Source organism: Cornus florida, unplaced genomic scaffold, assembly GCF_030987335.1.
Source record: "Cornus florida cultivar Cherokee Brave unplaced genomic scaffold, ASM3098733v1 CherokeeBrave_3.0.0_Hap2_Chr11, whole genome shotgun sequence".
NCBI lineage: Eukaryota > Viridiplantae > Streptophyta > Magnoliopsida > Cornales > Cornaceae > Cornus > Cornus florida.
Window position 1 is genome coordinate 124,816,686 of NW_026775581.1, and position 72,089 is coordinate 124,888,774.

The 72,089-nt window shown below is 34.8% G+C and overlaps 6 protein-coding genes and 1 non-coding gene across 9 annotated transcripts in view; 3 read left to right on the top strand and 4 right to left on the bottom strand.

Annotated features, from left to right (window-relative positions):
- Positions 1–1,158: 1,158 nt before the first annotated feature.
- On the bottom strand, positions 1,159–2,453 carry LOC132282061 (uncharacterized). Its single transcript, XM_059783691.1, has 3 exons — positions 1,956–2,453; positions 1,803–1,875; positions 1,159–1,568 (listed from the first exon to the last, which is right to left on the bottom strand). The coding sequence occupies exons 1-3, from the start codon at positions 2,451–2,453 to the stop codon at positions 1,159–1,161; spliced, it is 981 nt and encodes a 326-aa protein (XP_059639674.1).
- Positions 2,454–15,657: 13,204 nt separating this feature from the next.
- LOC132285200 (uncharacterized) lies at positions 15,658–17,459 on the top strand. The gene is made up of 3 exons (XM_059787370.1): positions 15,658–16,348; positions 16,483–16,668; positions 16,784–17,459. The coding sequence occupies exons 1-3, from the start codon at positions 15,872–15,874 to the stop codon at positions 17,066–17,068; spliced, it is 948 nt and encodes a 315-aa protein (XP_059643353.1). The 5' UTR covers positions 15,658–15,871; the 3' UTR covers positions 17,069–17,459.
- A 3,480-nt stretch (positions 17,460–20,939) lies between these two features.
- Positions 20,940–22,408, bottom strand: LOC132285392 (mitogen-activated protein kinase kinase kinase 20-like). The gene has a single exon (XM_059787570.1). It carries the CDS (start codon positions 22,280–22,282, stop codon positions 21,200–21,202), a length of 1,083 nt encoding a protein of 360 aa, XP_059643553.1. The 5' UTR covers positions 22,283–22,408; the 3' UTR covers positions 20,940–21,199.
- Positions 22,409–38,433: 16,025 nt separating this feature from the next.
- On the bottom strand, positions 38,434–39,201 carry LOC132283070 (protein RALF-like 34). The gene has a single exon (XM_059784954.1). The coding sequence runs from the start codon at positions 39,092–39,094 to the stop codon at positions 38,717–38,719; it is 378 nt and encodes a 125-aa protein (XP_059640937.1). The 5' UTR covers positions 39,095–39,201; the 3' UTR covers positions 38,434–38,716.
- Positions 39,202–42,494: 3,293 nt separating this feature from the next.
- TRNAR-UCU (transfer RNA arginine (anticodon UCU)) lies at positions 42,495–42,567 on the bottom strand. Its single transcript has one exon. It is a non-coding gene; the product is annotated as a tRNA-Arg (tRNA).
- Positions 42,568–47,928: 5,361 nt separating this feature from the next.
- LOC132285775 (transcription factor HEC2) lies at positions 47,929–54,933 on the top strand (the record flags this gene model as incomplete). The annotated part of the gene is made up of 2 exons (XM_059787991.1): positions 47,929–48,603; positions 54,901–54,933. Coding segments are annotated over exons 1-2 (708 nt in total), but the record flags the coding sequence as incomplete, so codon positions are not given.
- A 10,121-nt stretch (positions 54,934–65,054) lies between these two features.
- The window catches only part of LOC132282238 (uncharacterized), a 12,449-nt gene continuing 5,414 nt past the window's right edge, over positions 65,055–72,089 (top strand). Inside the window, exons 1-12 of one of the 3 annotated variants that reach the window (XM_059783844.1) lie at positions 65,055–65,173; positions 65,325–65,495; positions 65,617–65,706; positions 67,895–67,960; positions 68,190–68,255; positions 68,379–68,464; positions 68,604–68,649; positions 68,830–68,884; positions 70,702–70,778; positions 71,009–71,144; positions 71,236–71,363; positions 71,444–71,548. In XM_059783844.1, the coding sequence (XP_059639827.1) occupies positions 65,475–65,495; positions 65,617–65,706; positions 67,895–67,960; positions 68,190–68,255; positions 68,379–68,464; positions 68,604–68,649; positions 68,830–68,884; positions 70,702–70,778; positions 71,009–71,144; positions 71,236–71,363; positions 71,444–71,548 (876 nt within the window). In that variant the 5' untranslated portion in view covers positions 65,055–65,173; positions 65,325–65,474. Of the gene's footprint in view, positions 65,174–65,302; positions 65,496–65,616; positions 65,707–67,894; positions 67,961–68,189; positions 68,256–68,378; positions 68,465–68,603; positions 68,650–68,829; positions 68,885–70,701; positions 70,779–71,008; positions 71,145–71,235; positions 71,364–71,443; positions 71,549–72,089 lie in introns of all 3 variants that reach the window. The other 2 variants (XM_059783845.1, XM_059783846.1) reach the window with 2 other exon arrangements.

Sequence of the window (72,089 nt, forward strand, 5' to 3'; positions counted from 1 at the left end):
ATGAGAGACACATTTAAGAAACTATTTCATACATAATTGTACTGTAACTATGGTTTGAAATGTGCACAACATAATTTTTTTAATCTTCCAAACAATTACCTACTTTTTGCTTTTATATTCAAGCTCAAGATTTTACACAAGATACGAAATTGTGAAAGTTTTTTTACCAAATTGTTTAAATGCAACTTTCGAGTATCACATTCAGGTAGACTCTTTTTGGTCACTTTAGGAACAAGAAGACAAAGTTTTGCATATGGATGCACCCTTTCATGAAACTATGGAAAGATAAGATTCAATAAGTTCTTGTTGGGTTGTGCTTAGAATAGTGACTTGCTCATAGTATCTTCAAAGTATAAATAGACATATTGCACCTATTTTCTCCTTTTATTTATTCTCATTTAATTAGTGATGACTAAAGTAAATTGTGGCATATATTGCAATAAATAATTAAATTGAAAAACACTACTATGTTCAAAATAACATGCTATACAAATAAACTAAGAAATATATTATCAATTAAAACTTTACTTTAAACATCTACATAACGCAACATATGTGTCCAGACTTTGTCACTGCATTCCACCATTTTCATCACTGGATTCCAAGCAAATCCACTTTTGCTTAACATTTCCTGAATGAATCTATACTTTTTCTTGATAGTCTTTAAACGATTAACACAATGCTCTCGATTTAGTGACAAGTGAAATTTTGAATTTAACACTGAACAAGCTGCAGTATAAGCATGATCTTTAAAACCTTTATCTATCCTATAACTCTCATTAGCTTGATGCACAAGTTCCAAAACAAGACATTGATCCATCTCTTTTGACCATATTACATTCTTTCCCTTTTTCTTGGCATCTCCAATGTGACAATTAGACCCGTCTTGCTCCATTCCTAATATAAAATGCTCATAATAATATATTCAATAAGCAATAAATTTATGTTGGAAGAAAAATGACTAGAAAACTACAATTAATATAATCAATAATTAAAATACTATGATGATAAAATAAAATAAAAACATATTTACATTCTAATAATAAAATTGTCTAACAAGAACCACACAAGTTTTCAACAAAGAAAAAATACACATCAATAAAAATCCTATTACCGTCTACTACTAAAATCATTCCACATTTCATTTATTATTTGTGTTCAAATTCTCTTTCCTTCCCTTCCATCTTCAGCCCTAGTCAATTGATTTTCAACAGGATCATGAATAAGAGCTGATTGAGTGCCAATCTCGTGATCAACATCATTTAAAAGTGGATCATCTGGCATCACTCCTCGAATGTGGTCGTGTATTATACAACAAGCAATTACCAACTTCACTTGATTTTCAAAGCGAAACATTGGTTCATCCACTAGGATACGAAAACGTTTTTTTAACATCCGAAAGGCTCGTTCAATTGCGTTCCGTAAAGAAGAATGCCTATGGTTGAACAATTCCTTTGGCGTTTTAGGTACACGTCCTCGTATTTCGTTTAGGTGATATCGTGTACTTCTGAATGGGGTAATATAATGCTCCAATAGAGGAAAGCCTGCATCTACCAAGTAGTATTTACCTATACAAATTACAACACGTAATTTTAGTAAATTATTATAAATTTAAAAAATGTTTATGAATATTATTAACTTATATATATACGTAGAGGACATGTAAGTTTATGTCCTCTGTGCGTAGCACAATGTAAAATTCTAGAATCGGCTGCTGAACCTTCCTATCCAGCTAACACAAGTGAATTTTAAATCAAATGTGCATGCTGCTAATACATTTTGTGAGGGCTATTGTTTTCTACCACGGAATCTTGCTACATATTCAATGGGAACTTTCGCGGGGAGATGTGTACCATCAATTGCTCCCACATAATCCTATAATAAGGGAATGACTTGTGAGTTAAAAAAACATGTATTCTTAATTAATAAGTTAATTTCTTTTAGTAAGAGAATACCTTAAAATATGGCCACATTCTGTTGTTGTCACGAATCTCTTTAGGCGTCTCTGTTCCAAGAGTAGGTTGTTTTAAAAAGTTGTCTTCCATGCCTGTGATTGCATCTAAGACTGTATTGAAATGTCGAGATATGGTTTCACCAGATCGCTTAGAATAAAATTTTGCACTACGATTCTTAACATTGTGAGATACAATGTGTAAAAACATTGCAAGTTGCTCCTCAATACTACAATGCACAGTGTCTTTCAGCCTCCCGGTTCCTCTAAATATATATACAAATCTTTGAAAGGATTCCACATTCATGCGCAATAAGTTATGACAATGTTCATTGGATCGTGTGACATCACTGACAAATTCACGTTGAGTCAAATAACAATTACGTTGTGGCCTCCTATTAAAGTGTGTTAAATAGTATGCCCCATGCAAATAAGCTACAATGCCAACAAGCATTGTAACAATGAGATTAAGTTCTTCACCGTGTTCATCATTCATATCCATCTGTCAAGTTTAAAAAAATGCAATCATATAAGAACAAATAATTAAAAAAACAAAATTGGCTTACAAGTGATCTGAAATAAGAGATGGCATTTTTGACTTGGTATACACATTTATATTAATATATTACTATGTTCTATATTCATAAATCCATACCTTAAAATGTGTATAAAACAAAATGAATATAAACCTACTTTATAGTAAAATTTAATCTGCATACACTATAATCCCTACAAGTGTATCTTTCCCTGTAAAGAATCAATCTATATATGACAATATTGGAAGCTATATTCTAATTAGATGACATATATGAAAATTTAATTTTACAAAATTTGACATCACTAAAAAAAAATATCTCTTGAGCTGTAGCTGAGATCTGGAAGAATATATTGTATCCTACAATTAAAACATAACAAATTATCAGAAACTAAAAATGGAACCCAAAAATAACAGAAGGAAAATATTACAGTAATTTGAAACAGCAACTTAAACTAAGCATAAAATTCCATAGGATAATACTCATCATATCTTTGGCTCATGTCTTGCATTTTCAAGTTTGGAGTAAACTTCAAGTCATGTTACTATTAAAATGTGGCAAATTTCTCATTTTACCTCAAGAAACCAATCTATGGTGTATATTACTATCTCATGGGGAGTGATAGTGGTTTTTTGGTAGTATGCATTTCTAAGCTTGATTTGCGATTGAACTGTTTGGTTATCTGAGATGAACATAGTTTGTAACACCCCCACATTTTCCACGCATAAGTTGATCAGGCTTATACATGAAAAACGAGGGATATCAAAAACAATTGGCAATATACAAGCATGGAATACAAAGTGATGATAATAAAAAAATTTAGACAGGAAAGGAACACTAAATAATACAACATCCATCCATCCTTTATTTAATACAGTACTCCATTACAACTTGGAAATCCTATGTCAAGGATCCCTAAATATAACCCTGAGAGTTCAACGTCAAAAGTAAATAAAAACTGAAACTGAAGTAATACATAAAACTTCTACCCTGAACTGGATCGTAAGAGTAGATGAGTTCGGATGGTGGTCCCTCACTGCTAACCTCAACCTTGGAACGGGTACTGACCGTATTCTGAAATAATAACAATGGTGGGTCAACCCCACGAGCAAGTCCTCTCTACTATGACCCAAATCAGAGAATTAAATAAATTAATCATTATGAATCGGATGAGTACTATATCTGTATACATCCTAAGGGAACTATCCAATGTATAACATGACCTCAACCAGAATAGACGGTGATCACTTAGACTCACACTAGGTGGTTAAGTGTCGCCTTTCCCTACCCGGGAAATCAGCTATTATACATGGTGCACGGTACTGACAACACAGACTATAACAAACTACACAGTGATAACACCTCTCAAAGTACTGATGAATATACCGAGCATACAAATTAGGCAACACATGCCAATAATATTACCAAATATACTGAGCATGTCAATTAGGCAACACATGCCAATAATATTAAACCACATACCCCGACAGCCACACATCTGTCTATAGCAACGAATGCATAAGGTATAAATGAGTCTAAACTTATTAGCCAGCTCACATGGTTCTATATGGCAACACATCCATATAATATAAATGCGACATAATTAAACAGTCCATTTATTTCCTGAAATGCACACAGCATAATAATCATGGTTTATATATCATTTAACAGTATAAACATCCCATAAGATATCATGGATAATTTATCTGACGAAAACCATGGCATTATTTAGTTTAACAGTAATGTTTGATACCATTTAATAAGATAATAACACTATTTATATTTAACAATGTCGTTAAATAAATCACATTAGTATCCGTACTGTGAACGAGCCAATAAATGCTTAGAAAAGATTAATTGGTCATAAGAATAAGTAACGGGTATTAAAACAATAATTTCGTGGCCCGTTAAACCCGTAAATACCAACACAGTACCTAAAAATCCAAGTTTAAGATTCTGGAAATTACAAAACAGGCCCTAGGGGTATTCTGGTAATTTCCAGCAGCTGTAGAGACCCCACACGCGCCCTCACGCGCCTCCCAGAGCCTCCCCACGCGCAGCCCAACCTTCCCCACTCTCCCACGCGCCTCCACGCGCGTCTGGCATCAGCCACGCGCGCGCACGCGCTCCCACGCGCGCACTAATGCATCCTGATGACGTGGCTCGTCCTAATTCGTTGGCTATATCATCCTACTATGGGCGCGCTACACTGAATCATTTCACCCTCTCATCACTCAATCCTATGCTCATAGATCCGGGTGTACCGCGGTAACATGGACCGCGATGCACCGGATCAATCAGCTTCATCTAAGGCCCAGGATGCGCGCGCACACCCTCTTATGGTGCGCCGCATCACACCGGATCACTCCGGTCATCTCCCCCATTGCCGGCGACCGGAAAACTCGCCGGAGGGTCGCCGGAAAATACAGAAAAATTCCGAAAATTGCCCAAAAATTCTAGAAAAAATTCTAAAGCCTTAAATAACAACTTCCTAAGTTTCAAATAATTACCTAGGCTAATAATAAATTATTTAACCCTTAAATAATTAATATCTCATTATTTTAATAAATTAAATAATTAATTTCTCATTGTCCTAGCATGGTTTCTAACCTCAAAAATAGCCGAATAAATGTAATGAATAATTTATGGACTCAAAGGGGAAAAGTAGATAATAACTTGCCTTTTTGGATTTAAAATAAATCCGCCGGTTGCGCGTAATCGGGTAAATTCCCTACACCGGTCTAGGCTCCTTTCTTTCTCTCTTTTCCTTTCGGTCTTATACAAGAACTCACTTTTATTATTTCCTTCTTCAACTTATGTGAATCCTAAACTAAAGGGCTAACTTCTATATATACATAACTTATATAATTTAAATATTACAAATATCTATTTTTGCATTTAATTAACCACATTCCCAACCATAAGGCTTTAAGGCTAGCAAGCCAAGTCAAGCAAGATGTCCTAAGGTAAATCCTATCCTAAGATTTAATTTCTTCATCATTACATTGATTTAATACTATTATTATTTATTATAAATATTGTTATTATTTTTATTATTAATAAACTATTATAATTATTATTATTATAAATATTATTATTATTAAATACAAATTAAATACTTTAATTAAATAATATTAATTAATCTAAAACCTAACCAATAAAATGTCTAAACTAATCATTAGAATATAAAGAACAAAAAAATCAATATTACATGCACAAATAAATAAAATTAATTAAATAATTTAACATATATAATTAAAAGGTGAATAAATATACACATTAAAGAATTAACCTAACATAAAAATTAATTTAAATAAACTCTTTAAAATTACGGGGTATTACATTCTCCCCCCCTAATAAAGGAATTTCGTCCCCGAAATTCACTACATACCTGTATTAAAAAGCTCTGGATACTTGGCACGGATAATATCTTCCCGTTCCCAAGTAGACTCTGTAGCACTATGATGACTCCACTGTACACGTACTAATGGAATAGTCTTCGTGCGCAGTATCTGATTCCTACGATCGAGAATACAGTAAGGTTGTTCCAAATAGGTTGTATCGGGTTGCAACTCAATTTCACCCACATCAATGTGTTGATATCGATCTTCTTCCCGTAGAGATTTTCGCAGCATAGATACATGAAAAACATTATGTACCCTATGAAGATTATCTGGTAGAGCCAGACGATAAGCTACTGCCCCAATCCGATCTGTAATCATAAAAGGACCCACAAAACGAGGCGATAATTTACCTTTTGACCCAAACCGCATTACTCCCTTCAGGGGAGAAACCTTAAGCAAAACCTGATCTCCAATCTTAAACTCCAAAGCACGAGTTCGACTGTCAGCATAACTTTTCTGTCTGCTTTGAGCTGTACGCATCCGATCCCTAATGATAGCGATCTTTTCTGACGTGTCCTTAATAAATTCAGGACCCAAAAAGCTGTTCTCACCAACTCCAAGCCAACAGACAGGAGACCTACACGGTCTACCATATAAAGCCTCAAATGGTGCCATACCAATAGTTTTCTGATAACTATTGTTATAAGCAAACTCTGACAGCGGCAAATATTCCTCCCAATTGCCCTTAAAATCAAGAATACATGCCCGCAACATGTCTTCTAAAATCTGATTAACTCGTTCAGTCTGTCCATCTGTTTGAGGATGATAAGCAGTGCTAAGATAAAGTTCTGTACCCAAAGCCTGCTGAAAGCTCCTCCAAAATCCTGATACAAACTTCGGATCTCTATCTGATACGATGGATAATGGTACGCCATGAAGTTTCACCATTTCTGCAATATACAGCTTAGCATACTGTTCTGACGTAAAGTTTGAACGAACGGGCAGAAAATGAGCGGACTTGGTCAATCTATCAACAATGACCCAAATAGAGTTGTGATTATGCTGTGAAGTAGGTAATCCCTCTATGAAGTCCATGGAAATACTCTCTCATTTCCACTCTGGTATGGGAAGTGGCTGTAACGATCCTGGCGGTCTCTGATGATCAATCTTAATCATCTGACAAGTGCTACATTTAGAGACAAAGATAGCTATGTCTCTCTTCATGCCGGCCCACCAAAACTGGCGTTTCATGTCCTGATACATCTTGTCTCCCCCTGGATGTACAGAGAACTGAGAAGTGTGTGTCTCTCTCATCACAACATTTCTCAAATTGTCAGCTGAAGGCATAATTAAACGTCCCTTGTACCTCAATCCTCCATCAGTCCCTATAGAATAAAAAGGAACATCTCCGGAGGCTAACTCCGAAACCCGATCAATACACTGTTGATCTGAGAGTTGTGCTTGAATGACCTGATGAATGATAGAAGGAGTTACTACCACACATGCCATAAAAGCGTCTGCTAACTCATCAACAATCTTCAAAGCATCCCACTCTGTTGCAAACAAAGCTGAAAGGCTGACATAGGGTCGGCGGCTGAGTGCGTCTGCTACAACATTCGCTTTCCCTGGATGATACTGAATAGAGAAATGATAGTCTTTCACGAACTCCAACCTTCTGCGCTGTCTCATATTCAATTCCCTCTGTGTGAACAAATACTGTAGACTTTTATGATCGCTAAACAATCGAAAAGTCTCCCCCAAAAGATAATGCCTCCAAATACGCAAGGCAAAAACCACTGCTGCGAGCTCTAGATCGTGAGTCGGGTAATTAAGCTCATGAGGCTTAAGCTTCCTAGACCCATAAGAAACTGGTCGTTCTTCTTGCATCAACACACAACTCAAACCCTTCAGAGAAGCGTCGGTAAATACTAAATACTCGATTCCACTCTGAGGTGTGGCTAAGACAGGTGCAGAAGTTAACTTACTCTTCAATTCAGCAAAAGCAGTCTGACAAGAATCATCCCATACAAATGGTACATTCTTCTTAGTCAGATGAGTAAGTGGACCCGCAATTTTGGAAAATCCCTGGATGAACCTGCGATAATACCCTACCAATCCCAGAAAACTGCGAATCTCTGTCGGTGAGGTAGGCTGTCCCCACTCCATAATGGCCGCAACCTTGGCTGGATCTACTGCTAACCCTTCTTCTGACACTACATGACCCAAAAATTTGACCTCTTTCTGCCAAAATTCACACTTCTCAAACTTCGCAAACAACTGATGTTCTCGAAGTGTCTGCAACACTGTGCGTAAATGTCTGGCATGGTCCTTCTCCGACTTAGAGTAAACCAGAATATCATCAATGAAAACAATGACAAACTGATCTAAGTATTCTCTGAATACTCTATTTATCAAGTCCATAAAGATAGCTGGAGCGTTCGTTAAACCAAAAGGCATAACACGAAACTCATAAGATCCGTACCTTGTGAGAAATGCTGTTTTTGGAACATCTTGTTCTCTGACTCATAGCTGATGATAACCAGACCTCAAATCGATCTTTGAGAAGTAAGTAGCTCCCTTCAACTGATCAAACAGGTCATCAATTCTGGGCAACGGGTACTTGTTGCGAATAGTGACCTTGTTCAGTTCTCTGTAATCAATACAAAGACGAAGAGATCCATCATTCTTCTTTACAAACAGTACTGGTGCTCCCCATGGTGAAGTACTCCTGCGAATAAATCCCTGGCTGAGCAACTGCTGAATTTGATCCTTCAACTCTCGCATCTCCACTGGTGCCATTCTGTACGGCGCCTTAGCAATAGGCGTAGTGCCTGGAGCTAAATCAATGACGAAGTCTATCTCTCGACTCGGTGGCAAGCCTGGAATTTCCTGGAATACATCCTGGAATTCCTGTACTACCGGGATGCTGTCAAGAGATACCGCAGTCGCTTCCTGTGAGTCCTCCTCAAGAACGAATAAATAAGTGCTAGGCCCTCTATCAGGTTGTGGTACAACAAGAAGATACATCTCCTGTCCTGGTATAGAAAATACAATAGACTTTTCGTAACAGTTAACCTGAGCATGGTACTGAGATAACCAGTCCATCCCAAGTATAACATCATACGAATGCATATCTAACACTAACAAATTTGCAAGAAATCGAAGCCGGCCCATATCTATAAGGATATCACCGCTACACTCTCGTAAAATTGCGCCAACTCCCAATGGTGTATAAATATTAAGAGGTTGGTCACATAACTGAGTCGTCATACCAGATAAGATAACAAAAGATCTAGACATAAAAGAATGTGATGCACCAGTGTCAAACAGTATACGAGCAGTTCTACCATGTATAGAAAACATACCCTCAATAGCCTGAGGAGCCTGCGCATTATGTGGCATGAAGTTATAAACTCTGCCGTGATGCAACTGCTGTGGAGGTTGTCCCGGAGGAAATGGTGGTGCTGGAAGTGCCGGAAAATTCTGAACTTGCCCACGTGGCATCGGTGGGGCCGGTAGAGGTAACGGCTGATTAGGTCTCGGCTGCCCATACAGTCCCTGCTTAGCTTTGGGACACATCTTGGCCGGATGCCCAATCTCTCTACAGTGATAACAATGTCCCGTACAAGGACCTGCCTGCCTCCTCTATTGACTTCCCGACCACTGTTCCTGTCCGGTCTGAGGTACCCCACCTTGTCTACCCTGATTAGGGACTCCATCCCTCTGCACATCTGGGTTTCCTTTGTTTTTCTTCCAAGGTTGATGTCCTTGAAATCTGCCCCGATCATTAGACTTTGTACCACTGCTGCTTCCTTTCTCCACTGTCTGGTAGTCTCGGTTAGCCCGCTTATCTCCCTTGGACTTCCGGTAATCACTCCTCATCTGGCAGTGCTGTAAGGCGGCATTAACCACCTGGATATAAGTAGTGTATGCAGGACTACCTATGATCACCACTTTAATCGGCCATATCAACCCTTTCACAAAGCGGTCTCTCTTCTTTTCTTCCGTATTGACCTCCTCTGGTGCAAATAATGACAAATTAATGAACTTCTGTTCATACTCAGCCACAGTCATATCCTCCTGTTGCAGATCCAGAAATTCAGTCTTCATCGCTGATCTTACTGACATAGGAAAATACTTGTCGTCAAAGCGAGTCTGAAATTCAGCATACGTCAATCTGGTCCTCTCATCGACAGTAGTAATAGACTCCCACCACTGCAATGCATTGCCTATCAGCATAAACGTAGCTAGCATCTGTTTCTGCACTTCGGTACAGATTACCATCCGAAGATGACGCTCGCTCTCCTGTTTCCACTGATATGCTAACAGGACATCTGTGGACCCTGCAAATGTTGGTGGATTTCCCCGGATGAACGAGTGACGAACTTTGTCCCATGACATTGGCTGTGCCACTGGTTCAGGAACTGGTACTATCGGAGGAGGTTGCTGGTTTCGTAGAGCAGATGCTACTCCTGCTGCTACAGCTCGTGCAATGATATCAGTAACTTGAGGGGAAAATTCCTGATTCTCATTTTGAGTTGGGGAAATACTGCGATGACGGTTCGCATTCCTTGTCCCACGCCAAGACATCCTTCTTTTGAATTCAGAAAAATCTAACGTCAGTACATTATAATGGACCGACTAAAAGAATACAAAGAACCCTAATACTTAGGCTCTAATTATCAGAATACACAACGCGGAAGTATAGTAATCACAGATCCCTAAGACACTCGAACCTGGAATGCTCTGATACCAACTGTAACACCCCCACATTTTCCACGCATAAGTTGATCAGGCTTATACATGAAAAACGAGGGATATCAAAAACAATTGGCAATATACAAGCATGGAATACAAAGTGATGATAATAAAAAAATTTAGACAGGAAAGGAACACTAAATAATACAACATCCATCCATCCTTTATTTAATACAGTACTCCATTACAACTTGGAAATCCTATGTCAAGGATCCCTAAATATAACCCTGAGAGTTCAACGTCAAAAGTAAATAAAAACTGAAACTGAAGTAATACATAAAACTTCTACCCTGAACTGGATCGTAAGAGTAGATGAGTTCGGATGGTGGTCCCTCACTGCTAACCTCAACCTTGGAACGGGTACTGACCGTATCCTGAAATAACAACAATGGTGGGTCAACCCCACGAGTAAGTCCTCTCTACTATGACCCAAATCAGAGAATCAAATAAATTAATCATTATGAATCGGATGAGTACTATATCTGTATACATCCTAAGGGAACTATCCAATGTATAACATGACCTCAACCAGAATAGACGGTGATCACTTAGACTCACACTAGGTGGTTAAGTGTCGCCTTTCCCTACCCGGGAAATCAGCTATTATACATGGTGCACGGTACTGACAACACAGACTATAACAAACTACACAGTGATAACACCTCTCAAAGTACTGATGAATATACCGAGCATACAAATTAGGCAACACATGCCAATAATATTACCAAATATACTAAGCATGTCAATTAGGCAACACATGCCAATAATATTAAACCACATACCCCGACAGCCACACATCTGTCTATAGTAACGAATGCATAAGGTATAAATGAGTCTAAACTTATTAGCCAGCTCACATGGTTCTATATGGCAACACATCCATATAATATAAATGCGACATAATTAAACAGTCCATTTATTTCCTGAAATGCACACAGCATAATAATCATGGTTTATATATCATTTAACAGTATAAACATCCCATAAGATATCATGGATAATTTATCTGACGAAAACCATGGCATTATTTAGTTTAACAGTAATGTTTGATACCATTTAATAAGATAATAACACTATTTATATTTAACAATGTCGTTAAATAAATCACATTAGTATCCGTACTGTGAACGAGCCAATAAATGCTTAGAAAAGATTAATCGGTCATAAGAATAAGTAACGGGTATTAAAATAATAATTTCGTGGCCCGTTAAACCCGTAAATACCAACACAGTACCTAAAAATCCAAGTTTAAGATTCTGGAAATTACAAAACAGGCCCTAGGGGTATTCTGGTAATTTCCAGCAGCTGTAGAGACCCCACACGCGCCCTCACGCGCCTCCCAGAGCCTCCCCACGCGCAGCCCAACCTTCCCCACTCTCCCACGCGCCTCCACGCGCGTCTGGCATCAGCCACGCGCGCGCACGCGCTCCCACGCGCGCACTAATGCATCCTGATGACGTGGCTCGTCCTAATTCGTTGGCTGCATCATCCTACTATGGGCGCGCTACACTGAATCATCTCACCCTCTCATCACTCAATCCTATGCTCATAGATCCGGGTGTACCGCGGTAACATTGACCGCGATGCACCGGATCAATCAGCTTCATCTAAGGCCCAGGATGCGCGCGCACACCCTCTTATGGTGCGCCGCATCACACCGGATCACTCCGGTCATCTCCCCCATTGCCGGCGACCGGAAAACTCGCCGGAGGGTCGTCGGAAAATACAGAAAAATTTCGAAAATTGCCCAAAAATTCTAGAAAAAATTCTAAAGCCTTAAATAACAACTTCCTAAGTTTCAAATAATTACCTAGGCTAATAATAAATTATTTAACCCTTAAATAATTAATATCTCATTATTTTAATAAATTAAATAATTAATTTCTCATTGTCCTAGCATGGTTTCTAACCTCAAAAATAGCCGAATAAATGTAATGAATAATTTATGGACTCAAAGGGGAAAAGTAGATAATAACTTGCCTTTTTGGATTTAAAATAAATCCGCCGGTTGCGCGTAATCGGGTAAATTCCCTACACCGGTCCAGGCTCATTTCTTTCTCTCTTTTCCTTTCGGTCTTATACAAGAACTCACTTTTATTATTTCCTTCTTCAACTTATGTGAATCCTCAACTAAAGGGCTAACTTCTATATATACATAACTTATATAATTTAAATATTACAAATATCTATTTTTGCATTTAATTAACCACATTCCCAACCATAAGACTTTAAGGCTAGCAAGCCAAGTCAAGCAAGATGTCCTAAGGTAAATCCTATCCTAAGATTTAATTTCTTCATCATTACATTGATTTAATACTATTATTATTTATTATAAGTATTGTTATTATTTTTATTATTAATAAACTATTATAATAATTATTATTATAAATATTATTATTATTAAATACAAATTAAATACTTTAATTAAATAATATTAATTAATCTAAAACCTAACCAATAAAATGTCTAAACTAATCATTAGAATATAAAGAACAAAAAAATCAATATTACATGCACAAATAAATAAAATTAATTAAATAATTTAACATATATAATTAAAAGGTGAATAAATCTACACATTAAAGAATTAACCTAACACAAAAATTAATTTAAATAAACTCTTTAAAATTACGGGGTATTACATAGTTGCTTATAAAAATTGGAACTCAGTGATGCAATTATGGGAAGATTCAATGTACCGAGGACCTGTTGTTCAAGTGACATGGGAAATACAATGAAAAACTTCAGTTCCAAGGGGTGTTTGGTTATCTGAGATGAACACATTTACTTGTAAAAATTTCACATTGAAAATGAATCCCCAAAGTTATTCTAAACATGATCCAAGAAAAGACACACGTAACAAAAGCACTAAGACCACATCCAGAAAACAGAGAAAGTTTACCAAAAAAATGTTTCTCAGCAAAATTGTACTAATTGATCACAGCCTATGCACTAAGAGTCTCCATATCCACTACATATAAATTTAAGTATATACAATATTTGATGTTTGTCTAATATTTTCGTGAATATATCGATGAGCATGTGTTTCATTTTTTTTACTGATGCAAGTTGTCCTACAAATTTGTATGTATTCTTAAAAACGAGAAACATATAATAGAGGGAAAAAAAAAAAAAAAAACAGAGCGTATGTGATAACCCTCAAAATTAAACTATATATATTTTTATCAAAATATATATAGAATGGAGAAGAAAATAAGATATAATATTATGAAGAAAAAAAGAAAAAATTGACAGGAAGAATCAAAAATACCTCTCACTGCTTTCAAACTACAAATTGTTCTCTCATTTCTTCCATGTTCTTTGCTACCCATCACCATTATAGTATTACCTAAAATCCCCTCTTCCTTCTCGGTCCTCATTAAGGCCGACCCAGCGAGTTCACGGAACTATACCTCAATCTCAAACTCGTTCTATGATTCAAGCTACTATCACGGGTTAGGGTTCGTTTACAATTCTCACTCTGTGATTTTTGGTGGCATAGAGAATGGAAGCTTCTCAAGCCTTCGACTTCAAATCTGAACATAAGAAGCCGTTGGGAGTATTTGTAAAGCTAAAGTTTTGGCTTTGGTTGGAACACACAGAGAGAGAGGACGTAGATGTATGGGCTGAGATGTGAAAGAAATCGAAGTGAGTTTCAAGGCCGTTCTAAGCTTGATCTACTCTAGCCGACAGCCGACAATTCCACCCCCAACCCTAGTTTTCATCCGACGCTTGTTATCAATGGTTATATATATATATATATATTATGGAAAAAAAATATCTTAAGAATTCATAGCTTCCAAAAATGTATATATGAAAGAAAAATAATTCCATAATTAAAGAAAAAAAATAAATGAATTTTGGATGCAACATAAAAATAGAAACAATTAAATTAGTAATACATGATTGTATAAACAAACAATTTAAACTCACCTATTTACCTTTTTGCAATTTTAGTGAAGAATGACTCTACTTTCCTTTTTAATGACGTCTGTAATTTAATGAAGAAGAACGAAAGAGAAAATTGATATGGGTATAATAGGAAACTAATGTATTGAAGTGCACAACTTTTGCGGGAAAGTGGATTTTCGTGTGTTTTATGCGCGAAAATTTTTTGAAAAAATTTTTAGATGCGGGAATCCTATTTTTCCCAAAATTTTCACTTTCCCTCTAACCAAACATGTAAAAATTTAAAAATTTTCCTTTTCTTTTCTTTTCTGGTTATTTCACGCTAACTAAACGAACCCTAAGAGAAAAAACGCAAGAAAATTATTACTCCATTGGTAAAAGGTGTCCACCTTTGTATTTCTCTTTTGAAAAGTCAATAAACTTTTTAAATATTATCAATTTATCCTTCTTATACTGAATTTATAAAAAATAAATCCTTGACCCATTATGAATAAATTTGGTAATTCATTCACTAATAATGCAATAAAAAATAAAAAAACTAAAAAGTATCATCCTAAGAAGCTAACCAAAGGCCTCGTAATCTAGTGGTATCTCACCTATCTCCTAAAATTCGACTATGAGTTTCAAGGACAAAATGAGTGTGTATTTCTTGTCAAAGAAAAAAAAAAAAATTATATTCTCAAAAAAAGCTTTTTATGTTTTTTTTCTTTTTCAAAAAGAACTTCACTACTAGTCATCTAGCTGAACAGGGAAACTAAAAGACCATTCATTCCATGTCATTGGTGAACTTAATAGGTCTTTAAAAAGCCCAAACCAAAGCCCATTAAACCGAATAGTTCATATATAATAAAGGAAAGTGCTCTTTTAGTCGAGCATTTCAGCTTGGCCCAAGCCAACCCAGTCATGAGATGCAACCAAGGAATTTTTTTTTTTTTCAGTGTTACATAAGAAAGTAGATGTGTGGCGTGGCTTCTTGTGGAAAAAAATAAAATAAAAATAAAATTATAATATATATTATTTTTATTTTTATTGGGTGCGTAAGGGGCCATACCCGTATTCCCTTGACCTTCTGGGTCCGTAAAGTTAAATACTAAATTAACACTCAACCAACATAAGTGGGGGGAATCAGCTGACAATTTGGAATCAATACTAAATTAATGATCGACTTTCATTTTCATGCATTGCTTTCTGTATTTTACATACAAATCAGTAATAGAAAACGATCCGAATAAATAAACATAAAATAGCGTGGTAGCTACAGCGAGTTCCACGCACACACGCATATGTAGAGAGAGGAAGGGAGAGGGAGATAGATCCGGCTTGTGTCTTCTATTATTCCGGGGTGGAGCAGCTGCGGGTTGATCACAGATACAATGTCGTCAATGCACGCCAAAACAGACTCAGAGGTGACCAGTCTAGCAGCATCTTCCCCAACAAGGTCACCTCGCCGTCCGGTCTACTACGTGCAGAGCCCCTCCCGTGACTCCCACGATGGCGAGAAGACCACCAACTCCTTCCACTCCACCCCCATCCTCAGCCCCATGGGCTCCCCTGGCCGCCACTCCCGCGACTCCTCCTCCACCCGCTTCTCCGGCTCCCTCAAACCCGGCTCCGCCCGATCCGGCCGCAGACACCACCACCACCACCACCGCAAGACCGATGATAAGCAATGGAAGGAGTTCGATGCTATCGAAGAAGAGGGTCTTCTTGAAGACGACGGAGCTCACACTGGTCTCTCTCGTCGCTACTACTTACTCGCTTTTCTTGTTGGTTTCTTCCTCCTCTTCACATTATTTTCTTTGATCTTGTGGGGTGCAAGTCGAAATCAGAGACCCATCATCACAATGAAGGTATTTTCTACTCATTTTCTTTGTTTAGTAATCATATGCATATGTAAATATGTAATCATATAGTACATAGATTTATACATATATTTTCTAGTCTATTTTATTTATTCTGCGATGGGTATCGGTGTAAATTGCAGGGTATCACATTTCATCAATTTGGGATTCAAGCTGGTGCAGATGCGTCGGGAGTGGCGACGGAGATGATATCGATGAACTCCACAGTGAAGCTCATTTTTCGTAACACCGGTACATTTTTCGGGGTACATGTGACATCAACATCTCTAGATCTCTCATATTCTCAACTCACTGTAGCCACCGGAACAGTAAGCAACTATATATATACAGCAATCAATTTTGTACATTTTGTTGAATAAAATTGCATATATTGAACGCGATTATATATATATAGTTAAAATTGGTTATATATGGGTTATGCAGATAAATAAGTTCTATCAATCAAGAAAGAGTCAGAGAACAATAACAGTGACCCTGAACGGAAATAATATCCCACTATATGGAGGGGGTGCCGACTTGAGCAGTAAAGATGGGGTTCCTACAGCACCAGTGCCATTGACATTGAACTTCATGGTTCGAGCCAGAGCCTACGTTCTAGGCAAACTGGTCAAGCCCAAGTTCTATAGGAGGGTTCAGTGCTCGGTGGTTTTGGACCCAAAGAAGATGAATGTGGCTAATGCACTGAAGAATTTGTGCACTTACATGTAAGGATAAAAATTGTCAACTTAAAAGCAGACAAGCACACAGTGGTTGATTTTATTTATATTATTATTTTTTACTTTGAATCATAAATGAATCATGGGGTTGAAGGAAGGAAAGAGCATTGCAGTTTCGTGCTTTGTTTTGATATGATTTTTTAGTCATTTATTATTTAAATGGGACAAGGTGGATACAGCTATGGCGCATGGTGGTAACGGTTAGGCAGACCTGGGATTTACGGGCAGGAGTTGACCTCCTTGAGGTGAGGAAATGGTTTGGCTGCCCGTTGCCCGTGATATCAGGGAATTGGAAATTTGGGAATTATGAGTTGTTTATTACGGTGATTTTATTTGTATTTTATGTTTGTAACATTATTTACATATGTGTTATATACAGAGAAATTATATAGCAATTCCCTCTCCTATATATATATATATGTATATATATTTGACATATTAAACTAATATTTTCTGACATTTACTGGAGATTTCTTTTAATTTTTAGAAGTTTTTTAAGTATTGAAATGGGAAATGTGATAGCGGTAATAATATTGGAATTGAAGCGAGTTGCATGAGTTGTAGATCCATATAATTAAACCCTTTAACCTAAAGCCTGAACTGAACCAACCTAACCCCTAACTATGTTCTTTCTAGCTTGATTGGTATATGATAGATATAATTAAAACTGGCAATGCTTAGATGTGAAATTTGAGATATTCATTAGTGGTAACTTGGAAGCTATTATTCTAGAGACCATATCAAAAGCCCCATGGACTACATTTGTGTATGCAAAAAGTTTCAAATAAAAAACTCTAATATGTCTCTGTCATCAAGCACCCTCATTTTTGTATTTTAAATTTAAAATGAGTACACGTTATTCTATTATTGTTCCTAGTGACGTAGACGAAATTTTGACTCATCGGTTGGTAGACAAGTATTGTTATGTCAACATAGAAGCACATCTTGCATGGGAAATGAAAGTTTTTAAAACTTTATGAGGGATTTTCAAATAAAGATTTTGATTTATATGTAGAGACAAGTTTTATGCATGAAGAACTTGATGATGAGATGATCCATTCAATTTAAGGATAAAAAACTTACATCAAAGTTTGAGTAAACCTTAAGTCTCTCATATAAAGTGAATGTTCTCACTTATTGTAGATTCTTTTGCTAGATACCTCTTTCATGGATTTCCATCTTGTTGGTGATGATGTTGTCGTTAGGAATCACCCATAAACTTTCATGAATGATCTTGGAAAGCTTAGCTTGTGGGAGCTTCCATTACATGGAACACGAACTCTAAAATTTTAGAGAGAAAAATATTTTCCTGTTTTCAAAAAATTATTGTATAAAGGTGTAACCTAAAATATACATGGACCCATGTATATATAGGCAAAATAAAAAATAATAATTAAATATAATATATTTTTTTCAATCTCTAAAAGTAACGTGATATCTCAAATCTAATAGAATTTCAATATCAAGTTGGGTTATGTGTAAGAATCCCTTGGGCTTATTATTTTCTTGGTTACAATGAATTAATAATTGACCTAATTCATGGACCCAATTCAATTAATTCACAAATTAATTTTTACTCCATTAAAAGAAATTAATTGAACTCCAATTAAATAATAAATATCACCTAAGTCAATGTTGCACTTTGACCCCTCTATGCATAATTAGTTATCGGATAAATAAAGTCATCAATCCGACTACTAAATTAATATATTTATTTTGGTACCTTTGATTATTTCTGACTTGATCACAATAAAACATTTGTTTGACAAAAATAATAATTTAAATAAATAAATATATAAAAAATCATTTTATTTAAAAACACACGAAGACATTCGAATTTACTTTGTAATCAACCATAATCAATACAAAATAAATACAAGTAGCAATGATACAAATATTGAAAATATAACCCTCTAACTATTAATTACATAATTACCCAAAATGCCGGTCTATGTATTTCGAAGATTCCGCTGAATAAATCAAAGTAATTACTAATTAATAAAATAGTCTATACTTCTCCTATGCTTAAGAGTCAAATGCCATGACAGTGATAGGGAACAATTGCATACAACGGCTTTCGCACTATATCTCAACCTAACGTGGATCCAGTTCAAGTCTTAGTTAATAATGAGTCCATCTATAATTACCGACTATGAACTATTTATGAATACTATTTATGTTCATGTATTGATCGCTATCACATACACATATAAATATCTCTTGTAATCAAGTGAACACTATTAATTCCATAATGAATCGAAACATAATACATTGAATTCACCAATTGTATAAAGCATAAATATTTCACATATGTTAGGAACTTATGTCACTTTAATCCAAATAAGAATTTGCTATCCCAGAGCATATAAATCCCAACATATCCATCTTACAGGCCTTTTGTAATAGTAGTCTCTACAATATCTTGTTGGTCTAAACTATTCTGGCTTGTCTACAGTGGACAGTAAAGCCTTGTGTTTGCATCATTTCTAGTGTAGGGTTGCTAATGGATTGAATTATTCATCAGTTCGAGTTTGCTTGCATGATTGTTCATTTAGAAGACAAACGAGCTGAAATTCAATTCTTTAAGATTCATTTTTTAGTATACTGTATACAAGTAAACTAGACGTGTTGTGGACTCTTGGGTAAGCTTTTTAGATTTGGGGACATAACCTATAGAATCTCAATACTTCAAGTTCACGTGTGTTTTACTTTACTCGTTAAAACAATTTATATTGATCGTATTATAGTCGTTCTGTTAATTAAGAACAACTCAGATCTATATGAGATCATTGTTCATCTTATAAATTTATACTATGCTTGAGAGTGTATTGAATTAACACCTTATAATTGAAATCGGAGAAAAATTAGTTCAAATTACGTCTCGGTTGATACTTGTTATAGTCAGGGATCTGCCACTATGAATTCATGATATTGTGTGGGGTTCCTTGATATTGAGGTGTCAAGGTGCTCAGGAACTGTTTGAGGAAGAGGAAAAACTTGAACAATCGGTGGTTGGAGAAAGTCAGTCTGGGATCATAACGCCAGTTCGGATCAATGCAAAATTGATTGAGTTGGAATCTTAATTTGAATTAAATTTACTTCAATTCTAATATTGGAGAGTCAGATTTGATACTCTCAAACACGTAATTCATGGTACTGTGATAACTGCAGATTTAGAAAGGTTACACTATTCACTAACCAAATGCCACTCTCTTCATTATCGTAGTTAGAGAAGTCTGTGCATGACCATACAAAGAAATAGCCTGTGATTTGTTGAACTGAAGATACACTCGAACACAATATGTAGCCATTGATCTCTGTTTCGCATTGTTTGGCTAGACAAAGTGATCACTGTGTTGAGATGTCTCTTATTTTACCTTTATGACTGCTAAATCAAACATTGGGATACTGACATATATTTAACATCATTTTGTGAAAATGATGAAAATCAACATGGTTAGAAAACTTTGAAACAAATACATTGTAGTCTAATGGCACTTTCTAATATTTCAAAGTAGGAAGTTGATGATTTAAGCCCGTAAAAAACTATGTGGGTGTGTGTGGTGTGTAAGCGCGTTTCCATTCCGTTGGAAAAATAAAAATAAAAATTGAAACTGTCATTAATATTTGAGGGGTTGCAGGCTTGCAGAAAATTGGAGAGCGACCATGGGCTGGAAGCCCAGCCTGGTATGCACAAGTCTAGTGATGGGCTTAGAATTTTTTGCTTAAATTCATTAGAGACTCTACTTTAATGCACAATCTAACTCAATATACCACTGTTCAAAAGTACTTGTTCTCAATAGATCATAGCCTTTAAATTGTAATGAATCACACAATAGTATCATATGTAATACACATTCAACTACACAACTGAAACTATAATTTTCTGGGGAAAAATAATTCAACAACTTGAATTTCATGACAACTGCACTGTACACTTAGTCATCTGAGTCCTGAATCAGAACCAGTCAACGATGTCAAAACACTAACAACATCCTTTGTGTCTAAAGTCTAAACCTACCAATATGTTTCAGTAGTATTTACAATGTGTTGAATAAAAAATCTTCCAATCAATGAATTTGCTCAACCTTATGTGTCACCCCAACTCACCAGCAAACTCCCATTACCTTACAGTGACCCAACTGTCTGAAACAGACCAATCAGGTCTCTGATTGCCCACCAGCTGCCGGATTCTATCCACCGGCGAAGTATACAATGACCCACAGGACAAATTCAGCTCACATTCAAACCTAGTGTCAGATATCTGCGAGTACTCCGGTGAGGGCAAATAAGTAGTCGACCATGTCGGTGACGATTGTGTGGATTCCCAATCAGGAAAATCAAATTGAGTTGTGGGTGATGTAGACCATTCGTGATCGCCACCATGAACGGCCACAAATGGATGATTTAGCAGCATCTCAGCCGTCCATCTCTTTCTCGGGTCCTTCACGAAACACTTTTTCAAAAAATCTTTCCCTTCCTCTGATAATTTGAGAGGAATCTCCGGCAACTCCTCACCGAACCCAATTCTCATCAGCAGTGCCGGGATGCCGGATTCCGGCAGGTGACTCCACGCCGGAGCTCCGGTCACCATCTCAGCCACCAAACACCCAAGCGCCCATATATCTGCCGGGGCCTCCAATTCGATGCCCGCAACCATCTCCGGCGACATATACAACGGCGTACCTTTAAACTCAAACCCCTTATTCTCTCTCTTAACTCCACCTCTCTTGGCCAGGCCAAAATCCGCAATCTTTACAACATCATCTCTACCATCCTTACAAGAAAATAAGAGACAGTTTTGAAGTTTAATGTCGCAGTGAACGTACCCATTCTTGTGGATATAATTCAGCCCTTGAAGTATGCACCTCGTGTATCGCGTGACGTCAGATTCCGGCAATCGGCGATCGGGTGAATTTATAATCTTGTCAGATAAAGCACCCCCTGAAGCGAATTCCAAGAGAACATTATACAATTTCTCACCCTTTTCGAAACTATAATTGTCGCCGAAGCACCGAATAACATTAGGGCAATTGTTGAGCTCATCCAATATCGATTTTTCGCTCATAAGCGAAGCAGAGTGCGATAACCCACAAGATTTGACAGCCATTAATGGAGGAATTTGAGGAGTTTGGCTTTTGGGTATTGCTAAATTTACAGTTGCAAAGCTTCCATGACCGACTGTATCACCACGAACCCACTCCATGGCCTTGAAGGATTGTCTCTCTGTTTTTTTTTTTCGCTTTCCTATTACGAACGGAGAATGTAAGTCACAAGACTCACAACCAATCTGTTTTACTCGGTTTTGGAGACTTGTATATATAGTAGATTTCAGTTTACATGATGACAAGGTTATATATATATAATTTATATATGTGTGTGTGGTTTTTATAATTGAAGCACGTGATGGGGAAGTATAATATATCTTCCTAATTTGGCTGAAATAGGTAGTCCCACGCGGTTGATATGGTTGGAAAAAAATCGGGAATCATCAAAAGGAAAAATAATAATAATAATAATAATAATAAATTGGGAAGCATCAAAGATTTTTATTAGGGGGAGTCCCACGTGAAATCGGATTGCGATAGTTTAGATTGTGAACTGTGGTTGGAATGATTGGAATGGCTATACTACCACTATTTTGTAATTTTTTTCTTTCGTTTGTTGGGATACCATTGTACTTTTGCATGTTATGAATAAATTAATACTAATTTAATCTACTTACATAAAATTTTGTACCCTTTTTTTTAGATATTTTGTGGGCGTGGATGGACATCAAATATAAAGAAGTTCGGGGGGACTCGTAACTTAATAATCATGACTATTAGATACCATTCTTGGAATGTGGTCTATGTAAATCTAATGAGGTAAATTTTACAATCATTCATCATAAATTCATTTATTAATTTAATAGAAAAAATGGATGGAAAATATTTGTCTGTTCCATCATCAAGACAAATTGTGTCTTACACACTCATGTGTCCCAATAAGAAATTGACAAATCTTTTAAACTTAAAAAAATACAAAACATTAGTTATATTCATTTTGTAGGGTTAAACCCGACATAGATTGGATTTCGATTTCCATTTGATCTTAGCAGGGATTGATTCATTTTTTTTAAACAGGTATGTTAATAGATTATATTTGTCTAGCCGTGTAATTTTTCTTTCTTTCAAATAGCTTAAATCGAGTTTTGTATTTTTTTCAAAATTTGAGTTTTTTTTGCTTTCAAAAACAAAAACAATGGTTTCTATTCTGTTCTTTTTGCTTTCATTTTTATTTACATTCAGTTTTCATAAAAAGGAAAAATGTCAAAATTTGTTGATGGTAGATTTAAAAAATAGAGAAATAGAAATGGTTAGTTCAATTTTTTTAAGGATAATTTTCTATCTTAAGAAAATTAAAAATAATAGAAAAAGGTAGGAAATACAATTTTTCATGAGTTAATTAAAAATAACATTCAAAGTTGAGTGAGGAAAAAAAATAAATCTATCGAGTTTAACTATAAAAAATGGGTATAACCCATGTTTTGTATTTTTTTAAGTTTAAAAGAGGTGTCAATCTCGTATTGGGACGCGTTAATATGCAGGACAGATTGCAGGACATAATCTGTCTTAATGGTACAGGACTGAAACATTGTCCGTTTTGGATAGTCACAAAGTCATGTTTAGCAGTTGAAGTAGTTACATAATTGAAAAAAATAAAAACAAATTATAAATTTCCGCTATAATCTAATGAGGATGTATACACTTCCCACCAAATAAATAAAAAAACTAAAATCATGCCAAAATCAGCTAAAATTTTCCAAAATTTACATAATCTTATACTATCAGGATTAATTATATACAAATTTCCAAACCCCCTTTTCTTTTATACTAGTTTTGCATGATTTTTTATGAGAATATGACAAAGAAAACTGAAAACAGGGGCCATCCCGACCTCTCGAAGCAAAGTGCAAAAGAACAAAAAATTGAGCCGTATAAAATTAAAAACATCTTTTGTTTCTTCAAGAAAACGAAACCAATTAGCCCATCTTGCCAACCTGTGGAATAATAGATGGAATAAACTAAGTGCATATGAGTACTCAAATATTGAAGGCGTGACTCATGTGTAAGGACCACCAACAAATTAGAATCCCAAGCCCCAAATATGTTGTCATCATAATCTTGCGGACCACCAACTTATATTTTTTTATATTTTATTTTCGCTACCAATCATTTTAATGTGTTGTTTATAGGGAATTTTTGGAGGCTTGAACTATTAACTTTTTAATTGAAGTATACTCGGGACACCAATTGGGCTCCTATTAATACACACTAATTGCATATTATTCATAGTTCGTCGTATCAGTCTATACGCGACCGTATCGGTCGGTTCGCAATTCATTTTTCAAAGGTGTGATACAGTTACACACCTACATGAACCGGTCAATTCGATCGATTTACATCAATATTCTTCCGAACCCGTTACACCGCTATTGCGACTGATACTGCTACTCCGAACCATGATACTGACATTTTGTGCTGACACCCATTTTGGTAATTGGGTTTGGGCTTCAATTGGACTTGATGATCAATGATATAGTAATATAGGCCAAGAACATAAAGCCTGGTCAGTGATGATGTGCTAGGAGTTTGGGCCGAGAAGGATATCTGGGTCATGGAAGGTGATTGGATTGAAGGTGGTTTGGAATAGCATTTTAGTTGGAATAAAATCCATTAGTGCTATACATGAACAGTGACGTGGCAGTTCTCATACAACATAACGCTATATGCAAAGATGCTACATGGATAGAATGTTCTTGAACTTTATGTTAGATAAGATTTATGTGTTTACTTGAATTTTGAATTAGTGTTTATTTAGGAATGTTTAGTTTGAATTTATTTTTAGTTGGTTTATCGATAGGATTAGATTTTATTTGGAATTAGTATTTAGTTAGGATTAGTTTAATTTGAATAATTATGTGGTTGTATTAGAATATAACTAGGATGCTTGTATTTAGGAATTTGTTTTACCATTTATTCTATAAATAAACAGAGAGGCACTTTAGGAATTTGTTTTACCATTTATTCTATAAATAAACAGAGAGGCACGCTGTACAAAGGGTCCAGCACCCTCTGAATCCTTATTATTATTTGTTTGTTTCTTCAAGTCTTTCTAAGAATAGCATCCTTGCTATTTCTTCTTCATCTCTATTTCTTTATCTCAATCTCTCAGTATCTCTCTCTTTCTCTCTCTCTCTTCTTCTCTCCTTATTATTTCCTCTTCTTTTCTTGTTATATCCATTATCTTCCCCTTTCTATTCTCTTGTTACGTTACTATAATTTGTTTACAGAAAGTCCTTTTAACTAAGGCAATATTGAACTCATTTAGGAGTTTATTTGTTCTCTATCTCCTAAAATCGCCTGAAGTCAACATTCCCTAAGAGACTAAAAGTTGACAATTCACAATTGAACCATATATTTGGTTCTGGCACGCCCGTTTTCCATCAATTTAAGATCGGCTCTAGCCAACCGATTTTAGGGTTAACATTTTTGGCACGCCCGATGGGACCCATCAGGTGAGTAAGTTATAGTAAAGATGCCTCCTAAGCTAAGAGGTTCGAAAGGCGTGTATACAGGAGATAATACTGACGAAGAAAATCCACAGATCGGCGTAGGCGATGATGCCGATTCTTCTATTCCATTCGACGTTCCTTTGGGTCGGGTACTGGAATCGATATGCAAAAATTCGATGCCCAGCAAGCATAGATCGGTGAGGTGAGATCTCAAATGGCAGAATCAAATCAGCTTTTGGTTTCTCAAATTCATGAGATGAGGTCGATGACAGGGGAGTTAAACCAAATGGTGTACACTCAGTTGGCGAAGATGAGTCAGAAACTTGAAACAAATGTACCAGCAATCAAAGCCAAGAAAATCGGCATGATCCCGCTGAAGCATCTCATTTCAATGAGTCCATATTCCAGCGTATGAAAGCACCATTAATACATATATCCCAAAGACCACGAACATGCATTATACCGCCAAGTGCAGGACTTGGTATTACAATCAGCAATGTGCCGAATCATACCAGTATATCAGCAAATCAAAACCGAGACAATCGGCATGATCAAGCTGAAGTATTTCATATCAATGAGTCCATATTCCAGCGTATGTCAGCACCATTGATACATATATCCCAAAGGCCTCGAACAGGCATCATACCGCCAAGTACAGGACTTGGTATTACAATCGGCAATGTGCCAAATCATACACTCGGCATGCCGATTGGGAATCCACCAATCTTACCAAATCCGCTGGCAGTAACTACTGTGCCAGTATATCATCCACCAGTGAATAATCAGCATAATCAAAATGTGCAGCATCCACATGTGCAGCCGATTCCACCAGTGAGAGATCAACAAGAAGTGATAGGAAACCTAAACCAAGGTAGTGCTAATCTATTGATACCACCAGCGGCTGCCGGGGGGCAAGTAAATGCCGATCCACAAAGAGAGTGGGTTAATCTATTCATTTCATGGCACCCAAATGATCCTCCAGGAAGAAATGCAGGGATCGATAGGGCTCAGATTTTCGCTTTAATACAGGCCGAAGTGGCACAGGGTTGCAGACGTGCTCGGCCAATATACAGAAAGCCCTATCCTGATCACGTTGATGCCTATGAGTTGCCTAGAAATTATCGATATACTGATTTTTCTATATACAGTGGTGAAGAGAATTTTTCTACGGTGCAACATATTGCGAGGTTCATAGCACAATATGGTGAAGCAAGCCCAAGTCCTTGGTTGAGGATGAGATTATTCTCTAGTTCTCTTACCGGGGCGACGTTTGAATGGTATAGCAACTTACCAGCCAACTCTATTCAGACTTGGGATGAAATGGAGGAAGCCTTCCATACCCAATTCTACCGAACAGAGGCAGAGGCTACGCTGGCAGACATATCCCGTTTATCTCAGTTGCCGAGCGAATCGGTTGAAACTTTCGTGGCCAGGTTCAGAAAAGCTAAACTCAAATGCCGAGTAAGTTTGCTAGAACCAGAATGCATCAAGTTGGCATTAAACGGTTTAGACATTGAACATCGCAAGAGGTTTGATGGGGTCGAGTTTCAAGATCTCTTCGATTTGGCAGACAGAGCTTCTCGGTATGAGGTTCAACTAAAGAAGAAAAGAATTATTAAGTGGCTTACCTTCCCAATTAAGCCTGGTGAAGAGTCTCGGCAAGATAATTCTAGCAACAGTCATGTAAAGGCGAAAAAGCAAAATCGGCTAGAATATATATCTAGCCGATTCCATTCCCAAAATCGGCATCCCTCAAAAATAAAAATTATAGAAGAGGTCTTCGCTACTGATGTTGCCGAGTTAGATGATGATGATTGGAGGATTCCTTACATCTTATTCTTACCACATCCAACTCCAGAAGCCGATCGAAAAATAAAAAGAAGTGCAGTCGATTACGTACTTATGGATGGAGATCTTTATAGAAGATCGGCTGATGATGGTCTACTATTTCAATGTTTTAGTAAGTTTGAAGGTTTAAAGATTATGGCAGAGGTACACGAAGGAATATGTGGAGCTCACCAAGCCGGCATCAAAATAAGATGGTTGATACGCCGATATGGATATTATTGGCCTGGAATGAGGAAAGATTGCATGACCTATGCAAAGGGTTGTACAGATTGTCAAAAGCATGGCTCAATGCAGTGGGTTCCAGCAATAGAAATGCAATTATTAGTCAAACCATGGCCCTTCAAAAGTTGGGTCATGGACTTAATCAGTAAGATTAATCCTCCTTTATCAAAGGGTCATCATTGGATTATTTTAGCTACCGATTATTTCACCAAAAGGGTAGAAGTCGAGGAATATGTATCAGTAACTAGTAATACTGTTATACAGTTTTTAGAGCGACATATCTTTTACCGATTTGGTTTATCAGAAACAATTGTTGCCGATAATGGATTTGTGTTTCGAGCAGGCTCAAGGGAATGGCCAGGCTGAGGCTTCGAATAAAGTTGTAATTGAAATCATTATAAAAATGATAAAGGACAAGCCGAGGCGTTGGCATGGAACCTTTTCAGAAGCCTTGTGGTCTTATAGAAATTCAAAGTGAACAAGTACAGGAACAACTCCTTATCGGTTAACCTTTGGCCATGATGCTGTGTTGCCAATGGAGTTAAATGTAAAATCAGCAAAGGTAATGAAAACTTACGACAAAAGGGTGAAGTTCAAGTCATTTGCAGAGGGTGATATGGTTTGGCAAACAATTCTCCCACCTGGAAAAGTAGACAGAACTTATGGCAAGTGGTTACCTACATGGAATGGACCATATATAGTTCATCAGGTGTTGCATGGAGGTGCATATAAGTTGAAGGATTTGGATGGTGAGGTGCATGAAAGACCAATAAATGGAAGGTATTTGGAGAAGTATCAATCTACTATTTTTGAACTTTTGGAGGAAAAGAAAGCCTCTAATGAGTCAAATATAGAGGGTGAGTGTTCAGCTTAAGCCATTTATGAACCTGAAATAATGATGACAGTGGGTGGTTCTATGGTGTGTATATCAACTTGATACAATGGGTGTAATTTAAATTTTGGAAGCCCAAGGGTTAAAACGACTACCAAAATTAGGGGGCATTGTTGACACCCATTTTGGTAATTGGGTTTGGGCTTCAATTGGACTTGATGATCAATGATATAGTAATATAGGCCAAGAACATAAAGCTTGGTCAGTGATGATGTGCTAGGAGTTTGGGCCGAGAAGGATATTTGGGTCATGGAAGGTGATTGGATTGAAGGTGGTTTGGAATAGCATTTTAGTTGGAATAAAATCCATTAGTGCTATACATGAACAGTGACGTGGCAGTTCTCATACAAAATAACGCTATATGCAAGGATACTACATGGATAGAATGTTCTTGAACTTTATGTTAGATAAGATGTATGTGTTTACTTGATTTTTGAATTAGTGCTTATCTAGGAATGTTTAGTTTGAATTTATTTTTAGTTGATTTATCGATAGGATTAGATTTTATTTGGAATTAGTATTTAGTTAGGATTAGTTTAATTTGAATAATTATGTGGTTGTATTAGAATATAACTAGGATGCTTGTATTTAGGAATTTGTTTTACCATTTATTGTATAAATAAACAGAGAGGTACGCTGTACAAAGGGTCCAGCACCCTCAGAATCCTTATTATTATTTGTTTGCTTCTTCAAGCTTTTCTAAGAATAGCATCCTTGCTATTTCTTCCTCATCTCTATTTCTTTATCTCAATCTCTTAGTATCTCTCTCTTTCTCTCTCTCTCTTCTTCTCTCCTTATTCTTTCCTCTTCTTTTCTTGCTATATCCATTATCTTCCCCTTTCTATTATCTTGTTACATACTATAATTTGTTTACAGAAAGTCCTTTTAACTAAGGCAATATTGAACTCATTTAGGAGTTTATTTGTTTTCTATCTCCTATAATCGCCTGAAGTCAACATTCCCTAAGAGGCTAAACGTTGACAATTCACAATTGAACCATATATTTGGTTCTGGCAGGCCCGTTTTCCATCAATTTAAGATCGGCTCTAGCCATCAATTTAAGATCGGCTCTAGCCAGCCGATTTTAGGGTCAACATTTTGTAGCCAAGCCTATTGACATTGCAAATAGGTTATTGAAAATTAAATGTGTATAGAGAATAATGTTTATCCAATGTATTCAATTTACAAGAAAATATAAAATTTTAACATAGAAATCAAGTAAAATAACAATAACAAGTGATTTTAGGGTCAACATTTTGTAGCCAAGCCTATTGACATTGCAAATAGGTTATTGAAAATTAAATGTGTATAGAGAATAATGTTTATCCAATGTATTCAATTTACAAGAAAATATAAAATTTTAACATAGAAATCAAGTAAAATAACAATAACAAGTGTTATTTGTGTAAATAATATTGATGAACATTTAACTAAATGATGCATGTGATTCGCCGGCACATTATTTGCAGATAATTGGAGATTCTAAAGTGGTTAATAGATAATTTTATTATTATTATTTTTTTATAAAATAAATAAATAAATTAGTCCAACTGTAGTTACATATAGTGGAAGCAACTTATTAGTGGTGATGGCACTGTCGGTTCCAGAATGTGAGCAGAGAGTCGGTGCAGGAAGGAGAGCGAGATCACGTTTTTGGGTCTGTTAAATGTAGCAATCCACATGTTGGTGCACGTTCCTAATTTCTACAACCATCATCAACAAATTATTTAAAGATTACGACACCACGTGTTTCAGGTCCTTGGGAATTGGGATTTTATTGGGCCTTTTTGCTTATTATATAAGACATGTTTTTATGAGTGTGTGTGTGTATATATATATATAATACATACACAAACATGTGTATGTATTGTATTATTTTGGATTAGAATATGAGATTATTATATATGGTCGTTTTCGGCTTTGTTTAGAGCAAGTAGCAAAGAGGACTCAACTGTTCTGTTCCTAACAATTTCTGGTAAAAGGAGGCTGACCAGTTGGTCCTCTTTCGCCTACCACCGACGCTGTGGACCGGTGGCTGTGTCTCACATACAATGCATCCCCCTTTTAAACATGCTTGATTTGTGGAACCAAACTTGATGCCAAAAATAAGATCATCATGTCTTTCATGGGTTTTTATTGGAATATTTAAATATTCAATCCATGAATTACTAAATTTAACAATGAATTATGCATGTTAATATTGTGACCATCATTAGGAGAATTGCTAAAAGTTATGTATATCAAATGCACTTTGAGTAAAATTATGAATGCCAACAGTAAAATATACAAAGCTAACAATATTTATATGATGTAAGTAGCTCGTTGCAAATGGTATTAGAACTAATTTGAAATCGAAAATATTGAGAACGTGTACAAAAGCCCATTAAAGTTTCGCCAACAAAGACATCGTTAAGTCGCAAGAGAAAATAATTGTGACATCTTACATTGCGTGTACAGAAGTTTGATGACATTATATATACACACACGTGGATATGTAGCTCCTAAACAGTTTTGATACTAAATGAAAAAGGTTGAAGGAGATAGATTTTATTCTTTCCGTAGAGGAAATGAGTTCTTGTTGATCTTGATCATTGACAATCCACTGAAAAGCCCAAAGATATCAAAACATGAATCTATCTGTATTCATTTCAGTACATGAACCTGTTGTATTTTGGGTGATAGCCATCAGAATTATGGGTGATTTGGATGGGTACAGAAAAGATAAATTGAACCATGTGGCTGGGCGTTGAACCGCCAGTTTCGCGGCATGTGAACTACTCTTCTAGTGGTTGGATCCTGCTTTCCGCTCACTTCCACTCCATACCCTTTGCTGCTAGTGGACCCTTCACGCCACCAATGTTTGATTTGACTTTGCGGTAATCCTACACCGCTATTTAGATTGTCATGTAATATCAAACTATTACATACTATTTTTTTCGTCTCATATTAATAATTTTTTTTTTTTTTTTTGCCTTTTATATGTTTCCAATTAATTATTCTTTTTAAAAAGTCAAAGCATATTTTCTTTATATTTTCATCATTATCATTTTTTTCTTTAAAAAATTTCAAACTTTGTAACTATATATATTTAAATTAAAAAGAATAATTTGATAATTTTAAAAAGGAACAATGCATTAATTGCATGTCCCCTTAAAAACTCCAATTTTTAAATATGGACTTCTATTGTGGGACGGAGGTAATATTTTGTAATCACAATTTTATGCAAATAAGTAAAATCAAATCAAATAGAATATTATTGTGACAATTAATATAAACGAGTTCAAACTGCCTTTGATTTGTTTTCAGAAATCAATGGTTTGACTACAATGTCTTATTGGGCTTTAAGGCTCTAATTATTGGAGTTACACAAAATACGAATTGATATTTGTAGCATTACTAGTGGATGCAAATACATAAATTATCGGAATTGTGATACCACAATTTTATCCTTTTTCATAAAACATGTATTTCGTTTAACTAATTTTTACTATACAATTATGCTTAAATAGAAAGAATATAAGAAAACAAAGTTTATTTCAAAGTCACGTTATTTACTATACATTAAGATAAGTTAATGCTCTTTTTCTTGCATAACATCATCTCAATTTTATAGAGATTTGTTTTTTATTGCTAACATTTTTTAAAGAAATATTAATTGGTTAAATGTTTTGGGAGCACTGATTTTGATTAAAAATAAATAATATTGTGTCTTAAAAGGTATTAATTACAAAATATTGGAAGGAGAGAGTGAAATTTGTATTTTATTGAGAAAGGCAATCATAATTTAGTAATAAAGGGTAATACAATAAATTTTTTCATTTTTTATAGAATATATACTATTTTAAAATTTTGCTTAAAAGTAGACTTTTTTGTTTCTTATAAAATTTTTAATCTTTTTATTTTATTTTCTTTGAACACCTGTATCGGCCCCACATCATACTTACCATTCAAGTCATGAGTGCGGTGCAAAAAGGAGATTTCAAGGTCACTGCCAAAGCGACTATATCCCGAGAACTTTTAATCCTTTTATTAGAATTTACATTTTTTGAGGTATGAATTAATATTGTATTTTAGTAACTTCCCAATTATAGAAAAAAAAATTAGTAACATCAATTGAGAGAATTCAATCGAAACGCTTCAAAGCTTTGAGTTGCCTTCTTAATCAATTTGGCAATTCGCCTTTGGTATTCATCTGGTTAGGTGTCATGTAAATTTACAACAAAAATAAAAAAATAAAAAATAAAAAATAAATAAAATACAGAAAATGAACTATCGAAAACTCGCACATACTTCTTAAAGCATCCTAAACCCTCTAAAATATCAAAAGTTACAAATACCGTCCCAACCGTCCACTTCGCTCTCACCAACATAAAAAATCAAAGGTTACCAACCTTGTCATTCTCTTCACCACAGGCACTCGACCCCCACACCCCTCCATTTTGCTGGTAGTTTTTCTCCTCGCCTCTTAATTTTAATAGTACATCTTTTCGAAAGATGCCAACCGTGATGTAAGAGGGGGTGTCAGGTGTGGGCCTACACTATCGAATTCCGGAGATGCTTGCTGATAAAATGTTTAAATTCGGACAATATATCATAACTCTTTGGAATATTTCAACTTCATATACTTGTTCATAAAGTCGAGCATTGCCACAAACCTGTCAATGCAATAAAGCATACCACCTCATAACTATTCCAATGTTAATTTGCCATCAAAATCCAGCTCAAATTACCTAATTCCTAGGCCTTTCTATGCATGATTTTGCATTGTGGGTGTTGGTATCAAAATTTGGCAGCCATCTCAATAATGACGTGGACCAATGACAGGGTAACAAATATTTTCAACATGGCACCATGAGAATTGGCCATATGAAAATTATTGGAGAAAAAGGAGGTGATCCGTGGAATTATATTTGATATATTGTTTGGTTGCGAAGCTAAATGGTAGGTTGCTAAATTTTAGCAACAAATAATTGATTACTTCATAGCATATATTTCCTGACTTATAGGGAAATATTGGAATTTGACGGTGGGTCAATAACTAAAGCTCTACAAATAAGGAAGGAAAGTTGAGTTATTATATGGAAGCTCCAATTTTGACTTAGTTTAAGGCAAATAAGGAATATGAGTTTTGACTAATTCAAAGGGAAGCCGGCGATGATGGAGAAGAATCTGTATATTATAGCTGGAGATGGGAAGTTTATTTGAAGAAAAAGAGAAGTCAACATCAAACCTAGTTTGATTTTGAAGAGAGAGAAAATCAAGGAAGGAGAGATTTTCTAGCAAAAAGTTAAGAAAATAAGTTGAGAAATAATTCTATAAATAGGAAAGTTGTAATCCTATTCCAATTTGTCTAGCACTACCCACAAAATATGAATAAAAATCCATTCAATTGACTCTACGTCATCTTATCAATTTATTCATTTCTTTTGTCCAAATGGCAAATTTCATTCAAATAATATTCAATTTATTTATTTCTTTTGTCCAAATGGCAAATTTCATTCAAATAATATGAATTCTAGTAACTTACTTTTCTTTTGCAATGCTTTAACTATGCTATTTACATTATTCATGCAAACGGATTCAATGGCCAATCTTTAATCAGATTCGCGTCATGTTAATTCGGCCAGTTTATTTTACTCATTTACTTTCCATGCAATTTCCATTCTGTCAATTTTAAATATGTTATTTCAATTTAAAATTGTTTTAAATTAAATGACAATTGATCAAATTCTTGTCACTACATTTTGTTATGATATTTTAATTCAAAATGTTTGTTTTATTAAGTTAAATTGAATGATAATCGATTAAATTCTTATCCTTCATCTCATTGGCAATCGATTAAATTCTTGTCATCCATTTCATTGGCAATTGATTAAGTTCTGGTCATCCATTTTAATTCAGCCATTTACTTTTCAGTCAATTTTTATTCAGCCTTCTTTCTAGTGTTTCGTCATCAAATGAAGAAAAAGCATATTCATCATCCAACGGAAGTACTTTTTCTTTTCGACCGTTAGACCTTTTTTTCTCAGCCTCCTCACTAAACACATAAAAGAGATAGCTCTATCTGTCGATATTTTTTCGTGCCTCTATCTTTTGATTGACTATTTGAAGTGACTTGACCGATAGGTTGAGGAAGCTCCGGCAGGTCTTGGGCAGGAGGCATATTTAGGTCTGGCAGAACGGAAAACCGTCAATTTTCTTTTTAACACCTAGATAAAAAGTCCTTGTATCAAGACATAAAAGAACCTTGCGAGGAGTTTTTACTAGTCTTTCTCCCACACATTCGCCTGAGAGTCAGCAATCGGAAAAATGGATACGCTAGTGTTCGAATGATAATTTTGAGTGTTTTATACAAATACTCTGGCACATCCGCAAGAGTCCATAGACCGGCGTAAGACCAAAAAATCGCGCGAACAGTGTGTTATAGCTCCACATTAATTTTCATCCGGTATTTTTTAGCCTGAAGAGTTTTTGCCCTACTGTTTTACCATTTGAATCCAACTTCCGTTTGGATTGTTGTTTTAGATTCGGTTAATCTGCATTGATATAACAAGGTGCAGAGGACATATATTTAGGAATATTTAGATTTATTTATTTTCCATCCTCATCAAACTTCTGCTGGAACAATGCCACACCACAATGGCCGCTCGATCTGTACATAAAATAAAAGCCACCTCAAGTAATTGCTATTGACTCAGGGAATTCCTCTAGTTCTCACTAAGGGGACTTTAATTTCTGTTTGGAGTTTAACATCCGTCAACAGACAAATATTAAGACTCTGTTTGTTTGGAGGTAAAAATATTTATAGAAAAAAAAAAAAATTAAATACAATATATATATATATATTTTTATTTTTTGGTGTTTTGCAAAGGGCGAAGGCCTAGATAGATGTTGCGAAATAATCCATCAGGGCGTAAAATAACTTGTCAAAAATTGATGAGTAAGTTATTTTTTTTTTTTTTGTTCGTAAATATTTTAAAACAATCAAACACAAGAAAATGAAAAATTATTTTTTTAAAAATATTTTAAATCCAAACAACTGGAGCCTAATAGTAGTATGAAATGACTTTTACATAATTCGGGATCCCGTCTGTGGAGGGAAATTTCCCCACCAAACGGAGGGCTCCTCTAGTACACCGCTGAGCAAAAGAGTCAGCCCAGGGAACTGGTCCAAAAGGTGAAACCCAACCCTAAAACCGGCCCAAAAGTCAAAGGAGAGCCTCATACACAAATAGGCCCAATAGCAAATGTACAACCCAGTTGGCCCAAAGCAAAGTCTTGACCGGGTGATAAATAAACGCATGAACGAAAAAAAAGGAAAAGATCAGAGATCGATTGATATTTAAAAAAAAAAAAAAAAAAAAAGTCCTAAAAAAGGGCTCCATTACCGTAACAATATACAATATAAATACATACGGGTAAAATACCCAAATAAAGCAAGCTGGTCACGGCCACCTGATCCTTCTTCTTTCTTCCGAATAATTTCTGAGCATCTAGTAATTTTTCATTGTTCTTGATTGAGTGATCGAGCATTAAAATTCTATTCTGTCCGAGATTTTATGCATCTACACTGCCCATAAAACATTCTTACAGCCTATGAAACTACTGTAAACAGCTTGATTATAATTGAATTTTGATTGAGATTTGTCGACATAGCTCCTATTTAACATAATTTATGCTCAGTTCAGAATGGAGGATAAGAAGATGCTTGATCGGAAATGTTTCATCCCGTTAGACTTGACTGAGCTAAGACCCGGAAAGGGTCGACTTTTCCCTTTTGCTCGAGAAATCTCAGTGAGCTCAAAGATGAAAACAGCAAGTTCAGAATACAACCTGTAAATTTCCCCAAATAGGGACACCACGAAAAACACAAATAGGAGGGAGAGAGAGGAGAGGTATCATAAGGAAAAGGTAAAAATTCTTTCCCTTGTGCTTTATAGTTGAGTAGAAAGGGATTGAAGAAGGGGATGGGAAATTGCCAAAACAGGAGGAAAACTATTAAGCAAAACTATTAATTCCATTAAACGAACTTCATGGTCTGTTTCTTCATTCCACGCCTTCTGAAGATCAGTGAAGGAGAATTTGAAATGAAGACACGGACAGCTAAAATACTGGACTATCTACACAACTACTAAGCCAGCAAAAACACGTTTTGGTAGAAATCCAATCATAGCTAGACAATAAGCAATTAACGCAATATACAGGTCGGGTTAGACACAACCTAGCCTATTTTCACATACGAGAGAAGATGCAACACTCACCACTAGCAGCCAAAGCATGAGCCCTTTTCAGTGGACCATCCATGACCACTCAAGCATCATTGTTCCCTACTCACGATTAGTGAGTGTTCTTCCGTCTTTCCCAACTATCTCTACAAAATGTGTGAGATAAAGAAACAACACCCTCACCGCAACCAATCTGTTTCCTCGTGACATTACCTCTCCCGAATTCAATTTCTATTCTCACAATGATTAACAAAAGGATAAGACTACTAAAATTTCAGACTTAATTCCCAACAATGACATCTTAGCTATTACAACAAATTTTCATTATCAAGCCTTCTAAGAATGGGGTATGGAATATTACTGACCCAAATAGCTACACAAATAGTTTACTCTTAAAAGTTAAACAGAATAATTTCCAAAACTAAACACTAATTCTAAAACAAAACTTCAATTCTTATTCATGTCTTGAACATGAATGAGTACTTATTCTTGAGGATATAGACAAATACCTATTCTGCTTTTGCTGATATACTTGACAACCACTCTATTCACATATATGTCAAAAATTATACTCTCTCACCCAGGTGCCTACTGAAGTGTCTTCTTCATTTGGACAGGAACTTTGGAGTTTGGAAATGATTCTGGCTTATGACATTAAAGATTCAGGGAAAAGCTGCTTCCAGATTGATGTTGAATGTGCATAAGCAGGAAAACGGATGCCACTTGAGTGCGTGTTGGGTGCAAGTCAGGCGTGTAGGCACGCTTTCTGAAAATTGACCCGCCTCAGACTTCCTAGATGTGCGAAAAATTGAGCCTTACCATGCCATTTTTTTTTTTTGAACACAGCTTAAAATTTTGGAGCAAAACCACAATGGTTAGGCGATTCACAGATAGAAATGGATGGTTTCTTAACATAAGTAAAGCTAAAGAAGCACCATTTTAGCAAGTGCTGTTGTCAAAGAAACTTGACAGGTGAAAGGAAAAAAAAAAAAGGGGAAAGAGATGAAAGCATTGATGAGTGAAAGAATATCGTTTTGCAGGATTTGCATGCAGGAAATTCATCAACACTATACCCACATCAAAATAGGGTGTGTATACAATATAATAAAACCTATCTAACCACTCTAGCACCACTGACTATCTAAAGAAATGTCATAAAGCAATATTTAACTTCAAGGTTTCCTTTGTAATCTGGTAGTGACAAGAAAACATTAAGAACACCAGTTGTGTTTTTTTCCTTTAACAAAACTGACTTCTAACATAATTTTTTTTTTTTTTAATACCAAGATTTTCGAAAACAATTGGATCTGTGTAAAATCGTCCCATAAGCTTGAACATTTTCTTCCCAGTTAAGATTAACTGGATAATGCGCCTATTTAGGGCAAACTCTAGCCAAAAACACAAATAAATTTCACAATAAAAAGCTTTGATCACATTCACCAACAACTGGGGCAATGACAGTAGAATGTTTAAACATATATGTATGTTCTCGATCTTAAGCCATACAGTCACCAAACAATCCATCATCTCTCTTCTTGAAAGAACTATCTATGTTCTCTTAAGCCATTATTCATTGGAAGCAATGCCATAGATTGCAGAAAACAAGCCATTAATTTCTCAAGAACCAAACACAATTCACATTAATACAAGTCTATATAAACTCAATTGTCAACACAGATAGATATAAGTATACCGATACAAGAATAGTGACACAACATCAAAGAGTAAATGCCTTGCCTAACTCAAACTACACTAACACAGATCTGCAAGGGGTTTAATTATCACAACCAACAACCCATTAAACAAACACACAAATCCAACTAATTAATAGAAAACAATGTATACAGCATATAGAATTGCAATTAATTAAACCCTAGCAAGCTAAGCCAGGAGAAATCACCTCCTGCAACGAGTGATTGCAGAGCATCCTCTAGTGTAGGGATGAACAGGGCCTCTGGCTCTATAACAGTTGTGGGTGTAGTAGGACCTACCTGAGCGCGGTGGGCATGGGATTCTATTGGCCGACAGAGCTCCGTACGAAATGTAGTAGTGCCGCAATGCACGCCAGAACAGTGATCGACGACCCTCCTCCATGTCTCCTTCGTCGTCGTCGTAGAGAGACATCGATGTCAACGACGGCCACTCCAGAGCCTCCGTCATGAGGTGTATGCTGGTCTCCTCGACCTCACCTCCTTGACCATGTGAAATGCAATTGAACGCGACGACCGTGAAGCAGAGGAGGAGGAGTAGTTTCAGTGGTTGCGGAGACGCCATTGGTGTGAGAGAAAGAGTGTTGTGGGTTTTGGGTGAAGTACGGTGGAGAGGTTTTCTGTTTCTCTGTCTACAACTACTTCTAGAGAGAGAGTGTGTGACTTTAGTAGACATGGGACAAGGTGGGTCGGGGGAGTCACGAGTTCTGATTGGTTTACTCTTTACAGCTGTTGCCTCTACCACAATTAGAGCCTGTCAGTAGTTGGTTTATCGGGTACCATTCAAATGCTGTATGCTATTTTGCGCCGGGGTTGCATGTGGATGGTTTGTGGACCATACGCATACTACACACGCTTGCCCGTTCGCGGCTTGTCGGAAACTTTTGGGACCAGACACCGTTTATTCGGAACCGGCTCATTTTTAAAATAAATTTGACTATTACTATACTTTTTAAATTTTTTTTTTTTTATTACTATTGAAGATTATATATTATGTAACTAATAAAAAGAAATATATATATATATATATATATATATATATATATAGTTCAATTTCAAGCAAACACAGGTTTATTATATACTTTGAATACTCAACCTCCTCAAATGTTAAAGGTGAAGAAAATGGCCCTTTATAATCAATTAAAAATAATAATTGTAAACCCAAGTGAAGTGAGAATTTTTCTTGAAACGTGAAATCTAATTTATGTGGCTTGCATTATTTAGGTTAAAAGATTCAAAAGGAATTAATTTTTGATCTATTATTTATTTAGCTTCAAGTTCTTATAACCATGCACAAACTACCTTAGAAGCTTATGTCAATAGATTTCAAGTTATTTGAAATTCATATTGGCAAGTATTTTCGTTGTACTAATTAATATTACTTTCAGACCTTTAATAAAATATCACCATATAATTTTTTATCCAATTTTAATTGTCAATCTTATCTCAAATAAATCAATCGTAACATAACAACTAAAAAATATGGTTAATATATATAAGGAAAATGCATATAAAAGTAGCATTTATTTCATTCCATCAAGGTTCTAGAAACCATTTTTGGACTTGGGAGTACAAGCTTCAATTTTGAGTTCTCATTCTCGCCTGCTCTGCTTTTTTTATTTTTTTGGTAACTTGCTATCCACAATACTAATCAATAAAGCATTAACATGAACAATGAATCATTTCTACAATTTAATTAAAATTAGTTTTTTAGAAAATGAAAACGCACTCAGTAATAGTTAATTGATTTTCAAGGACATTGTGATCCGCTGATATCTTTTTTACTTTTCAAAATAAATGATAAGAGTTCAAGTCTCTAAATGAGCAAATGAGTGAGCAAATGAGTGTTAGGGCAATCCCAGCGCATCCCCAAAGTGTACAATATATATGACTGTGGAAAAGCAAATTTGTGGAAAAGCAAATTGGTTGTTGTGCAGCTTACACACTTGTGGGACCCATGCAATATTACACACTCCAAACGCCATAGTTAAATAATCAAGTAGCGCGTGGCAATTCAGAGTAGTAAAGGGTACTGTGGGCCTTTGTGTGTGATATAATATAAAATGAAAAAGTGATATTGCATTTTGATGTGTAAAATAAATATTATATGTGTATTGGATTAATTAATTAATATAAAGATAGTCAAATTTTAATTACTTAAAAAATATATTTTTTTTCTAAATAAATAAAAAGAGTCATTTAATTTGCATAATAATTTAATTAATTATTATTTTTTAAACAAACAGAATATATTCGTTAGGAAAAAGACAAACATAATGTAGTCGTTAGAATAAGACAAGTAAAATATAATTGTTGAGAATATAACAGTTAGGAAAAAGATAAACAGAATATAGCTATTGAGAAAAAACAAATAAAATATAGCCGTTTGTAATATTACATATTCTCTATAAATACCACTACACTTCTATCAACATTTCTCATTAGTTAGTTATCTTTCTCTTTCTCAATCTTTCTTTCAAATTTTTCTGATTAAATTTTCTTCTTTAAACACTCCATGGATCAACGACCTCCGTTACCCCCATTGCAAAACTCTGAAGTACAACCACAATTCAATTATGATTTTTACTCTTCAGGATTTTACCAATCCGAAAACCTATCTCAATCTCAATTCTCTCCTTTCCAAAACCCACTACATTCTCTATACCAATCTCATTCCCAATACCAATCTCCTTCTCAATACTTACCTTCTTCCCAATACCAATCTCATTCTCAATACCCACTTCCTCCCCAATACCCACCTCCTATCCAATCTCAACCTCCTTCCCAATATACATCTCAATCTGAACCTTCTCAATTCAAGTCTAATTCAAGGAAAGATAAGAAAAATTGGTCGACCCAAGAAGATGAAGCGTTATGCAAAGCGTGGATTAATATTGGGGAAGATCCAATAACAGGTGCAGATCAACAAAGAAATGAAATAAAAGGAGCTTGAGGCGCAAAAAGAAATGAAGATGATGGAGATTGAGCGAGAGCAAGTTCTTTGGGAAAGACAAATGATGGAAAAAAAATCCAAATGATGCTATAACACCGGCGGTGAAAGCATGGATCGAGGATCAACAAAATAAAATTATGGCGCGTTATGCAAAAAGGGGCAATTAATTGTAATGTTTACTATATTTTTTTTCATTTGTGGAAGTATTAATGTTAATTTTTTTTTTTTTTTTCTTGAGTTGTATTGTTTTATTTTATTTGTAAGAAGTTATGTAATGCACTTATATGTATCAATGTAATATTATTATTTTTTAATATATATTTTTAAAATCTTGTATCTAAATCGGACCAAACAATTATAGCCATTAGTATTATAGTTGATAACAATAAAACTGTTGAGAAAAAAATAATAATAATAATAAATTTTATTTTGTTATTTAAAAAATAGTAATATAATAAAGTGTACAATAAAAAAATAAGTGCACAACAAGAACTTGGAGTCTTCAAAATAAGTGTACAATTAATGGCTAATGTGGCTGTATACTTTATATAAAGTTATTGACGTGACTATACACTTTATATAAAGTGTAGAATGGGAAAACAACCATGCGCTGGGGTTGCCCTTAGTGTGAATTTCTTACAAATGATTAAATATATATATATATTTACTTGATTTTTTCAAGTTTATCTCCCCCGCTTTCTTATACAGTAGGGCTTCTTTCATCCAGCAATGCCCAAAGTGTAGTCCATGTTGGGCCGACTACCGACGGGTAAAGCGCTCAAAGAAGGTTAAGTGTTGGACTTAATGTAACCACTGCCTAGGCTAAGTATTAATCATCGGCCCAAAATATTAGTGGCAGGCTTTGGACCACGGTCCAGAGGATGAATTTAAGCGCAAGAGAGGGGTTATCAATTATTTATTTTTATTTTCATTCTTTTACTCTTCTATAAAATAAATAAATAAAAGGTTATATTAGATTCAAGGTGAGAAGAAGCAAATAAACAAAAAAATGCACGCCCGGTGGGACTCGAACCCACAATCGCCTGATTAGAAGTCAGACGCCTTATCCATTAGGCCACGGGCGCCTCTTTGCTCAGGTATTCCTGTAATAATAATATAACAATCGGCCGTCGATAACTTTTTAGTCATCCAATAGACTTGTATGATCAATTGTTTCACTACCATTTGCTCGTCTCGAAATAATTATTTCATTTTAAAAATTAATGTATTATTTTTGTAATATTATTAAATTTAATTTTCTTACAGTGTACAGTGTACCTTTAAAAATAAATCATCATATTACTGTTAACCCATTAAAAATAAATTTGATAATAAAATAATAATAAAAATATCATCTAGTTAAATTCTCGTAAATGAACAAATAAAATGGGCCTGAGGAAGTACTAGTTATCTATGTTTTGTTGTAATAGCTAATCCATTGGGCTGCTACATTCAGTTCAGCTTAAGCTGAAACCCTTGTAATCCTTGTTCATACTGCTTTAACTTTTTTTGAAAAAAAAACCATACACACGAAGCAACTAACTTGACAAAACATTGATAACATGTCCTGTTGTGACAAAGTGACTTGTTTTTAAATTCTGATAAATGACATACACATGCTCTAATGTTTCAGCACAAAGGTTCAAAGTTTGAAACGTACATCTTCAACTAGTTTTAGTTCATAGAGCCTTGTGTTGCCCTATAGATTCTGTTATAGGACGTGTAAGACAATGTCCTCTTTCATGTTTATATGCACTACAAGCTTTTATTAGAGACCATGACCTCTGATAAATTAGACTCAAGCTTAGCATTTCATCTCTCTGTGGTCTATGTACACAGAATTTAGAATGTGTGTGTGTGTGTGTGTGTTTTTTTTTTTTTTTTTTTTTGGACCCAATTCAAATTTCATAATTTTGGTGAAAGTGCATCGTCAATACCTATAACTTTTTCACAGTTGACTATGCAGATTGATGCAAGTGTAATTACGAAGCTAACTTTCATTTTATTGATGACTGGAGTAGAATTCAGAGACTGGGCAAGTACACCATAACAGATACACACTTATTAGATACGAGCATTAAAGATAGGTCACTATTGTGTTATTTAGTGTGAATCATAATGGAATATATATATATATATATATATAAAAAAGAAACAAAGGCAGACAATCTGTAAAAGATGAAATTCTACTGTGTCTATTGGTTTGTGCATTTGAGGTAACAAAAGGGTAGGAGGAATAGGATCCAAACGGGTCAAGAATATTTTGTACAAATATCGAGACTCTCTGAAAAAGAAGTGGGACCACCGGTCCACCACTGTTTCACAGAGAGAATTTTTTTACATCCGGCGAATTACGGAGCAGTAAGCCAAATTAAACCCTCTAACAATTAAACATCGGCAAGAAATACACTAAGCCGAACTAAGGCCATTAAGGCAAGAAATACACTATCATATTCATTTTCTGCCTTTATAAAAACTTGATTTCTCAACTTTCTACTTTGAGAAGTAAAAAAAAGTCTTTAGTAAATGGCAATGGGTGATTAAAATCTCGAATATCTTAGAATTAGTGAATAGTGATTTGGTAAAACTGATATATTTTGGTTTGAAATCAATTTTGTAGTATATGCATGAATTAATTTTTAGACAAAATACAAATAACACCTGATTGATTATTGTAGATAATCTTTCTAAACTATTGAAAGCTAGTTAGTGAAATGAAAAAATAACATAATTATCTTTGCGAAATGAAAAGGAAAAAGAAAAAGGTGAATTAAAATATAACTTTGAACCAACAAATTTGTCCACTTACATAAGTAGAATTATCTAACACAATTCTTTGAACCAACAAATTTGTCCACTTACATAAGTTGAATTATCTAACACAATTCATGAGTCTTAAAAATGCATCCTTCCATATATATTTTTCAAAAGTAATTTGGTTCAGTCAAAGTATAATTTGGATTATAAAAAATTACATCTTGCGTGTGCATCAAAACGATATTATTTTGATACTAAGTTAAATTATCTCGAGAATTTTCATTCTCACCCTCACACTACAATACAATTCAAGGTTAGAAGGGAAAATAATCAGAGCAATAGCAACTGTCTCTTATAGATACTTTTATCCATTCTGCTATACCAAGTACTGTAATACGTCCTCTTTCCTCTGTTTTCTTGTAGAAAATGTTGTGCAGAGAGAGAGAGAGAGCTTTTCCATTATCACGAGTCTGCAACAACTTGCTGTTCTGAAACTGCATCCAAAAGCTATTTAAGCCTTGCTTAATTTGTAACTCTGATAGCCGTTTTCTATTATCACAAAACTGAAAATAGAAAAATGTATAAAATTTTTTGCTTGATTCAGTTTTTAAAAAACACAATTATAAAAAAGCCTATTTTAAGATAATTGTATTTTATTATTTTATAAAAATTGTTTTCTGTTCTCTGAATAACTGTTTTCAGAGTTACAAATCAAGCAAGTCTTGTTATCTCATCTCACCAAGTTCAGCTAAATAAATTTTCTTAAAAAATTACAAAAAAAAAAAAAAGATACAAAATAAACATGTGACATTTTACCTCCCTAAATTGGTAAAAACTACTCCAGAAAAAATTAAAAAAATTCTTTAAAAATGACAAGTGATATTGAAGATTGCTGAAACATTAAGGGTTGTTTGGTTTATTTTTAAGAATGTTGTTTTATAATTTAATTTCAGAGAATAATATTTTAAGATTCTTTGAAATTTTTTTTCTAAGTTTTGAGTGTGTGCGCGCGCGCGCATATTAGTATATGTAAGTTGAATGTATCATGGTTTTCGTTGAGGATGGTTGTCTTTGAATTGAGACGGAATGATAGCTTTGTCTCCAAAAGTAAAAAGTATAAAAATAGTACAAACTTCAGAATATGAGAAAAGGATCCAAGAAAAATAGAAAACTAAAAATGGCTAAGTGTACAAATTATAGTGCCGTAACTTTATTCAAAATGGAAGTTATAATGTCCACCTCGAGATCAGCATCATCATGGTTAACATCTGTCAAACAAATTATTCAAAGGGAAAATTAACTGACATTGATTGGATTAGGGAATGCATTTTTAATGATCCCTCAGTAGTAGTTTTTTTTTTAAAAAAAAAATTTCCCGGATGGTGACATTTTATGAAGAAAAAAAATGTTGCTTGAGTTTGGATTCTTACCAGTTTGATCCTTCGAATTAAACTTTTCATAAACAATTTTGGTTCGAGTTTGGTTTTTAAGTTTTTTTTGATAAATAAGTCATGTTTGAAAATTTCATAATTTGGCTTGTTTGACTAGGAAACTTATTCATAAAAGATACTTATAAATAAGCTCGGTGATATTGATGACAGTGACTTATCTATCAGGAATTATTTGAATTTATAGTTAATTTTTTTAAAGAAAATATCTTGATCTGAAGTACGAGTTCTAAATTGGAGATTAGAATTCAATTACTGACGTTTTGTTTGGCAATTAGTATTTTTGTTTTAGATAGTATATTGTACTGAAGCAAAATATGAAAGTATATTTAATAATATATTTGCTACGATTTAAATAATAGTATCAAAAAATTTCAAAAAAAAAAAAAACCAAATTTTGTTTTTGGTTGCTTCTCCACTGTAGAAAAAATCGCATAGCCATGAACAGAAAAAACAAACTCTAACCGTTTTATTTTTTTAACTTGCAACACTTTTTACTAGACATATATTTATATTTTTACTTTTAAAAATCTTAATGCTTTGTTTGGTGGAAGAAAGAATGATGTGTGGAAAGAAAATAAAAAGGAAGGAATAAATTTTTTTTGTTCGGTAAAGATGATATAAGGAAGCAAAGAAAAGATAATAAGAGAGATGTGTCATCCTTCCTTCTTTATAAATTTTCATCCATCTAAAAATACGTAGGAGGGTAGAAAAGTCATAGAAATTTTTAATGAAAGAATTATCCTTTATAAATTACAATATTATAGATATTACTGCATATAATAGTAAAATCAATTTAAAATTTTATATTTCTTTCTCTCTAATTCCAGTCAACCTAAAAAAAAAAAAAATTTCTCTCTTCCATCTAATTTTTTTTCTTTCTTACTTAAAACAAAGTGTTACGAAATATGCACTATTAAACACATCCCAAAAAATAAACATTATTTTTATTTTTGGTAAAAAAATAAAAACAATTATCGACGGTTATAACTTATAAGTGAGAAAAAGGAGCAAGTATCCCGAAGAGATTATGTGAGTTTAAATCGAGTTCAAATAATTCAAAACTCGGCTTACTACTTGGTAATACGACATCGTTGTGCTGCTGTAAAAGTATAGAGTTTTCGACTTGCGACAGTCATAAGTCAGTGGGTTCAGCTCCGTAAGTTAGTTACCAAAGCAGGTAACTTTCACCGAGTACAAAGGGATCCAGTAGATCATCAGCGATCGACTGGTCGACCTAGAGAAGCGTGCCGATGGAGCGGTGCAGCGTAGCAGGATATAACCCGACGTTGAATATTACTGTTGGTAGACCCCACTTCTGAATTTAGGGGCTTATCTTCTGACACATGTCATGTGATTGTGGGGGTGTTTCTTTAGTTTTTTTAAGCATAAAAACAAGTGTTAAGAGAAAAAAAAAAAAAAAAAAGAAGGGTTTCAAGGCAAAGACAAAAGCAAGCTACGACTTTCTATCACTGACCAATATGAAGTAATGGTTCATGCACCTTTACTCCACCACAATCCCTTTGATCCGAGCCTTTCAATTCGTGGGCCCACCACTAGATCTAATTACCGTCATCTCTCAACGATTTAGTACCCACAGTTCAATCTTTTGGAACTTGACTTGATCAGATGGTTGATGTGTTCCCTCTGTTCCCATTCCTCATCAGTTGATAGATCCATTTTCCATTGGATCACCTCTCGGAAGAGGTGGCCTCATTAATGAACGGCGTGCATGAAATGTCTAGAAATTATCGGATGGTCGAGCACTCACATATACTTTGGTGCTTCAGAATTCAAGTTTCTCGTTTACAAACGGAATGCACAAAATTATAATAATACATTAAAAATAATACGTAGTAAGTGTGGTAATTAGAATTAGAGAGGTATAGACTCATACAGAGTTGTACACATTTATTATGTTAGTGGGATGACATTTATGTGAGTGAAAATGATGTCGCGTGAAGAGAAAAAAATCTAAGTATTTTCATATATTTACCCACATTATCCAAAACACAAATACTTTATGTGTGTAATATAATTGTGTGTTGGTTTGGACTTGTTATATATATTCATCCTTCCACTGACATATTCCCATACTAGAAATAGCTACTACTTTTCTTTTGTGATAATCTCAACTCTTTAAGCCTTCTTCTCTGCAGCTTCCCCATCCCTCTGTCTCAGTATCTGAGTTCTTCACATCTCTCTCTCTCTCACACACACACGCGAGTACTTACAGAGTAGATGGACGTTGACCTAATAAGGTCGTCGTCATCAGCAGATCAAATGGAGATGATGACGATGATGATGCAACTTGACAAGCTTCCTGAACTCTGTGGGGCTTATGTCAACACCACCCAGTTGCCTGACATCCAACTCTCCGGCGGAAGCGCCGCCACCACCATCCAACCCTCACCGCCGCCTATCTTCCACAGCCCACATTTAACCAGCTCGCACGCATCCATGCCCTTCATGGTTGACATTTCAGTTCATGAACCAATGACACCACCTCTAGTCACATCATCACAGATGAGTAGTCCAAACTCCATGGAAGCAATGAGAGAGATGATATTCGGTATAGCGGCCATGCAGCCGATTCAGATAGACCCGGAAGCGGTGAAGCCGCCGAAGCGGAGGAACGTGAAGATATCCAAGGATCCGCAGAGCGTGGCGGCGAGGCACCGGAGGGAAAGGATTAGCGAGAGAATTAGGATTTTGCAGAGACTTGTTCCTGGTGGTACCAAAATGGACACAGCTTCTATGTTGGATGAGGCTATTCATTACGTCAAGTTCTTGAAGAAGCAAGTCCAGTCCTTGGAACGAGTGGGGGCTAATAGGCCCATGGGTTTCGGGTTCCCGACCGGCTCTGCCATGGCCATGGCCAATATGAATTATTCATCCTTGGTGAAGCCTTGTCAGCAGCCCTACGTATGATCAAATTAATTGTGGGCTAATTAGATGATGAGAAATATTTAATTAAGAGAGAAGAAATCAAAATTATTAATTTGGGTATATGCATTACTAAGCAGTGTTGATTGTTATGGACTTATGTGGCTTTGTAAAGAAAGTAATATTTTTAACTGATCGGTCTACTTTTTTCCCTTCTCTCTCCAGTTGTGACACAAAGTCACCCTGCAGGTTCAGGACTAATTGTGCTTTGCATGCAAACAAAGTTTTGTTAATGCTACATATATATATATCATTTAAAACCTATTTTGTTGTTAATTTTGATTTTGCATGATTTTATTTTGTCAACTGAAGTTGGATCTATTATTTGTGGAAGTTAATTGTGAATTGGATTTCATCAACTTGCAATAAATTCCATTTAAATTAAATGCACGCGTGCAAAAATATTTAATTAATTAATTTGAAGCATTCTTGCATATGGAAAATCTCATTCTTTCTTAATTTCCATGGAAAAAAATTTCATTCTTGTTTATTATTTCACAGCATGTGTCTTAACTTGTGATTTGTGTGGTCACTATGAAAAAAGTTCACCACAAAAGATCACAGAATAGTGATCACTTTAACGCAGGTCCATATGAAAAGATGCAAAAAAGACCCAAAATACAGAAGGCTATAGGTGTCTTGGTGCTATTAGCACTTTTGGTTCTTATTCTACTTCCTTCCTTCACACCCCTCCAACGTCTGAAAAAACCCACTTCTTTATCATCACTCTAGCTGGAGCTGAAACACATTTGGTGATAAATCCTCCAACTAATCTACATGATCATGCAAAGTCCTGTAGTACAGCTAGGGATGAGGTAAAATTCAGATTATGTCTGCGAACATTGTTTCTAATAAACTATTTACACATGTGAACAATTGATCTTAAGACTTGATACTTCAAAACGCACCAGGACTCAAATCTTTTTCAGCTAGGCCAAGTTGGCCAACCCCTTAGAATTAAAACTCATAATTAGTTTAGAGATTTGTGCATGATATATATGTTATTTCTATGTATGTTACATGGACTTTGTACATGTGTATGGTGCACTTAAAGCAAAATAATGTCTTTGTGTAAGATAATGTTTAATAGACTTTTTACTTATTTGGAAATAATAATATAATAAGAACTAATTGTTTAATATACGTACCTTAAGAAAAATGTCTAATATTCAAAGTATAGGACATATATCTCGTATTTATATGGGTGTCTAGCACATAATTCACCTACATTTATAAAGTCCATGCAGGACTCATGAACATCACCATCAAACTTTACTACTAGCTACTAGTTAGTAGACACAATGGAGTCACTTGTAATAATAGCTCCCAACAATCAATGGGGTTTAAAAAAACAATAAAATAAAGAAAATAAGAAATGGCGCTTTACTCATCTCCGTAAAACATAATATTCGAATACATTTATATATATATTATATTGTAATGATCTGAAGACTTTCAATGGTGATAGAAAACTTCTCTACTCGAATACAACTATTATAAAGATGAACTTTGGAAATAACGAATTTAAGTATTGAATGAAAAGATACTTAATTATTTATTATATGCTTGGGTCTTGAAAAAATGGTCAAAATTGCGAGTGTTTGTTTTTGAACAAACTAATTGAGGAGGATGGGAGGGTTGTCTCCCAAGGCAGGATCGAATGATAGGATTGTTTATGGCTTGAGGATCATACCACGCTAAAAGCCAATTTAGTGTTATTTATATGAATCAAATCCAAAGGACTACGTATATAATATAAAAGAACGTCAAAGTTAGGAAAAAAAAAGAAAAGAAAAAGAGGGGGGTGTTCGTGTCAAACCACATTTAGTTAAAAGTCCCATGTAAGATATCCCTACAAGGCCCCAACATCACACACACAGGTTTTGATTATTAGAGTAGATGACTGCCCTTTGCAATTGCCTTTCTCACTTGCAAGTGCATTGTATCTTTCTCTGACATACTCTGTGTGTGTGTGTGTGTGTGTGTGTGTATTCATCCATCCATCTGTGTCTAATTGATAGGATAAGCTAGCACTCATGGATTCTGTGACAATTAAAGGTAAACGGTGTACATGCACTGTAACATGTCATATGTATTTCATGCCCCATAATAGACTTACATTTAGAAATATATATGTATATATATATTTTTAAATAACGATGGAAAATATTTTCCCATTTTTAGAAATCATTTAGCACTGATTATCAATATAGTTTCGGTTTTCTTTTTATTTTTCCTAAGAATAAGTGATGAAATTACTATATAGAGACCATTAATTTGGTAGTAAAGAAAGAGGACCACTGAAGTTGTGGGAGGTGGGACAAGGAAGACAGATATGGTTGTATGGGCATTAGAAATTTAGAACATATGAGTGTTGAAGGGGTTGTATGTGTGTGTAATATGAATACAGAGATGATAAAAGAAGTTGGGTGGTTGGTTGGATTAGATTTTGGAAGTAGTACCTCCTGTGAAGAGACAGGTTGAGGATAGATCATGCACATTCATTTTTTTACACCAAAATTCTCCTTTCCCTTGTCCGTTTTGCTAGGTGGGATGTACTAGAATGTATGCAGATCTAAGAGAAATAAAATTGAACTGAACTGGACTTGAGGATGGCAAAGTCGGTCCATTCCTTGTTTTTTTATTTACCTGTTTGTTTTTTGAATTAAACTTTGAGCAACTTGACTTGTTATATATAATTGGTATTAGAATTAAATTCGGTATATCCGAAAGTGTTTAAATTTTTTTTTCGAGTGGGTAGAGTGGTTCGATAACCCATATTGTATTCCAATAGGGAAGATATTGAATGTATATGGACCCGTAGATATAACATATAACTATATATACCCAAGAATTAGTTTTTGAGCAAGAGGGCAAGTGTCCGGCCAATTATGTTTGTGGGAGTCTGATCTAGTTTACAACCTTAATTCCAAGATTCAGTCTGGATAAATTATTAAAAAGTGGAGTTTCCAAAGCTTGATGTGGACATAAAAAAAACACAGGCATGCATCATTTTTTTTTTTTTGCATATCCATTAATTAAAATGGTCTCAACAAAAAGTGATATCATGATTTGTGATAGCGATATGGATCGCGATATAATGGAATTGGACGAATATTGATATAATTTGGCCGATTCATAAAGGTGTGTAATTATATCGAATCCTTAAAAAAGAGTTACGAACCGATCGATACGGCGAATCATGAATGATACCTTTGTACACAAGAGTGGTATTCACATGCACAAACGTGGTACCTCTATACAAAAGTGATTCTTACCTACCTAAGAGTAGTACCTTTGTACACATAAGTGATAAACTCTAATTATAAGAGTGATACCTATCACAACAGTAATATTTTTATGCACAAGAGTAGTACTTACATACACAAAAGTGATACTTAAAAACACCAAGGATAGTTTGGACAAATAAATAGTATTTTTTTTTTTTTTTTTATCCATATCAGACTTTTGGTCAAAATCTATGACTTTGAAAAGTGTTGACTTTTACTTCGGTCTCTAAATAAATAGACTTCTAAAACTCTACGTTTTTTGCAACTTTCTTAAATAATTTTTATATGTGAATCAATATTGGGTTTTAAGTCAATTATGGAGACAAATTGTTTCGGTAGGTTCGTTGTTATAGAAAGGGGGAAAAAAATAATCTTTTGATCATAAGCAATGATAATTTGATCAGAAACTATGTTAAAAAAAAAAAATCATCTTTGGCATTTTGCAATAAGTTTGTACAGGGGTACCATATTCCCAACCTACCCATTGACATCCTTTTCTCGTGTAGACTACTTTTGTACTTAGTTGCAAACTTTTTTTCAAGCACAATGGTGTGTCCCCATCCCTTGGAGGTGAGACCCTCAATTGCGACAAAATTTGTATCAGTTTTCAATATTTCCAATTATTAGAATTATCAATAGTTTCAACTTGCAAACTAGATCAATCAAGATAAGCATAAGATATGATGTTGTGAGAAATTTTGCTGTCAGAAATAGGATTTCTACTAAAATTGAGAGTGATTGATAGAATGATTTTTACATTAAGCTCGGGAGGATTTTATTTTTCCTCCTCCAATTTAATAAATTTATGATTGTTTTTGGCAATAATTGTGTGATATGAGTGTTTTTTGTTTTTTTAGTTTTATCATCCTGAAAGACTTTGAACAAAATTGTATATTATCTTTTCTATATTTTTCTAGTAACTCTGGTACATGTATTTATATACAAACTTGCCTACATTGATCCCTAGACTATAGGGATACAATAGATGTAATCCCTTAATTTTAGGGGTTGAATTACAAACGTAATGAGAGATTTTAGGAAGAATATATTCCAATAATCATGTTACAGCTGTTACCATATCTTTTGGTTTATCACACCCCCTCAAGCTGAGAGACCGATCTCGGACCAACAACTTGGACTAGAAGAGCAAACCGAGTAGAATGAAGTCCTTTAGTGAAGATGTCGACAACTTGATCAATAGTATTTATATACTTAACATCCAATTCGCTGTGAACCACCTTTTCTCGAATGTAATGGTAGTCAACTTCAATATGTTTTGTTCTTGCATGAAATACAAGATTGGACGCAAGTGAAATGGAGCTAACATTGTCACACCAAAGAATAGGAATAGATGGGAGAAATATATGAAGATCACGAAATAGTTGTCGTAACCATGAGAGTTCTGCAGCTGCAAAAGCAAGTTGACGATATTCTGCCTCTGTACTGGAGCGAGATACAGTGGGACGTTTCTTTGAACTCCAACTGAATAAATTTAAGCCAAGATATATACAATATCCTCCCGTGTAACGATAGTCAATGGGATAGCCCGCATAATCGGCATCCGAGTAGCCCTCTAGACCTAATTTTCCAGGTTGAAAAAGTAAGCCATTATATAACGATCCTTTAACATAGCGAAGAATATGTTTGACAACAATCCAATGTGTGGTAGTAGGTTGATGCATATGCTGACAAACCTGATTAACTGTGAAAGCTAAGTCAGGCCTTGTAAGAGTAAGATATTGTAAAGCACCAACAATACTACGATATTTGGAGACATCTACAAGGTATTCACCAGTAGAAGCATCCATCTTTTTGGCAGTAGCTGTTGGGGTAGAGGAAGGTTTGCAATCTTCCATATGAGCCCATTTTAGGATATCAGTAGCATACTTGGATTGAGTTAGGTATAAACCATCTTTGGAAAAATGAGCCTCAAGTCCAAGAAAATAGTGAAGAACACCCAAATCCTTCATTGCAAAAAGTTTTCCCAATGAGACAATAAGTTGTTGTATTCTCCCATTATTATTTCCAGTTATCAAAATATCATCAACGTACACCAAGAGAATTATGTGCACTTCATTAGAGTGGTAAACAAAGAGAGAATAATCTGCTTTTGATTGAGTAAAACCGAGCTCTTCAAGATAATCGGAGAACCTTTTGAACAATGCACGGGGTGCTCGCTTTAAACTATATATTGATTTTTGAAGTTTACATACATGATGCGGAAAATTTGGATCCTCAAACCCCTTAGGTTGTCGCATATAGACATCCTCTGTTAGGTTCCCATGTAAAAAAGCATTTTGAACATCTAATTGACGAATATGCCAATTATGATGAATAACCAATGCAAGAGCAGTACGAATGGTGGTATGCTTAACCACCGGACTAAACGTTTCATTGTAATCAATCCCTTCCTGTTGATGAAAACCATTAGCCACTAACCTTGCTTTATATCTTTCTATCATCCCATCCGAATTTCTTTTTATTTTAAATACCCACTTACTCGGCAAAACATGCATTGTAGTTGTTAAGGGAACAAGTATCCATGTTCTAGCTTTTTAAAGAACGTTAAATTCTGTGCACATTGTTTTTTGCCATTCTTGATATTTAACTGCTTGATTGAATAAAGAAGGTTCTGTGAGTCGTACGCAACGGAATGTATACAGGAAAGTTTTTATTTGTTTTATAAAACAGGTCTGTGTCGTTACCAACTTTACTTATTTTAGCAATTTAAACAGTTAATCACATGCAGATAAAATAAAGTAAAGTATAAAGGTAGAGATGACACCAGGATTTTAGCGAGGAAACCCTAGTTGATAAAATACATCAACTGTTATGGGAAAAACCTCGTGGACTTATGCAGTCCAAAGTAAACCAATCCACTATGCTTGAAACAAAGTATACCGAACTTTGACTTTGGCTCACACCCTATCGTTCTACACCACACCAACCGCTGACGATCCTCTGGCTTTGCGACTCCCCGTCCAACAGCAACTTGATCTCAGGCTTACAATTGATATTTGTAGAAGAGTAACAGGTAGATCAGACAACACTTCACGAATGCTCAAACCCTTTCAAAGTGTGACTGCGTTTACTTCTGTTCTTCAATCATCTGAATGATGTAGAAGAAGATTTGTTTCGTCTAATCGATGTAAATATGACTGTATGATCACGATCAGGATTCAAACACCACAACTCTAAACTAAGTGTTTATGTGTATGTGTTCTAGAAAGATATCAGAAAAATCAATTCTGATTTTTTGCAAAAATAATCTTCCTAAGGCTTTGAATAATAATGTAAAAGTCGTTCTTCAACCAATGTATATGGCATGGTTTATATAGAGTTTAGAATGACCTAATCCCTTTGAAAATAAGATAAAATTCGTGCATAGGATTTGGTACAATTCTAAACCAACTAGGAGAGAAATCTGAAACAGGAAACTAAACTTTCCATAGGCTATCAGGACTCTTGAACCTGTTCAAAGAATTGGGAACTGGTTCAAAAATGGCAGAATGTATTTCGAGGCCAATGTTGAAAACTTGAACCTGTTCAAAGAATTGGGAACAGGATCAAGAATGGCAGAATGATTTCTAGACGAAATTCTAATGGCTTAAACCTGTTCCAAGAATCATGAACAGGTTCAAATCTACCAAACTTGAAATTACTAAATATGGAATGTGTCCTAACCTTTTTGGATTTCTTCCTAACATGGTGTTCTTCTTTTTCTGTGATGATCACAATTATAGCATCTTTGAACAACCTTCCAAATCCATAGTCTCCGTCGATCTTGATAACTTGCATTACAAGTAACTTAAATTACAACTCGACATGGACTTGTTATGTCTACGACAATTGTCAAAAATAATTAATATCTCACAATTTCCCCCTTTGGTAAATTTCGTGACAAAACCCTAAAAATAATTTTTCGCAATCTACCCAAAGCAGAAAAGTAAATTACATTCATTGTTAAAAGGCAAAAATACGGAATAGGAACACTGTTCTTCTTAGATGCAAAGTTTGACCTGTTTTCCTGCACACTATCAAGTAACAACTACCAGTGAAGCGTAATAAATAAAAATTTATAAACTCCCCCTTAAGTAAATATCCAAGATTTTTACTATCTTATTTTTACTATTTTATCTCCCCCTTAACATTATCTCCCCCTTAACATCACATTTTTATCTCCCCCTTTTTGTAACAAATTGACAAAGCATAACATTATCTCCCCTTTAACATCACATTTGGCCTTCCCAAAACTCAACAACAATGTAAGACTATGATCCCAAGCACAATTCAAAGCTTCAACCACTCCAAGAAACCCATCTATTAACCAATCCTCTAAGTTGTTCAAACCCATACTCCAACTTCAACAAACCCATTTTTCAAGTCAATCTTCACCATCAAGTAGTTATTCTTCAATTTACAATGAATATGTATGCAAGATATGTTATGGAATGATGAACAAAATATATAGATGATGTATAGATATGTGGGTATATGAGAGTTGTTAAATGTGAGGAAAAAGCAGGCAAAATTCGCAACACAAGAGAAAGAGTTGAGTTCCCTTTAACGTGCACATGTCAGGCCTTAAAAGCCTTTTCCCGAAGCCTTGAACCTGTTCTCAAACATTGGAACAGGTTCCAAACTAACAGTCCACTTTGGCTTTGAGCCAGTGGATATCTTGACCCGGAGTGTTGTTGTTTTTTTTCTTTTTAAAACAAAATTTCATTTACCCAAAACTTGTTCTAACACATTGGTGATTAAAAAACAAATCCGCAAATTAAAATTCGAAAAACCTAAAAATCAAAATCTTTTTGAATTTTTTAAACTTTTCTTTCTTTTTTTTTATTTTTTTTATTTTTTAAAACAAACAATAAATCACCAATCATTAAAATCAACTGGTCAACACATAATTCAAAACCCTTTCAGAGAATTTTAGAAAAATCTCAGAGAACAAATATTTAACTCCACAAACTTTTCAAATAAATTCAAATCTCAGAAAGTAATCACAACATGAAATCAAACTTGTAAATTTTATTGAAAAATTTAGAAATTAATCTAGCAAGTTCATGTGTGTGTGTGAAATCTAATCTAATCTATCTTCAGTTAAATTTCAATAGATTATTGTCTAAACCTTATTGATCGAAAAGCATTAAGATAAAATTGTGTTGAGCAATTTTTTTTTATTTAAGTAAGGCGGCTTTCACTCTAAAGAGTAGTCAGCAATTCCCCAACTCAACTTATCTCCACTTTTAGCTTCAATTCACAGTTTAATGGGAACTTTCGATCAAATCTCAATAGGTAGCTTTTTCCTTAATAATTTATTCAGCATTTTTTTTTGTTTTTCTTTTCAAGCTGAATATGGTTTTTTTTCAATCTTTTTATTTTTAGCTCATATTTTTTAAACAATAACCTTTATAACTTTTGTGAACAATAAACCCTAGTCAATAGATCAGAAGATTTTCAACTAAATTTATCAAAGATGGACTAGTGCACAAAAGTCTATGAACTTAAGAGATTTAAATCTAAACATCCCTTAAACAATGCAAATCATCTTTCATTGTATAGATTACAAACCAAGAATCTATTTTTATTCAAATTATCATGTGTCTCAATTTGCATTCAAAGATAAATAATAAATTCTTCAAAAAAAAAAATTACATGCATATCAAGAAGATTATGATTAGAAAATCAAACTCTAACCAAACTCTAACAAGTGATCAAATGGCAACAAAATTTTCTTTTAAACATAAGCCATGATCACTGAATTTTGTAGGACTCAGTTTAAAGGTAAAGTCCTCTTGGAAACTTGTTCCAAGGACTCAACAGGTACATAATTGATCAAATCAAACTTTTTGATCCACACTATCTTTACTCTTACTTCCTGAAATTCTCTTTCATTCTTTACCTCTTTTTTAGGCAAATTTACAGCTTTAGAAAATTTAGGTGGCACAAAATTCTTTTTCTTTTTAGTAAACACCTTTTTTTTTTTAGCTTGACTATTATGAGAATGAATTTTCGAAGATTTTTCCTTTTTCCTTTGAAAACATAAGTGATACTTATGTCTATTCTTACCACAGAAAGTGCAATGCAACAGTTTAGGCATGTAAGACAGTATCAAAATGCAATGAATTAGACAAACAAGGTTTAGGCATATCAGCAGGTTTAACAAAAATTGTTTTACCTTGACCACTAGAAGATCCTTTAACAAATCCTAACCCAGTCTTATCTTTTACATCCTTACCCATGTTGATTATCTTATTCAAACTGTTTTGATTCATATTGAATCATTTCAGTTTATCTTTTTCAGTTTTCAATTCAATTTCAAGATAATCATTTTTTAAAGTAAGACATTCCTTCAATGAGTTAGCAACACTTACCTTATCCTCAAGAATAATAATCTGCTTCTCAAACTCAGTAATGACAGAATTGCTTTTAAAAGCTTTCCTCCTGCCTTCATCGATCTGTTTCTTTAGATCTTCATTCTCTCCTTTTGCTTGGACAAGCTTATTTGCTAGCTTATTGATTGCCTGTTTGGTCTTAATGGTTTCTCTAACCATCTTTTTCAGTCTTTTATCGTCTTTTTCAGCCTCTTCCACCTGTTCATCATGAACTTCATTGTCTTCATTATCTGAACTGTCAGAGTCAAATAAATGAACAACATGAGGACCCCTATCAAGAAAAACGACATAAGAAAAATCATTAGTATCATCCTGAGGAGAATCACTATCACTTAAAGTAGAATTTTCAACTATAGAAACTTTCATTAATTTTCCTTTATTCCCATCCTTTTGTTTTTTCCTATGACTAGGACAAACATTGGCTGCATGACCTTTGTCACCACAATTCCAGCAAGTAAATTCTGTTTCTTTTGATTCTTCTACTTTCTTATCATTAAATCTAAACTTTGACGTTTTGTCAAAATTTTGAGGATTAACAATGTTGCTATTTCTTCTCCTCTGTTGTCTCTACAAAATCTGACTAAATTGCCTTGACAAGAATGCCATGTCATCATCAGAGTCATCATTCACATAATTCTCAACCTGTGTAGATTTTAAAGTAAGATTTTTCTCCTTCTGATTTAAATCAAAATTCTGCATCTCAAAAGTTTTTAGTGAACCTACCATCTCATCAACTCTACAAGTAGTCAAATCCCAATGTTCAGGGATGGTTTTAACCCTAATCTAGAATCTTTTAGGTAAAGACCTTAAGATTTTCTTACAGATTTTTTTATCACTAACTTTTTTCTCTAAGTGATGCAGTTCATAAATTATTTCAAAAAGACTAGAATAAAAGTCAGAAAAGGATTCATCTTCTTTCATCACAATGTTGCCAAATTTATGAGAGAGCAACTGAATTTTGGATAACTTCACTTTTGAAGTTCCTTCATGAGTAACCTACAAAATATCCCAAGCTTCTTTAACAGTTTTACAATTAGAAATTCTAGCATATTCAGATGGAACAATATAATTAATAATTGAATATAAAGCTTTGCCATTAGCATCATTACGCCCAGTTTCAATAGCAGTAAAAGCAAAAATCTCTTTTAACTCTTTGACTATTTTACCATCCACAGTTGTATCTAATGTAAGAGGTGTATAACCAGATTCAACTATTACCCAAGTTTTACCACCAGAATTTTGCAAATAGACTCTCATATTTGATTTCCAAAAATTGTAATTATCTTCTTCAAATAAGGGACCACGTTGATTAGAACCGCCTTCTTTCAGCGCATAAAACATGATTAAAACAATTTTTGAACACAAAACAAAACTTTCCAACAAGGATCAACTTAATGTCTAGAAGATGGCTCTGATACCAAATTGTGAGTCGTACGTAGCGGAATGTATACAGAAAAGTTTTTATTTGTTTTATAAAACAGATCTGTGTCGTTACCAACTTTACTTATTTTAGCAATTTAAACAGTTAATCACATGCAGATAAAATAAAGCAAAGTATAAAGGTAGAGATGACACCAGGATTTTAGCGAGGAAACCCCAGTTGATAAAATACGTCAACTGTTATGGGAAAAACCTCGTGGACTTGTGCAGTCCAAAGTAAACCAATCCACTATGCTTGAAACAAAGTATACCGAACTTTGACTCTAACTCACACCCTATCGTTCTACGCCACACCAGCCGTTGATGATCCTCTGGCTTTGCAACTCCCCATCCAACAGCAACTTGATCTCAGGCTTACACTTGATATTTGTAGAAGAGTAGCAGGTTAATCAGACAATACTCCACGAATGCTCCAACCCTTTCAAAGTGTGACTGCGTTTACTTCTGTTCTTCAATCGTCTGAATGATATAGAAGAAGAACTACTTCGTCTGATCGATGTAAATACGACTGTATGATCACGATCAGGATTCAAATACCACAACTCTAAACTAAGTGTTTATGTGTATGTGTTCTAGAAAGATATTAGAAAAATCAACTCTGATTTTTTACAAAAATAATCTTCCTAAGGCTTTGAATAATATCTGAATAATAATGTAAAAGTTATTTTTCAACCAATGTATATGATATGGTTTATATAGAGTTTAGAATGACCTAATCCCTTTGAAAATAAGATAAAATTCGTGCATAGGATTTGGTACAATTCTAAACCAACTAGGAGAGAAATCTGAAACATGAAACTAAACTTTCCATAGGCTATCAGGACTCTTGAACCTGTTCAAAGAATTGGGAACCGGTTCAAAAATGGCAGAATGTATTTCAAGGCTAATGTTGAAAACTTGAACCTGTTCAAAGAATTGGGAACAGGTTCAAGAATGGCAGAATGATTTCTAGACGAAATTCTAATGGCTTGAACCTGTTCCAAGAATCATGAACAGGTTCAAGTCTACCAGACTTGAAATTACCGAATATGGAATGTGTCCTAACCTTTTTAGATTTCTTCCTAACATGGTGTTCTTCCTTTTCTGTGATGATCACAATTATAGCATCTTTGAACAACCTTCCAAATCCATAGTCTTCGTCGATCTTGATAACTTGCATTACAAGTAACTTAAATTACAACTAGACATGGACTTGTTATGTTTACGACAATTGCCAAAAATAATTAATATCTCACAGGTTCAATATCATGATCAGACAATGTCACCTGCAAAGCATGTTTAGGATTGGGTTTACGAATGCCATCCTTTAATCTTGTTGTCATTGGGTGTTGGTTTGAGCCATTAAAATTAGGAGTATGTGGTGAAGGAGATGAAAGAAGAGAGGAAATAACCTGTGTTGGTGAAGATTGTGCAGGTGTGAATAAGGTAGATGTGGCTTCTGTAGGGGAAGAGTGGGCAGGTGAGAATGAGGTAGATATATCATATGCAGGCATTGAAGAAGAAAAATTGGTAGGTGGAAAATCATGATTCTGTTAGAGAGAATCTTCTGGAAGTGAAGGAACAATCACAGAGGAAGTCGCTGCCACGGTTTCAAGTGAACTTGGAGAAGTTTGAGGGCCTTTGAAGGGAAAACTAGACTCATTAAACACAACATGCCGGGAAAGATAAACCCTGCCATTTTCCATATCATAACACCGGTATCCTTGATAATTCAGTGAATACCCTAAGAAAACACAATGCTTAGATCGATATGGAAGCTTATTTTTATTGTATGGCCGAAGATAAGGAAAACATGAACACCCAAAGACACGCAAGATGGAGTAATCAGGGAAACGATTAAATAACTTCTCATATGGTGTCTTGAATTGAAGTTGTTTAACAGGAATACGATTGATAAAATAAACAGCAGTGTTAAATGCTTTAACCCAAAATTCAAGAGGCATATTCGAATGTGCTAACAAGGTATGACCCATGTCAACAATGTGACGGTGCTTACGTTCAAAAGCTCCATTTTGTTCAGGTGTGTGAGGGCAAGAAACACGATGAGAAATACCATGTTCAGATAAAAAATTTTGAAATTTCGTTTCGGTATATTCTCGACCCCTATCTGTTTGAAGATATTTAATTTTGCAAGAAAGAATATTTTCAACATTAGCTTTAAACTTAATAAAATAATCAAACACTTCATGTTTGAATCGCATTGGAAAAATCCAAGAGTATTTGGAGAAATCATCAATAAAAACAAGATAATACTTGGAACTTTTTATTGAATAATGTGGAGAAGTCTAAACGTCAGAGTGAACTAATTGTAATGGTGTATCAGAAATATAATTTGATGAAAAAAAAGGTAACCGTGTGCTTTTGCCTAAAGGACAAGAATCACAAAAATTCTTGGTAAGACATCCGTGTACCAATAATTGATTATGAGACATCAAATTTTGCAAAATAGAATGAGACGGGTGTCCTAGGAGTTGGTGCCATACTGATGAAGGAACACGTTCTCCAATGAAAGCCAATGATTTGATTTGTCTATTCGAGATACGAAGAGGATAGAGTCCATGTTCACTCTTGCCGTGGAAAAGCGTCTTCTCCGTTTTTGTATCCTTCACAAAAAAACCATCAGGATAGAAAACAAAATAACAATTATTATCACGAGAAAACTGATGCACAGAGAGTAAATTGGCAGCAATAGATGGACAATGCAAAACACTATTAACTTGAAAGTTTGAAGAATGGAAATTTAGATTAGTGGAGCCAATATTGTCAATTTTTAAACCTGCACCATTGCCAACCGCAACCTGATCATCACCATGATATTCGTTGTGAAGAGACAAATTTGCAAGATCTGATGTAATGTGGCTAGTGTGGCACCACTATCGGCGATCCAAGCTTGCTCATTGGAACCTGTTTTGGTTGAGGATATCATAACAACTAATTTCTTTGTTGGAACGCGCCCTTCATATGACTGATCCATACGATGATAGCAATTTATTGCAGAATGGCCCAAGCGGTCACAAATTTGACATTTTGGTCGAGTTTGATTAGTAAAAGAATGGTCTTGTGGACTTGTAAAATCTCGTGCACTTATTTGAGAATTGGATTGTGGTTGTTGTGCTCTAAAGCTTTGTGAATTGGATTGTGAGTGTTTTGATTTGAAGCTTCCCGAGTGATTAGAAAAATTGGCATTTGTCCTTTGTTGACATGGATTACTCTTTTGGACATATAGAGCAATTGTGGATTGTTCTTGTGGCAGTATGTTCAGCGCTTAATAATAACCCAACTACATCATCAAAACAGATAGATATATCTCTTGCTAGGATTGAGTTAACAATTCCCTCGTATAGAGGGCCAACGCCGTTTAGTATTAATTCAATTAAATCATCTTCATCAACCAGCTTTCCTGCAAGAGCAAGATTGTCTGCAATACCATTTATTTTATCAACGTACTCAGTAATTGACAGATTACCTCATTTCGTTGTTTGAAGTTGATTCTTCAAATGCATTAGATGGCTTTGAGATTGAGAGGCATAACGTTTCTCAAGAGAAATCCATACAGCTCTTGAGGTGGTAAGGCGAGCCACTGTAAAAAGTATACTAGGAGATAGAGTAACGTTTATCCAACTTAGAAGAAGTTGATCTTGTTTCTGCCACGATACATAAGCAGGATCGATGTCAGAAGTTGGATTCCGTTTCTCATCTGCGATAAACATGCTGGGACAAGGCTTTGTTCCATCGACATAGCCCATTAAATCATGACTTTTGAGTATGGGAATAAATTGTGCTAGCCATATTACATAGTTGTTTCGATCAAGCTTGATCTGAACTAGCTGAGCAATATGAGGAATGACAGTGGAAGAATTTGCCATATGATCGTAAGGAATGTTGAAATCCTTAATGGAAAGACTAGAACAGAATCAAATATTCTCTATAAGAATTATATTGACGGTGAAGAAAAGAAAAAAAATATGTATTCAAGGATACCAATTGCAGGCTCTGAAACCATGAAAGACTTTGAACAAAATTGTATATTATCTTTTGGATATTTTTCTGTAACTCTAGTACATGTATTTATATACACACTTGCCTACATTGATCCCTTGACTATAGGGATACGATTGATGTAATCCCTTAATTTTAGAGATTGAATTACAAACGTAATGAGAGATTTTAGGAAGAATATATTCCAATAATCATGTTACAGCTGTTACCATATCTTTTGGTTTATCACTTCCAATAGTTTTGTCAAAATATTGTTTTGCAAAGTTTCTTGCAAAGACTTGGATACAAAAAGACCGCCAAACTCAAAGTACTATAAAATGGAGCAAATGTCTCTTGGCATAACCAATATCTTATTCTGTGTCATATTTCACATTTAATTTTTTATTTTTTTTTAAAAAGAAAGGTTTTTCATACTTGGACTTAGTTAATCCATGTTATTAGTATTATTTAACATTGACATCTTGATTTATGTAAATGATATTCCCTCCGTCTCAAATCAAGTGTCGTATTTGAGAATTGTTGCGAGTCACAATTTCCAAAGACACCCAATTTAGACCGAATGAAATAATTAAAATTGAATTAGTTACCTAATAAAGATTATTTTCTTTTATAATTGAGGTTACCCTCTCATATGTTTTTCCTCCTCCTACTTAAACCAAAAGCACAATTAAAAGTTATTCCCAACCTACATAAATACACAGACTCATTGAAAGTGTAGAAGGTTCTTTTTGATATTTTATTTAATTATAAGTGATAGTAAAAAATTAAAAATAATTCGTTTGTTTGAATGTAAAATATTTTTTAAAAAATATTTTTTTATTTTTGATGTTTGGTATTTTTTAAAAAATATCTTAAAAAATATTTTTTTATTTTTAATGTTTGGTATTTTTTTAAAAATATCTTTTTATTTTTTGATATTTGATTGTCGAAAAATATTTACAAGAAAACAAAATATTAAAATTTTTTTTTGATGAGTAACAAAATATTAAAATTTAACATTAATAACTTACTTATTAATTTTCAACAAATTATTTTACACGTCTCACCCAATGCACTTGACTTCAATCTCGATTTAAACCCTTATCAAACAAAAAAAAAAAAAAAAAAAAAAAATTTTAATTTTAATTTTTTTTTCAAGAAAAACATTTTTTTAGGACTGTTACAACTTACAACTCACAAGAATGTAATTTTCAATATTTTTAAAAATATTTATATAATGTATATCACACACGTGTACATGCAATATCCAAATCGTGTAAGGGTATATATTTTTGGGAAAGTTGGGATAGGGGTCACACACAGATTGACGAGGGTTACCTAGGGGCCCAGCAGCACGAGGAAAAGGTAGGGGAGAGTCGAGAGAGAGAACGCTAGAGCTTCGTCTAGGGTTTTGAAAATCCGAACCAATCAAAGGTTAGTGAGCGCGTAATCTCTTAATAATCTTCATCTTCTTCTTTTCTAGGTATTGTTGTTCCTCAAGAAACGGAGAAAATGGTGAGTTTCTTTTGGTATATGATGATGATGATGTTTGTGTGTGAGAAGGAGGTGTCTCTATTGTGTGCAGGAGTCGAGTGTGAGATATATATAGAGGGAGAGGTGAGATCGAGAGCAAAGAGCGACGAGGGGAGAGAAATTGAGTGTCTTGTGCAAAGAGCCACCGAAATTCTCACTTGCCTCTCGAATTTGCGAATTGGTAATTTGACCCTTGTCGAGTATGTCGGAGAGAAAGCTTGTAGTAAGTCTTGTTCTTGCCTTCATCCTCTGTACAGCTATGTTTCTATGTAAATGTTCGTTGTTATATAAATTTCACACACACAAACACATATATATTTGTGGGATATTTCTATATTTTGTAGGTTTTGGGCATCCCATGGGATGTGGATACGGATGGCTTGAAGGATTACATGAGCAAATTTGGGGAAATTGAGGATTGTATTGTGATGAAGGTGAGTCATCCTCTATGTTATAATAGCTACTCCAATGTACTGTTTATCTATATACATGAACAGTGAGTGTGCAATTTTTGGTAAAGAGGGATGAAATTAAGTTTTCATTTCATAAACCTTCTTTGTAAATAATGGAAAAATCAAGCTTTTATTCAGGTTAAATGAAAATACCAGAAACCAATATCTTTGTGCCTATCCCCCCCCCCAAAAAAAATAAAAAAGAAGAAGAAAGTAAATAGTTTTTATGCTCGTGAATTGTCTGTTCATTGATGCGATTTTATGATTACTAGATTATACTGCTGAAGAGATTACATAATATTATTTCAGTGAAGTTGCTTCTTTTCCACTGTTTAAAATTGGCCCACTAAATAAAAGGTAATCATATTCCATTATGATATGATTTAAAACATTAATTCGAGATTGTCCAAAACTAATTTATCTTCATATCCAATAGAGCCTTCATTTTCTATGTTCCGTTAGCAGTCAAATGGGGGTTCACCATTTCAGTTTTTCTTTCATTTTCCATTATAATAAATCAAAAGACATCAAGGTTCCTGATTTGTTTCCCTTCCTTGAATCAGGTTGATGTCTTAATGTGCTTTCTGTTATTATTATTATTTTTTTAATATATTGTTGATGTTGTATTTTACCTTATAAATGTTGATATACGCCATATGCTCATAAAATGATACACAACCACCCAAACCCAAATATGCTCACATTTGAAAAATCTCTATACCACCATCTACCATACTTTCTCCAGAATTGTTGTAAGGTAGAATTTGGTTAGATAAGATTCAGTTTCCTTTGTTCATTAGAAGGTTGAGGCATGCAATGCATGTTCTCAGCACATTACATTTCTTCCTCTTTTTGATTCGGTATAAGAGGGAGGAATTGAGACTGGCAGACAGGTGTGGTACACCTTTGATGGGGCAGGAGAGGGGAGGGAAAAAGAGGGGATGTGGAGACTGGAAAGAACTAAAAATAGATGTTCGATGTAGTTAACAACCTATATTAAGGTTTTAGCATATAATTTTTTTTTACCTTTTTATTTATTTATTATTATTATTATTTTCAAATTCTGAGAGCAGCAATTTTATTCAAAAAGTAAAAAAAAAAAAAAAAAAGGGTCTATAGGCAGTCCTCCCCTCCGGCATCCTTGATTAACAGGGACCATACCAGGTAAGGATAGTAACGACCACCTTTTTTTAAAAAAATAATCAAAATATGGTAGCCAATTTGGTTTTCTGTTAATGAATATCAAGTTACTGATAGGTCTGTGACTTCGACCCCCCCCCCCCCCCCCCCCCCCCCCCCCCCCAAAAAAAGAAAAAAAGAAAAAGAAAAAAAACCAAGTCATAATTGCGTTGTATATATATAATTGTATGCATACATCTGCATATCTATAATATATGTCGTACCCCTAATGTCTTTTTGTCTATGCAACATGGCTGGCTATTAATTCATCAGGACTCATAAAATATGAGTTTTATACGTTGACACCATAAGAATATCCTATTTTCTTATAAAGAGGTATTGTTGTATGTACTGCAGATCTGTATAAAAAATATATTTTCTTTGTTGTTGTGTCTTGTCCATGTCCTATCTCTTTAGGATTCTCAACGTTGACTTGTCTTTGTTATCTTGTGTTCCATCATCCATGCCCCATGTCCTTGCTTGTGCTTTGTAGCTTATTGATTTGAATCTCACACCAACGTTTAGCAAGACAGTTCCTGCTTTCTGGAGCAGTTCTATGATACAAGACTCTGGTTCTCAACATTCCCAAGTTGAGTTTTCATGCCGGGCTGCTTTCATAATACGCATGCTGTTTAATATGCAAGAACCCTACCTAATATGGGTTATGGTTTTGCTGTGTTGCCGTGATTGAGTGGTGTATATTGGGGATAGTTATAGAGTTTGAATAGGGAGTGTCCAAGGGTGAATTTCCTACTATGGAATTTGTTTTATGTTCTTTACCTCCTTGCTAGAACATGCAACCCTTTCTTTTGTAACCCCATCCTAGTTTTCTGTCAACAAATGTGTTTCATGGGTCCCTATCTTGATAGTTGCATATATTGAACTAGTGTGGACACTTCAGCTAAAAAAAATATACTTCTCATCTGTTTTTGTTTATGTTGATTTCTTTACTAAAGACATTCATTTTCTTTTTGTGCTTCCATGCTTTTAGGAACGGTCCACTGGTCGGTCTCGTGGTTTTGGATATGTAACATTTGTATCAGTTGAGGACGCTAAGGTAACTGAAATTTAGTTATTTATTTTATTACCTCAATTTCCAGCATGACGTCTCTTCATTTTCTTGAGTATTGTTTAGGTTCTGTATGAGTTTCTCTCGTCTTTGCATATTAATGTTCTCTGTGTTAACTGTTAACAGTTTGTAATTTAATCTTAGATGGAATTTTAAATTCATAACTTTCATCTGATTCTTTCGCATGACAAACATTTTCATTCTTTTTGGGTTACAGAATGCATTATCAAGTGAGCACTTCCTTGGCAAAAGAATTTTGGAAGTAAAAGTAGCAACTCCAAAGGTTCTGCTGCTAATCATATATCTGTTCTGCAATTGGCCATTTTAATTTCTAGATTTTTTGATCCTTTTGTGAATTGAAGAAACTCTGCAAAGATATTATTTTGACACTCATTGCTTTCTGCAGGAGGAGATGAGAGCACCATCAAAGAATGTCACGAGAATATTTGTGGCCAGGATCCCATCATCTGTTACAGAAGCTGACTTCCGAAGGCAATTTTTTTTTTTTTTTTTCTTTTTCTGCTAGATAGTAGCAGAATGTTTTTATGCTAAGTGACATATAGTTTTTTTGTTGTTGGGCTATAGAGGAGTTTGAACATCATGTTGTATAATTTATTTATTTATTTTGCAGTTATTTTGAGACTTATGGTGAGATAACAGATTTGTACATGCCAAAGGTTAACTCTCTCTCTCTCTCTCTCTCACACACACACACACACACACAATTGTGGCAACATATTTAAAATGTCCATTCATTCTCAAATTTGTGTTTTCTTAGGCAATGTATACTTGTGATGTAGTGGCATAATACAGTTTTGGAATTTGTTGTATTTGATGTAATTTTTACTATTTTGTAGGACCCGAGTACCAAAGGGCATCGTGGAATTGGGTTTATTACTTTTGCAAGCGCAGGTTAGGCCATTTTCAATTTTCCCCTCATATTTTTCGTCTTGCTTGATACTATTTTATGACAATCTCTTCCATGATTAGTTATAAGTGAACGAGTTACCTTGGCCTTTTTAATTAATGTTTGGTTAAAGGAGGATGTGAGCGCAAGAGAGTACATTGTGGTATTTGAAGGGGGGGCATCTTAGGGGTGCGCTGTTCTGTTTGGTTTGATATAGACGGCAAACTAAAATCAAACTATTTCTGACAAATAAATGGAACCATCTAAATTAAACCAATAACCATATAAATCCTGGATGATTTAATCGAACCAATAGCCGTATAAATCCTTGATGTGTTCAACCTTTATCCCAACCTATGTTTCTTTACTGATGAAAATTTCTTTTTTTGCCTCATCGAGAGTATATTTTTAGTTTCTAAAATTTTCTTATTGCATAGCAATGAGCAGTATGCCTACAATAAAATGTTGTTTTTTTAATGTTTAACCCATAAATGAGAATCAGAGTTAGATAAAAATTGATATAGATAATCTTGATTTAATTTGGTGCAAGTCTATTGTGACCAAGGTTACCAACCAATCAAATAATAGCAAATGTATATATGTGTGTGTGTGTGTGTGTGTGTGTCAGTATATCTGTTCAGTTTGGAATGTTTGATTCTTTTAATCTTTCACTCTAAACCATGAACCGATCTGGTCCTTTTTTAGAAATAAGAGACGTATTTCAGTTGGAAGAGTTGTTGTTATTAGGATGCTTATTAGAATGGCGGAGTTATTTTTTTTTCCTTTGATTTGGTGATGTTGAGATTCTTTTAATTAGCTTGGACTCCTACATGCTGTACTAGGATATATATATATATTTTTAATATGGTCATTTGTTTCCGGAAAAGAAATTTGTCTTTGACGTTGAAATTAATCTGCTTGTAACTTTGATTTTGATTGTTTACACAAGTACATGCTGAGCTGCATAGTAACTAAAATCGTGTTACGGGATCATAGAGTCGCACAGTCTTATTATCCAAACTTACAAAATTTATCTTGATCGTTTGAAAAATTGCTGAGGGGTAAGATAATTATGGGATAGTAGGATCATAATAGGATCGTTTGGGGATACAATTTGTGGGATAATTTGTTTCTTTTCTTATGGTAATAGAAAATGTTTTTCAAGTGGGCTGATTTCATACCTTTTATAAAAATATTTGTTTTTTTAGCATATGTAATTAATATTTGATGGATTGTGTAAAAGAATTTTTCTTTGTTTTGTTTTATTAGGAAAAAAATGCTATTGTAAATCAGACATTTTCATATAGAATAAAAGAAGAATCTAGGCTAGATCCATGTACAACCTTTTACTTGTATATTGCATTGTGTTAGGTGGTTTTACCTTCTGAGTTACGATATGTCACAAAAGAAAAGGGGGGCGGGGGGGGGGGGGGGGGGGGGGGGGGGTGGAGGATGTCACACGTTATCATGAACTTATGCATATATGCATGTAAATATGTTTTCACTCATACTTTGTACTTTATCTGTTTTAAGAATTCTATCTTTATACATATACCCTTGATGTTTTTTCTCCTTATTTTGTATAATCTTGTGATATTGATCCGATACTTTGGACCCCCAACTTGGTCCAATTTAGGATCTTGAGCTTAACAACCTTACTGTGCTGGTAAATAGAGGCTGTGATACGGGTTCAGACGAAATATGTGCGCTTTTGCGTGCAAATGTACTTAAGTTAGAAGCTATTAGCTAATTGTTGGATGCTTCATACTAATGTTTGTTTAAAATTTAAGTTATCTATTTCTGTTTTATGGTTTTGTTGCAGAATCTGTGGACAATCTAATGGCTGAAACTCATGAACTGGGGGGTTCTACCATAGTTGTTGACCGAGCAACACCCAAGGCAATTTTTTTATACACTTTTTTTGTTTTTTTTATTTATTTGCCAGCAGAAGACTTTTCTTTATTTATTTTTTAAGCTGGAATATGATTCACTGATGCGAAACCTAGAATATCTCAATAGTTCGTCTTGGATTATGAACACATTTCCAGCAATATGTTCTTGTTGAAGTTTTGGTTTTATATTTTATGTACTTTGTTCTTGATTTTTGTTGCACAATACTATATTCTCAGGAGGATGACTTCAAACCAGTAAGCCGAGTGGCACAGGGTGGATATGGTGCCTATAATGCCTATATCACCGCAGCAACTAGATATGCGGCTTTAGGTGCTCCTACCTTATATGATCATCCAGGCCTCATGTATGGAAGTAAGTACCTCTGCAAGACTGCAAGTATGGATTTGTGCACTTTTTGGGGGTAGCATTTAAGCATGCAGTTGTTTTCATTTTTCTGGTTTAGGAGGGGAAGCCACTCGAGGAATGGGCAAAAAGATTTTTGTCGGCAGGCTTTCTCAAGAGGCAACCGCTGATGATCTTCGCCAGTATTTTGGCAGATTTGGCCGTATTATAGATGCTTATGTTCCGAAGGTAAGGTAGCGGTGTTATTATGGTACAACAGATAGTTTTATTCTTTATATATGATAGACGTGAATCTTTACCTGATGTAGGATCCCAAGAGAACTGGCCACAGAGGTTTTGGTTTTGTGACCTTTGCTGAAGATGGCGTTGCAGATCGTGTGTCTCGAAGGTCTCATGAGATTTGTGGACAAAAGGTATTGATTGAATGGAGGGTTAATTGTTCTTTGTCTCAGTCATCTAGCTGCGATGCTGCTGATATTAAAATAACTTGGAAAGTTCTGCTGGAAGGATTTCTCAATGCCTGCTTTTGTTGTTATTGAACTTTCAGATTTTCATAAATGTTCATAATGCATTTGATCTAGTGTAGGTACAATCTCATCAGGGTTTGCAGATATATCATACCATTTACCCGTCGTTATTTCATCATCATCATCATCATCATCACCATCATCATCCTTGCCTTTATCCTGTACAAACAGGGTCGATGGATTCTCTTTTCCCACTCTTTTCTATCATAGGTTTATCTAGTTCTTTTCTTCGTGTGCACAAAACATTTGGGACTTGTAGAATTGTACCTTGGACCATTGGGGTTGATAGACTATTGGGGTAGATTTTGTATCTTGATACAAACGACATCTTGTTGTCTTCTTGTTCGTTTGAAAAAGTTGGTTGTTCTACACATAAAGTAGAGACATCTTAGCACAAAAGTCCACGAAAAGAGTTCAATGTTCAAAA

Bases quoted from the DNA above. Each gene is read 5' to 3' on its own strand.
- LOC132282061 (XM_059783691.1), bottom strand. From the start codon at position 2,453: ATGGATATGAATGATGAACACGGTGAAGAACTTAATCTCATTGTTACA. The intron at 1,876-1,955 runs GTATTCTCTTAC...CCCTTATTATAG, and splicing joins GAATGTGGCCATATTTTAAG to GATTATGTGGGAGCAATTGA. The intron at 1,569-1,802 runs GTAGAAAACAAT...TAATTTGTATAG, and splicing joins ATATGTAGCAAGATTCCGTG to GTAAATACTACTTGGTAGAT.
- LOC132285200 (XM_059787370.1), top strand. From the start codon at position 15,872: ATGTCGTCAATGCACGCCAAAACAGACTCAGAGGTGACCAGTCTAGCA. The intron at 16,349-16,482 runs GTATTTTCTACT...TGTAAATTGCAG, and splicing joins GACCCATCATCACAATGAAG to GGTATCACATTTCATCAATT. The intron at 16,669-16,783 runs GTAAGCAACTAT...TGGGTTATGCAG, and splicing joins TCACTGTAGCCACCGGAACA to ATAAATAAGTTCTATCAATC.
- LOC132285392 (XM_059787570.1), bottom strand. From the start codon at position 22,282: ATGGAGTGGGTTCGTGGTGATACAGTCGGTCATGGAAGCTTTGCAACT.
- LOC132283070 (XM_059784954.1), bottom strand. From the start codon at position 39,094: ATGGCGTCTCCGCAACCACTGAAACTACTCCTCCTCCTCTGCTTCACG.